The sequence below is a fragment of the Rhinolophus ferrumequinum genome, chromosome 8 (genome assembly GCF_004115265.2).
Source record: "Rhinolophus ferrumequinum isolate MPI-CBG mRhiFer1 chromosome 8, mRhiFer1_v1.p, whole genome shotgun sequence".
Taxonomy (NCBI): domain Eukaryota; kingdom Metazoa; phylum Chordata; class Mammalia; order Chiroptera; family Rhinolophidae; genus Rhinolophus; species Rhinolophus ferrumequinum.
Genome location: NC_046291.1, coordinates 24,419,318 through 24,491,406, shown reverse-complemented (window position 1 = coordinate 24,491,406; position 72,089 = coordinate 24,419,318). Strand labels below are relative to the sequence as shown.

At 36.8% G+C, this 72,089-nt stretch overlaps 1 protein-coding gene across 1 annotated transcript; it reads left to right on the top strand.

Moving 5' to 3' along the window:
- Positions 1–13,740: 13,740 nt before the first annotated feature.
- On the top strand, positions 13,741–68,980 carry PTH2R (parathyroid hormone 2 receptor). The gene is made up of 13 exons (XM_033112415.1): positions 13,741–14,068; positions 27,230–27,332; positions 33,512–33,622; positions 33,734–33,855; positions 41,028–41,125; positions 41,725–41,917; positions 43,315–43,468; positions 49,415–49,475; positions 54,439–54,505; positions 60,391–60,485; positions 65,202–65,340; positions 66,768–66,809; positions 67,844–68,980. The coding sequence occupies exons 1-13, from the start codon at positions 13,994–13,996 to the stop codon at positions 68,237–68,239; spliced, it is 1,656 nt and encodes a 551-aa protein (XP_032968306.1). The 5' UTR covers positions 13,741–13,993; the 3' UTR covers positions 68,240–68,980.
- Positions 68,981–72,089: the final 3,109 nt, after the last annotated feature.

Below are 72,089 nucleotides of genomic sequence, written 5' to 3'. Positions count from 1 at the left end.
ATTGGGTCTTAGGGCTTTAACATATGAATTTTGGGGGTCACAAGCATTCAGCCCATAACAAGTAAAGTGCAAAAATCTCCAGAATTTATATTCTCTATATAAGAATGTGTTAATAATTGGCAGAATTTTAAGTTTAAGTGGCAGTTTGTAATCTCTATTTTTTAAAAAAATACATTTTTACTTTTCAGTTCTTGAACTTCTGTATACAAAGGGATAATCTGATATTTTCTGCTTTTTGAGATTTGAATTGTTATTTACACTATTATCATCATGAATATCCTATAATCTTATGTTTGCAGGTATAGCACTTCATATTATTAAAACCAGTTTTATATACAGTATGAAATTTGATTTTTCAAGACACATTCTATGAGATAGAGAAAAAAAATATTTTTATATTCAGATAAGCTCCAGGGAGAATCTGGGGTACCTTAGATTATACCACTAGAACATGGTGGTAGAACAAATACAACTAGAACTAGAACAAGTAAATAGTTGTGTTTTTTCTTTCTTTTCTTTTTAATAGTTGTGTTTTTCTCAAAAGCACATTTACTCATCCACATCACATCACATCACACATCATATCACTCCAACAGGCAGTTCTTGACATGACTGCACTCACAAAAGTCTGTGCTATGCTATACTCCTTGACTCCACCTTTCTGATTGCTGTAGCTCCTGACTTTGCTACTTTGATTCCTTTAGAAAAAAATTCCTGGGCTTCAGGAATGAAGAGCCACTTAATTACTCCCCGCCCCCTTAAAAGTGTGGCTCTGTTTTTTGCACTGAGGTGATCATTTTTCATAGTGAAAATGACTGAGGAAAAATACCATTAGGGTGATTTTGCTTCTTTATTCTACCATCATACGAGTATACCTAGAGGATGTCACAGTATTGTAATCTTTTTATTAGTTATTCTCTGAAGGGCAATGACCACGTATGTTGCAATTACTGATTACATCATTGCAACAGCCCTCTGATATAGGTTTCCCTCTCCCCTCCTTCCTTTTACAAGGAGCAGGAAGCTGGTTCTCAAGGGTTAAATAATCTAGGATCACAGATATCCTGGCAGTTTGCAGAACCCGGATTTGGGTGCAGGGCTTTTCTTCTCAAAGTCAGTCCATCAATGCTGCACCATGCTTCCTTGGGGAGAGAGGCTACAATGTCATGAATGGAGTCATGAATGAACTTGCAACAGCTTAAGACCACCCTTTATACTGGTCCTAACACCATTGAAGCTATAGTTCCACAGTTTCGGGAAGGTCCCACCCACCTTGGGTGATGTTCCATAACATCCTTCAACACATCGTGAGATCTCTTTCTTCTGTTATGTCCACTTGTGGGTCCCATTTCATCAAGACTTGAGATGACCTGTTAGGTCATGTGTTTATCTCCCTGTTCTTCCTGCATGTTTATCTATCGACTCTGTGTTGGTACATAGATATCGTAACTCCTGAAATCCTCTATCTCTGCATGATATGCATCCTTGTAAATGGTGTGGTTTGAAATACCAAATAATAGTAATTGCTCTAGAACGGAATATCTCAATATTGAGATAAGAAGCATAAGGCAAAGTAGAAGTGGTGAAATAAACATAACTTTAGAAAGAAAACTGTCAAAGACCATATCCAAACTATTAGGATATGAGACATACCAAATCACTGCCCATATTTCTGAACTTCTGTTTCTCATGTTGGGTTGTAATTCTACCCCCAGAAGATACAAACACAATTTTTAACTGGTACCTACACCAGGGAAGAAAATACTAAATCTGATACCCGTTAAGCACTCTTGGATGTAGGCAGCAAATATCCTGTAGACCAGACTCATTGGAGCATAGCAAACACATAAGAAAGAAATGAAGGATTATTCAAACCTTGCACGAATATGTTGAATTGAATCAAGTAACCTTAGCATAAACATCTGTGCCCCCTTCTTAGAATCAAGAGATTCTGATTAATAAGAATAAGGTGTTCATAATGTGAAGATGCTTTCATATCTGAGTTTCAGCATTAAAGAGTATTACACATTCAAGGTATTGGAAAAGACTACATTTCTAATAATTGATTTTCCATTACTTTGAACATTAGGAATATGCCATACTTTATAGAACAACACATTAAAAGCAAAAGTGTGCACGCATACACACACACACACACACACACACACACACACACACACAATTTATTAGGGGAAAATTTCCAAATCCAAATAGACTGTCTATGCTCCCTGGTGCAGCTTTGCAGCATTATGCATTGTTTCATTAAAATTTTTCCTTCTCATTATTTTTCACTTTGTTTTACTTAATTAACTTAATCAATTGTGAATTACTGCCAGTTATGTTTGTGGAAACCTGGGCACTTTATTAACTCTCATAAATACCAAAAGATAACAGAAGCACTGGGGGGCCAATAATTAAATGCATCTTTTTAATTTCTAACCTATAAATGGAGTTTAGTTCATGATAGTTTGTAGGTTATTGTCAATGTGTGGACTATGAAATAGCACCTTCTCCCCAAGTCTAGGCTGTATGTGACCTCTGAGGGGAATCCTGAATCATGGTTAAGCTGACTCTTCCATTACCTCTTATGTTGTGTGCCAGACATTGGTGTTTTGTAGCAAACTATCAATGAGCAAAATTTTAAGATCCTTGAAGGAAGATTTCTTTTTTTTACTATTTTATTGCCACAACCTAAAAAGGAAAAGCATCTGGCACATAGTAAGTGTTCAATAAGTGTTTGTTGGAAAGATGAACAAATTCTTTTTAGTTTTGTCTTTGAGAGGAAATATATATATATATTCCTCAAATACCACATATCAGATATTTATTGAAAGTAAATACTTATTATCCAATGAAGAATAATAAGACATGTGATTTGTTATTTAGAAATCAATTTATTCATCCAGACTAAAAATAAAATGAAACAATAGAAAATTAATTTGGGGGGGGGGTCTTTGATTCTTAATAGTCTTTAAGTCACAGAAATCATGGAAAAAACTAGATTTACTACCCTAAGCATTTAGTAATAAGAAAAAAACTTTCTTTTTCTCTCAGAATAAAGTATTCTAAGACTTAGAGCAGATACGTCTTCATTATCTTTACTGAAATAGTGGTTTCTTAATTCTTCAATATGTAGAGTTGCACTTACACACCATGGTAATCTCTTCAAGGATTTGATGCCAGAATGGCCATGGAATTCAAACACATGTCTTATGCAAGAAATGGACCAGCAAACTCACTGTGGGTTTATAGTAATTGCTGGTTGGAAGTGTTTCTTGTTTGTAGCAGCTATGATCAGTACTCTAGCCATTTCCAATAACCAGGATGACTTATTGAATGAGTTAAATGGGTGTTCTTAGACCAGAACCTGTAAAAGAGGAGAAGAAAGACAATCACACTCTTATATTCAAAATGAAAAATATTCTTTGGGGACATTATTTAGAGAGTCATTTTAGAGTCTGTATGTGGGGCGTATGGATGTGGTTTGGGAATGTAATTAGACTGTTGTGTTAAAAATATTTAAGGGACTTCTCTCTTCCCTGAAGTTGTTATATTACTAATTAACTTGTCACTATTTTGATTTTGTGCTATTTGACACATACCTAGAACAATCTGAGTCCTTGTGATAACACAACAAAAGCCCGAATTATCAAATTAAACTTTCTTGAATTCTAGCTCTTAATCAGCTCCAAACTTGACTAATGATTCAAAATATCAGGCATACACCAGGCACAAATAAAACAGCCTTTTCTTGAAGAAGTCTGAGATCATTCTGCATAGCTTCCTAAAATAGCCCTATTCTCATGCAGTAGGGTGAGTTTTAGTTTTAGATTTAATAGACAAGCTTCTTTCTAAGCAAGACATTTTTCAAAGAGACATTTTTTCGACCAAAAGGAGTAATTTGAGTTATGGAACATCACTTCTTCATACCCCCATTGATGAACTGTTTGTGTGATCATCTCTCATTTGGTAGCCAACCATACACCCATAAATCTGTAAATTCTAAGTTTATTTACAATAAACAACCTACACAGAGCTATATCCACCTAACAACACTTTACAGATATGACTCTTCATTATCTTTCCACTTCTAGTAAATACCATTAGTATGTTTATTGGGAAATCTGATCATGAACATGAGCACAGGAAAGCGCTAACTCCGCAGGCTGGGGCTGCCCAAACCCCGCCCATTCCCAAGAGAAGCCAGTCTTCAGGATGGGCCCTGGCTGGGAGATGAGCTAGCTCTGAGGTCTTGCAGCATTCTGCTGGATCAGTGTTTTTGTATGCCTGAGACCATGATGGCCTCAGTTTGACCAGGTAGTTTATGCTAACAAGGTGATCTGTGGGGAAGGTCTGTTTTTGCTGGAAGTGGGGCTAGGCTGGAGGAGGTGAGGTCAATAAAAACCCTGGACGCCAAAGCCCGGGTGAGCTTTCTGGTCGGCAGTGCTTTGCATGAGTTGTTGTGCATTATAGCTGGGAGAATTAAGCACGTCTCTGCAGCTCCACTGGGAGAAGACATCTGCAAGCTTGTGCTTGGTTTCTCCTGAACTTTACCCCATGTGCCTTTTCCCTACGTTGAATTTAATCTGTATCTTTCTATTGTAATGAACCATAACCATGAGCGTAATAGCTTCTGAGTCCTATGGGTCCTTCTAGCAAATGCTCCAGAGTGAAGATGGTGTGGGCTTGGGGACTCCTACTACAGCAAGTTTGTAAAGAAATCTGAGGTTTCTCTTTCCTCTCTGATGAAGAGAAAAGTTTGCAGGCCTGTTGCTTACCTTTTTCTTTTAGATAAAAGGCAGTAGCTTTTATCTAAATGTTTTTTGAATTAGGTCAGAGAGGGGTCAATATATAAATGCTAAGAATAGCTACTTTAATTTCTAAAGCCTATTTCTGTTTTATTAGAAACATGATGCATGTGTGTTATATTTAACTAATCAAGATATTCTTTTATCAAACATATTTGATGTTTAGGCAACTCTTTAACCAGATGTATTTGTATCTCTTGAACTGTCCTGTACAAGCAAAAACGTTTTGTGGGGGAAATACAAGCAAATTTTATAATAGACCTTAATAAATATTTGACAAGTGTTGACTTCATAGTTCCAGAATAGAAACCAATGGGATATGGTACGTGAAAGTCAGTAGATCTAGTTTACCAATATTACGCTCATTCATTCATTGTGCTCCAAATGTCTGAAGGAGGTACACAGTAGGATTATGCCATGCTTGGATATATTGGATGTGTGTGAACAACTTCTATGAAGAAATCATTTATATTCTCACATACATTGAATCTCTTCAAGTTATTGATCCACTGATGGTCTCAGTTTCACTTGGACTGTTCCTAAATCTGTCTTCAGCACTCCTCTTAGACTCACTCTCCAATTTCACGTTCTCTTGAATTCTCAACTTCTCCCCACCTGTCACCAGTATGTTCTAATGTTACCAGAAAAGCAACATGAGGAGTTAAGCATCTTTCGCCTCCAAAAACAGTACCCTTTCCTGCCTCCTCATTACAAGCAACACTATTCCCATTCTTTTGGTCCCAAGATTAGCAAAAAGGGATTTTTTAAAACCCCACCACCCCTTTTACCTCCCAATGCCACTCAGTGACCAAGTCCTGTTAATATATATTTTTTCACATTTTCTCTTAGCTCTCTCCCTTCCTGTGTATTTTCCTGCTTATTATTTTCATCCTCAGGGTTTGCAGCTGTGCTTCCCCTCCTCCTCCAAACCACTATTCCAGAGCCCATCATTCTCTCCCACGTATCCCTCCCTTTTCACATGTTTTTCTCTCTGCCCTGAATGCCCTCTTCATATCCTCTGTTGACGCACACTCTCTGTTTTTCACATTCATTCCCGTGTTTCCTCTAGAAAACCTCTCTCACCCGCACACACAGGGTTGAGTGGACTTCCACTGTTTCCATTTCTCCCTCATGGGAACACACTGGAGAGAGGACCGGATTGTTCTATCTGAAGCTCTCGTGCCCAACATCCCTGGTATGTTGTAGTTATTATTACAAGTTGTCCTCTTACATAGCTCCCTGGTTCCTCCTTACTGCATTTGTTCGACGAAGAGCAAACAGAACATTTTTTTTCTGTAAAAATATTTTCATGTCTCAACTTTGCAGTGAGCCTGACTGGCCACCATGCCATTCCAAATTCCACATCTTAGCCAGGTACTGAGAGAGACTCCTAGCTCCTGTCACTTCTCACCTTTCCATTCTCAGCAGCAAGGCACTTTTTCCCCCCTGTTTCCTTATATACATTATATAATATAGCCATATTATATAATATTTATATTATAGACCCAGTTTCTTGGTGAGTTCATGCCATGCAAAACACATAAATGCCCTCTCCCTTTGTCTTATCATCTAAGAAGCTTTGCAAACCTTCCCACCTCCTGAAAACCAATTCAAGTAACCTCAGCCTCAACCTGATCACGTCCTCACTCCGCACCCTGCAGCTATTTTTGTGGTATTCTTTTGTCTATGTTGATATTTGCTTTGTCATATAAATTCTTTAGGGCAAAACAATACGTTCTGTTTCTTTTTCTGTCTTTTTTAAAATCAATATTTACTTCTTACAGTGACCTTTGGTGTCGAGAGAGTGCCTAGTATATTGGGAACAAACTGTCATGGTTCCTTGTCCTAATCAAATTATCTTCTTTACGATTTCTTGTTGTTGTTGTTTCTTCTTTTTTTAAGAGATAGAGAAACAACTACATTGAAAATTTCATCGTGTTTTTCTAATCCATCCCCAAATTAAAGTGTCATTCCTTTTCTTATGTAGGTTAAAATTCTCTTCTTAGTGTAATTTGGTACATTCTTGGGAGCATATGGCTCTCTGTGCTGTAAGACCCAAAATAAATCAACCGTGGATATGTCATACTGCCTGAAATGTGACTAATCCTTTGGTTTAATAATAATCTCTTTTAAGATTGTGATTGTACTAGGAAGTTATCTTTGTGGGGAAAATGAGAAGGCATTGAGTAGACCTGTGATGTCCCATACAAATGCTGAAGGGCATTATATAGGGGTAGGATAGGATAGGAAGAAGAGTGATAGATGAGGAAATAGAGGACCCAAGCTAAAGTCTCCTCCATTGCCATGGTGTGTGTCCTTCCACAAGTCACTTACCTTCTTTCTGAGTTGTCGTTTCCTCATCTAAATGGGTGCCATCATGAAACTGGGTGCCTTAGTTTACCTACCTTTTAGAGTTGTTTGGAGGACACAAATATTTTGCAGGGTACAAATTTATGAATGACATTCGTAAAACGTAAAACCCTATAAAATGTAGGTTATTGTTATTGTCAGCCAATTGTAGCCTTTTAATTCATGGTGTTGACTAGTCCAACCAGATGTTTTCCATGTAAATCTTACTACTCACTGAGACAGAGAGATTTTCATCACTAGAATTATTTTTTATAGAGGAAATATGGCTATAGATTTGTAGGAATGATTTAATAATTGGGAGAAACTTGGAAGATTTTTCAAGTGCTAATATTCTATAATTCTATGGCATTTCTAGAGGAGAGCCACAGCTTTTAGAAATGCTTGGCAGAAGAACGAGTCGACTCTGAGAAAGCTGTATGATTTTGGAAAGAAAAATGGCGTTATTAGGGCACAAGAGGTTACCTGTCTAGTCAACATTTGGAAGGGGTTGAATCCTGTTTACAAGTGACCTAACAATTAATGAAACCTAATTGTTCTCATCCAATGTCAACAATTAGATGAAATAAAAAAAAAGACTTTGTGGGGACAGAGCCAGGAGTGTAGTTTCCAGGCTCTCGGCCTCATGTGGAAAGGTGCTCACTCAGGTAGTAAATGGCCATCAACTGTGATTAAATGGCCATCAGCTGTGGCTAGTTGGCTGTCAGCTGTAACCAGTGAGCCATTGGCCACTAATATAACTGCCGTGGCTACGCTAGCAGAAAAATGGGGGCTAGCAAGAAGATGGTGGCTGAGCTAGCAAGAGCGGATTGCAGTTAGCAAGTGGGGTTGATTGGTTGGCACAGAAGTGGACAGAAGGTTGTGGATTGTGTGGCTCCTGCTTCCTGGGTCTCCAACCAGCTGCCAGCGAGAGTATAGTGGTGTGACTCCCCCATCTATGGCTCCGTGGGTGTTCCTTTTTGGCCTCGCCACGCCCTGCGTTCTTATGTGGGGAGCGGGAGCTGAGATCCCACAGGTCACCCCGCACGACAGACTTTATTATTATTTTATTTTTGAGAGCAGTTTTAGGTTTACAACAAACTTGAGAGGAAGGGACAGAGATTTCTCACATATGTCCCGCCCCTATACAAGCACAGCCTCAGTGTAGTCAGTGTTCTGGATTTTGGCCATTCTAATACTGTGTTTCCCCAAACTAAGACCGGGTCTTATATTAATTTTTGCTCCAAAAGACGCATTAGGGCTTATGTTCAGGGGATGTCATCCTGAAAAATCATGCTAGGGCTTATTTTCTGGTTAGGTTTTATTTTCGGGAAAACACGGTGGGTGTGTAGTGGCGTCTCACTGTTGTTTTAATTTGCATTTTCCTGATGACATGTGAGGTGGAGCATCTTTTCATATGCTTATTTTCCCTCTATATCTTTGAGGAAATGTCTGTTAAGGTCTTTGGCCCATATTTTAATTGGGCTGTTTATTTCTTACTGTTGAGTTGTAAGAGTTCTTTGTATATTTTGGATAATAGTCCTTTATCAAAAGTGCCTTTTGAAATATTTTCTCCTGGGCTCTGGCTTGTATTTTAACTCTCTTGATATTATCTTTTGCAGAACCGAAAAAAAATTTAATTTTAACAAAGTCCAGTTAATCAATTATTTCTTTCATGGATTGCATCTTTGAAGTTGCACCTAAAAAGGCATCATCATACCCAATGTCATCTAGGTTTTTTCCTATGTTATTTTCTAGGAGTTTTATAGTTTTGCGTTTTACACTTAGGTCTGTGATCCATTTTGTGTTAATTCTTGTAAAGGGGGTAAGGTCCGTGTCTAGAGTCACGTTTTGCATATGGATGTCCAGTTGTTCCTCTACCATTTATTGAAAAGACTATCTTTGCTCCATTATATTACCTTTGGTCCTTTGTCAAAGATCAGTGACTATATTTTATGTGGGTCTATTTCTGTGCTCTGTTTTATTCCATTGCTCTATTTGTCTATTCTTTCACCAGTACCACACTGTCTTGATTACTACAGCTTTATAGTAAGTTTTAAAAGTCAGGTAGCCTCACTCCTCCAACTTTGTTCTTCTCCTTCAATATTGTGTTGACTATTCTGGGTCTTTTTTCTCCATATAAATTTCAATAGATGAGATTTTGAGACCACAGAAATAGTAATTTGACGGTGAGATAGTGTTATTATTGGTACATAACAAGCTACTCCCAAATTAATGACTTAAAGTAACTACAACCATTTGTTATCTCAAAAATCTCTAATCTAGGCTGGGCTCATCTCTGTTCCACATAGCATTAGCTGAGGCGGCTCAGCTTGGGCTAGAGTATCCATTTTTGACATAGCTCACTCACATGGCTGCTGAGGTGACACTGGTTGTTGCCCGGAACATCTGATAGGTTGAGAGTTGAGATCTTCAGTTGTGTCTCAGTGATTTTCTCTACTGGACTTTCACAGAACTTGGTGGTTAAATTTCAAGAGTAAAACTGAATCCCTAGAAGTGGAAGCTGCCAGTTTCTAAAGGCTAAAGTTCAGTTCCACTCTGTGTTATAAGTCAAGCTGTCACAGAGCACAGAATCAAGAGGAGGACACACAGACCTTCAAATGGAAAGATTGTTTGGGCATGTGTTTTAAAATCTCCATAGATAGAGAATGTAAAGAGGGAACAGAGGTCAGAAATCTTGGAGGGCATGGTTGAATTGGGACTGTTAGTTGTTGGGGAAAAAGTTCTTATCTAATTATTCAAGACATAAATGAAAACACTGGGTATCTAACAAGCCGGGACAAGCAGATTTAAAAGAGAGGAAGTGGGATGGTGCCAAACACGTAATTATCCAACTTCTTAATTTTCTTTAGGCTTTATCTTGATTGATGTGGGCCCTGGATTTATTATTTTTTTAATCCTCAGTAGGAAATTTTTAAGATTTGCTATTGCTTCTTTTTCATCATTTCCCCTTAAGCTACCAATTAATTACTGAGTATTTTATAATAGCCTTTGCATATTAACAATTATACATTGAATGTGATAGTGTATATGAAAGTATTTTGTAAATACCAAACACTGTCATTTGTGTAATTCTGTACAGCTGATAAAAGTTTCTTTTACTTTGTCATTACGTCATTTAATTCTCACACAAACACTCTGAGGTGAGTTGTTATTATTCATTACAACCTGCCCAGATTAAACAGACAGGAAACCACTTGCACATGAGCCACTGAATGTCATTTTGGGGTACAGACAGATGCCCTCTACTTGGGGAGTACCTTTTCTCTTGTGAAGTACCTGGCTGACACCTGTGTTTAAATGGCCAGGCTTTTTCCTGCTATTTGCTTATTTCCTGAGTTCCAGCCAAAAAGCCCTCAGGACTGAGCGTTGGAGGCCTAATGGCACACAGCTTTCCAAACCTAATAGATACTCAGAAGAAATATGTGCCAACTGTTTGCTAGGGGCTTTTGATATCTGGGTTTAATGAATGGAGTTCTACCCTGGGTAAAATGGACGGATGCTTTATTAAACCATCTGCAAATCCTGCTTTAATTTCTGAACCTCTTCTAGTATTGCAGCCTTATAAGGAGCTGAAGTTGTGATTTTAGAGCCATTAGTAAATGTTTATCCTGTACCTTCCTTCAAAATATCTTCCCCATTAAAAAGATGAATTCTTTAATAAATGATGCTTATAACTGGTTAGGAACTTGAGAAATTTTAAATCACCATTAAAAACTCATTACTTTAAAATGTTAAATGAGAAAGTTTGAAACAGTAGAAAAGAACAAGGAAAAGATCTGATGAAAGACACACTAATTTTTAGAACGCAATTTCTTTCTTGGCCTAAAACCTAAGGCAAAAACTATAAAAGGAAAGATTGAGAGGTTTAGATACATAAAAGTAAAAGAAAAACACAAAAAAACCCTCAAAACTTCTGTACTGATTAAATGTTGCAAATGTTTAAATGTACATACTATTAGGCCAAAAGTAAAGTTGGAAAAACACTTTAGTAATTATTCCAGAGAAAGATTTAATATTCTAAATATAGATAGTGCTTTTCTACATAAATAGGAAACATTCAAACTCACCACAGTCCTTTGTCCATTCATAGACTAACGGTCACAAGACTAAAATCATTAATTAAACAATGTTTTTATTAACAATAAAACAATACTAATCATTATAACTAACACTTATTGAGCATCTCCCCTGGACCAGACATTGTTTTTTTTTTTTTTTAAAGTTATCAGTTTGTAAATAATGTTAACTAATTATTCCAAATTTACCCATAACATAAGCAATTATGTATTTTATGGTGAAGGTCACAAATATCCTGATGACATCAAGCAATTATGTAATTATTTTTTAACTTACCTAACATTTTTCATTCACCATAGTTTAATATCTTCAAAAGTTTGAACACTTTCAGTTTGGAGCCTGAGGATTTAAACCTATTTATATGAACAGACCACTTAGATAACATACGTTTTACAAAAATTAATTGTAAGTTCCAGCATATAGACTTATCTGATTTTATTGAATTTCTAGTTGATAAACAGCTAATAATTTTGGGTACTCTTTTTACCATAACACAAGTTTTCTCAACCTTGTCATTTGACATTTTAGGACAGATATTTCTCTGTCTTAAGAAGCTGTACTGTGAATTGTAAAATATTTAGCAGCACCCCTAGCCTCTACCCATTACATGCCAGTAACATGTAGTATAACACCCCCAAAATGTAACACAACCAAAAATGTCTCCAGATATTGCTAGATGTCCCCCGCATGACAAAATTCGCCCTGGTTCAGAACTACAGCTATATTGCACAGTAAATTATTCTTGAGTTTTGGAAGGGGAAACAAAGAAATAAAAGGAAAAATGGCTGGTAAAGTGTTTCTGGTTTTGTGAGGCCTAAGAAATATGAACAAAATTGTAATAATACTATTGTACAAAAAGGAGAACACATTTACAGTAGTGCCATAATGATTGAATATCTAGACCTTGGGCAAATGACTTAGTGTCTTTTTCCTCATCTATAAATATAATAATAATGTGTACCTCACAGGGTTACTGTAAAGATTAATTTTATGTAAAGTACTTAGAAGAGTCACTGAATGTAATAAAGCACCAAATAAGGTAATCTATCAGTACTATTATTATTACCATTTTTTTCTTGCTTGAATAGGATAATGTAACAGGTAATAATTCTAAAGAATTTAATCAAACCGAAGATTTTTAGATAATAGTGACTATAGAGAGCTCTATTTCGAAAAAGAGCACACACACACACACCAACTCCACACGACCTTGAATCTTAGAGTAAGTGGAAGGTGAACTTGGTAATTTTGCAGGTGTGTGCCTATGGGTTTATGCTGTATAATTTAGATCTCGCTGCTTCTGAAAATAATATGAGATTGTTTACAATACATACAAATAGATAATATTTGTTATTTGCTATTAAAATAGAGATAGGTGTGAACATTTTCAGACATGTAGAAATAGAAATAAAAGACATCCCTTTCTATTGTTTTAGAGCAGGGGTGTCCAAACTGCGGCCCGCGGTTCCACTTTTAATTGGCCCGCAGCAAATTCCAAAAATATATTTAGTTTACTTAAATAAACCAGGTGAGCCAATACGTACTTCACCCGGCTGTTTGTGTATTTTACTGCATATGGCCCTTGGTAAAAAAACGTTGAAAAAAGTTTGGACACGCCTGTTTTAGAGCAAGCCATAAATAATGTATACATTTAAACAGCAAGCCCAGTTTTCACTTTGGCAATCACATGAAATCAATGGTGACAAATCTCAGCTCCTCATTGTCAAGAGGAGATGAGGAAATTATCATGCTTCACCTATGGGAATCTTCCTTCCCACGTGTATCAGATCCTGGGAAACCGAATATTCTTCAACTCAATGTCTGTAAAGAAAGGTCTCTGGATCTTGATGATTCTGCTTCTGAGAGAGAGAGAGAGAGAGAGAAAGAGAGAGAGGAACAGGCCTTGCTCCAGATGAAAGTGTTCTCATACAAAAAAATTGTTAAGGAATATTGTTTTCTTTAATGCCTGTATCACAAAATGATACAAAGAATTTGACCCAGAAATTTCTGTTGGAATTCTCTCTCTCTCTCTCTCTCTCTCTCTCTCTCTCTCTCTCTCTCTCTCACACACACACACACATACACACACACACACACACACACACACACACACGGTATTATTATAGTTAGGAGGAAAGCAGAGAACTTTATAGAGGGCTGTAGAGACTGGTGAGCACACAGTCGCGGATGCAGAACGCTCCTGGCCGCGGAAACCTTGAACCACGCTGTCCAATGCCTCCTGTAGCTTGTTGTCAGCGCGTGTCTGGACTGCAGGGAACTTTGAGACCATTTCCTGGGGACCCAGGGCGCTTCTAGAGACAGGGCGTTGGAACCCGCACAGAGAGATGGTGTGAGCTGGAAGTGGCGGCAGCAGCGAACTGGATCCGTTGTCCTCGGGTCCCCTGGGCTGCTGGACGCAGAGACTTGGAGAAGGAGCGCTAGCTCCTCCTCGCGGCTCCTGCAGGGCGCGCGGGGGCCGCCCCTCCCGCCAGCGGCCACGGCCGCGCGAGTCAAGGCCAGGACGCGAGCGGCTCTCTCTCGAAGACCGGACTAAGCCGCGAGCCGCCACGGCAGGACTGGAACCCGAGACGTGCGGGCGTCGACAGCCCAGCCCCGGGCGCCCCAGCTCGCCGCGCTCCCGGCCACAAGTTTGTCCCGCGCCCGCCAAGTCGCGGGTACGGAGCTTCTCCCCGGCTCCGGGAAGAGTGTCCCTGCTCCTGGCTGGGGTTCGTCCGGACATGGGCTGGCCGGCGGCGTCTCCCCACGTCTGGGGATGGCTGCTGCTCAGCGGCTGCCTCCTCGCCAGAGCCCAGGTAAGAGCCGGAGCCCCAGGGCACCTGCTTCCGCCAGCAGGGTTTGACCGGCGTTTGTTTAGTGATGCTGCAGAGATATGCTTAGGTGAGTGAAGTCCTGCCTGGGGCGGGCACTGTTCAGACCAGCATCTTGGCATCTGCAAAGGGGATTTTTAGGGGTCCCAGGGTTCTGGATGAGGAGGGCGAGGCTGGGAAGTGAAGGAACTTTTCTTTACTCTTCGGTTCCTTGGTCCCAATTTAATTAATACAAATTATTTTTGTCTGTCGTAATTTACGGTCACTTTTGAGAACTTAAACTTTTAGGATTGATTGTGACCACTGTCTGAAAGGATAACTGGTTCTCCTTGATACAGAATCACGTATCATCAAAGCAAGGAGATTAGATGAAAAAAATATCGTGTTAAATAAAGCTCAGTTGTAAAGAATAAGTGGTAGTTGTCATTTCATACTGCTAATACTGTTTACAGATTTTTCTGGGCAATCTTTCACAATGGAGCCTCTCAAATGTGTAGGTCACAATTCATCCGCACATTTTTTGTTGTTGTTGTCAAATAAAATGTAGAGTTTATACTCAGCTCGTCAGAGGAGCTAGAAACAGATGTACTGGTGGTGGGTGTAAGGCAGTTTTAAGAGCACTGTGAGTTTAAACTGAATCAACGTTATTTCTCCTTCCTGTTCGGTAGGGAGCGCACCTTGACCGTCGAATGCAGCCCCGAGATTTTTTTTTCCCTCTTTTCTTTTAAATTCTTTCACCGAGAAAATTAGGCATTGATTATGTCCTGATACTATCTACACTGAATACTATGTTCTTAGCTCTTAGATGACCAATTTAAATATCAGTTATTCTAAAAGTGCAATTGCTTTTTAAACTACATAACCACATAAATTGAAGGAAATAGTGCCATGCTAAATATTGGGCTTTACCTAACATGACCAGGATGTTTCCGTGAACTTATTCTGTTAAAAAGAAAAATCAAACAATATGTGGGTAATACATTGACTAATAAGATTCGCAATGGATACTTAAGGGTAGGGAATGCTCAAACTTAAAAAAAATATTCACCAATAGAAGGACTATGACTGAAAGGAAAAAAAAAAAACTCAAAGCATTTGGTGATAGTTAGAAAACTCTGGTGAGCTCTAATGTATTAGGTTGGTGCAAAAGTAACTGTGGCTTTAAAGGTTAAAAACAATTGATAAAAAACCGCAATTACTTTTCACCGAACTATTATTTCCTGCATTTCAGTCTCATAAGATATTTGAATAATCTGCTTAAAAACACTGCTCCCCTGTATGAGGGGGCAATTGAACTCTAACCGTTTATTTTGCTCAGTGTTCTAGATTACTTTTTTCTAAGAAAAGAGGAAGATAGTGATTAGTACAACAATAAAAAATCACTAGAGGACTATGGGCAGACTATTTCCTTTTCTTTTAGCTTTCAATTAAACAATCAGGCCGTTGAGCATTCTTTTCTACAATTTTAAACCAAGGTTTCTCAGCCTTGGTACTAGTGACATTTTAAGCCATATAATTCTTTGTTGTGTGATTGTCTTGTACGTTGTAGGGTGTGAGCAGCATCCCTGTAATCTTTCCACTAGATGCCAGTAGTTTCCCCCCTTCTCCTCCCTAGTCGTGGCAACCAAAAGTGTCTCTAGATGTTGCCAAATGCCCCTTGGGAGGCAAAATTGCTCCCAGTTGAGACCCACTGCTTTAAATTGATTTCCATTTATGTTATTACATTAAGACTTGTGTAAAATGACAATTTGTGATAATATATTACATTTTTGGCACTTTAAACAAAATCTGAAAGTTCAAGTGATTTACATTGACATATTGACACCTTCTCAGATTTTCAGTTTCTTCATCTGTATTTCCAGCTAATACATACATATATTTAAACATTTAAAATATATATTGATAGAAGAACAAAGAGAACTCATCCAAGCAGAAGCAGCTTGTGTAGAATAATTCTTTCATATTCAATAAACATTGGATTGCATCACAAAATAGATATCATAGACTGGTACTCGTCAATTGTTTTAAAGATCTCTGTGGTTTATTGGTTGGCAAAGATGCTGCCTTTGCCTCTTTGCACAGTTCAAAACTCATTCATTCGTGCATCAGATATTATTACAGAGCACAACAATCCATTTCCTAAAGGCAGATTATCACATGGTAATGAGGACCACTGTCGTATTTTCTTTACTGTGTCAATGCATCCTCCTGAAACAGACTCGTAAATGGAATCAGGGGTGCAGTAGGTTTATTGGAGGGTAATGCCTGTAAAAGATAAAAAGGTGAAGAAGCAGGATTGGATAAGAAGAGCCTCAGACAAGGATGCAAATTTGATAACGTCTTGGCCCACCCCATGGAGAGATCTGGGGAGAAGGTTGCCCATCAGGAGAGTCCCATATGATGATAAAGTGGATAGACTCTAGCACTCCCACCGTGCTCCGTCATTGGCTGGTGAGTGTTTATAAGATCATAGACTTGGCTGCAAAGCTGAGATAGATGTTTAAAAGCACTGCAGCTGGAGTCTGTCAGCCAACTGCACTCCTTACAGACAAATGGCTGGTACTTTCTCCAAGGACTGTCTCGGTGTTGTACCTGCATGGCTGCCTCCCTTACAAAATTATCAAAGAACAACACTGGTTTTGCTGGACTTGAGAGTGGACTGACCCCATGTGCTTCAGTCACCTTCTCCACGCTCCATGGCTGCAGATAAGTGTGGCTCTCACAAAGTGTGTGTGTGCAGGGAAGTGAGTACAAATCCATCACTACAACTAGAAAAAATTCCCAGAAGCTCATGACATATTGAGTGGAAGTACTTAAGTTCCGTGGAGTACCAGGTGTGAGTGATACCAGTGCTCAGGTTGTTTTCTAGTTATTACTCCTTTTTGTTTACGTGGAATCCTAACACTGTCGTGGACAGTTTGGTGCAGGGGAAGGAGCATTAGAACCCGGAAAACTGCGTTCAAAGTCCTCCTCTGATAACGTGCAACCTCCTTGGGTATGAAACACGGTCGCTCTACTCTTATTCTGTACGGTGAGGAAGATGAGCTCTGTTGACCTTCTGGTGTGAAGATGCAGAGTCTACTGGAAAATCCCAAATCTCTTACTGGGTGGGGAAACAAAGATAATAAGTGACAGTATTTATTTTCTTACCATGTGCCAAATACTGTGCTAAGCATTTGAATCTGTTATTTAATTGTCTCATTTTATTCTCATTGTAACTTTATGAGATAGGCACTGTAATTGTTCACACTTTATAAAGGAGAAAATGAGGCTAAGAGATGTTACATGATATTCTCAAGTCACACAGCTAACAAGTAGAGTAGCCCTAATTGACACTCTGGTTTCTACTCTGGAACTCACCCCTCAGATGGAGAATCTCATATTGGAAATCAGTTGGGGACTACTTAGCTAAATTACATATACGCACACCTCTGTCTCAGCAATATCCACTCCTGGGTATATATCCCAAGGAATTTTTCACAGAAGTCCATAAGGGTTACTGCAATAATTCGTTGGAGTTAGAGAGTTGAGGACAATCTGGGTGTTCATAGTAGGGTATTATGCAGCAATAAAAAGCAATGGATTCCATGTACACAAAGCAGCATGAATGAGATCTTTAAAACAAGATAAGATATGGCACAGAAACATGAGATAGATGATATAATACCATTTAGATACATTCAAATACCTGCCCATAAAACAGCAATACATATTGTATTAACATATTCAGATAAAAGATCTATGTGTATGTATATTTCATATGAATGGTTGCATATGGGAAGGTAGAGAAGTAGGAGTGAGTATAGAGATAAAAGAGGATTGATAGTAAGTAAGTAAATAAATAAATAAATAAATAAATAAATAAATAAAGCAAGCAAGTAAACCTACGTTCTGTATCTCAGTGTCTCATATTAATTGGAAATTGTGGTGATAATAGATGGAATTACCAACAAGCCATTATTGGTAGATTTAAGAATGAAGACATAACTGGGACATAGGCAGCTTCTCCAAGATGGTAAGCTAGGGGACCACCCTTAGCAAAATCAAACTGACGCTTGACTACCGGTTATCTCTATATTGTGCTTATTTCCACAAACACTATTATGTCATAGATCCAATGGGTGGTTGGTTCTTCTTTCTTGTTGACAGCCAGGACTGTTTCCATTTGTCTCCTAGTTATGGGAAAACCTTGTATCCCTGAGGAAGTTGCCTTCTCATTGTGACTGTGATAACTGTGGGTAGTTCCTTTAGCTCTGGGAGCCCAGAAGCAGCAAGATGGATGGGAGCCAGATGTGGCTTTTTCTTGGCAATGTACGGAGAGGAGGTGTCATTTCCTCAGAACTTCCTCAATTCTTTGTGAAGAAAAATAAAGCCTTTTAATTTTATTTTGTTTTTATTAAAGTTTATTGGGGTGACAATTGCTAGTAAAGTTACATAGGTTTCAGGTGTACAATTCTGTAATACATCATCTATATATCACATTGTGTGTTCACCACCCAGAGCCAGTTCTCTTTCCATCACCACATCTCCCACCCCCCTCCCCACTTGCTCTGGTTATAGAGCATTTTTCACTAACATTCATACATTCCATTTATTTCCTATCTTGAGCTTCAGTTGGTTTTGTCATCTGCTAGAATCCATCTCCTTTCTTTCCCCCGTGTTTAATTTTTGCCTTTTCTCTGAGTTATTCTTTAAATCTTTTAATGACAATGCGACTTTAGGCAGTCTATTTCACTTCTTTGAGCCTCCATTTCCTCCCTTCTAAAATGAGGGCAATAATGGCATTTTTCTCATAAAGTATGAGAGTATTGAATTTAAAAATACACAAACAGATAAAGGCCTTAAGGTGTCTGATAATGAAATGAAAATATCCTCTCTTTTTTACTAGCCAATTACTAAAGGGCTTTTAAAATATTAGATTGAAATTATTTCTAATGTGATTGGGAGCCACTGAAGACTTTTAAATGGTGTGTGTGTGTGTGTGTGTGTGTGTGTGTGTGTGTGAATTTTGCAAGGCTATTCTGTCTGCCCACAACTCTATTTCTTCTACTCCTTACGGTTTCTCCTTCAGAGCCCAGTTGGACATTTTATTCCTAATACTGACAGATACTATAATCTTACATTTATTAATATGAGTACTTGATTAAAAGCTATCTCCCCCTTTGAAGAAGTCATTTGAAAACAGAGCAACTAATCGGAAAGCAGCTTCAGCCATCCTGATAGTCACCGGTGTGTCCTTGTAGAAGTGGAGATGCAAGGAGGCAGCTGGAATCAAGAGATAGTTACAAGGTACATTCACCTGAAGGAAGAATGGTTGGGGCAGGTATGGTGAGTTAAATTTTTAGATAAGCTGAGTGATGAGGAGCCTGTGACATATTTACTAGAAGGTTGGATATTGGATTATGGAGCTTGAGAAAAGCTCTGGATTGAGCATCATCATTTTATAGGGAGTACCGGAAAACATACATGTGAATAATGTTCTCAGTGAGAGTATAATGGCATTGAAAGGGCTGGCGAACTTGTTTAAAAAAGAGCATGCAAATGGTGGTCAATAAGATTACCTGTGGATTATAAATTCACAGGGGAAAGGGGTTAATAAACAATTTGGAACCCTCCGTGACAATTGACATGGTGACTCTGGGTGGTAGGTTCTCCATACCTGTTTGAATAATCTAATTTGTATTTCTTTCATTCTGAGAAAATTCATCCTCTTTGATCCTACTTGGAATTCAAATCTCTAATCATTTATTTTAATTTTAAAAAGGTCATTCTATTCTAAGGGGCAGAGGTGGCTGCCTTGGGTACAAATGATGCAATGGGACCTGCATCTATCTGGTCATGAAGTTGGAGAGAAGAACACAGCTGATAAAGCATGCCTCTAAGAGGATTTGGTGTTTTCAGAGCTCTCTTACCGTAGGAACTGACAAGCAGGCTAAGTGTTGAATTTGGCAGTTATTCCATTGGCTGATGGAATTTTATAAGGAAAGTAGATTATAGCTTTCTGGAGGGCGAGAGAACTATGTGAAATGGTTAAGATCATGGACTTTGTTATCAGAACTGAATTTGGAATCTCTTTCCTTTAGCCGTAACTTAACATCTCCAAAACTCAGTTTCTTCATTTACAAAATGGGAATGACCTAAGGCTAAATTCATTGTGTTGGTGTGTGGATTTCATGCAAACCCCAGGAGAAGCCTTTAATGTACTGCCTGTCACAGAGTTTGCTTGCTATATGTGTTGACAGTTGTTGTCATGTCGTCGTCATCATCCTCATCCTCATCATTATCATACTTTCTATTACATTTTCTAATTACTTATGGCTAGTACAGAGAACCTTTATTATTTTTATTGATTGATTTGTAGGGGCTAAGTTTATTCCTGCACAGTAACACTTTTCTTCAATATCTATCTCTGTTATTTCTTTTTATCTTTTGTCTTATCGTATTGTATTAGTTAGAACTCCCAGTATAACACTGAATAGTAGTAATTATTGCAGGCATTTTATCTTATTTATTACTTCAGTAGGACTATTTTTAAAGATTTATCAATAAGTATAATATTTGCTGTAGACTTAATGTAACATCATTGCTAATTTTGTTAAGTTGTTAAATGTCAGGCTAGTATAGAAAGTTTGAGTGAAAACATGGATGAGTTTTAGTCATAAATGATACGTTACTTCTTTTTAACAAGTCATATTAGTTGTTATGAGCTCCTGTCACAGATATTGGGCTACTGGAGGGCAAGAAATGGTTTTTTTAATCATTTCTCTACGGCGTTATGGTATTCAGTAGATGCTCATTAAGTATTGGTGAAATGTTTGCACGATCATAGGTAAAGTGGTATTATATGTTGCTACTTGAATTAGCAAATAAATCAAATATTCTTGTTAGTAATAAGATACAGATTTATAACAAATCAAAATATGTAGCAAACAAACAAAAATGTTGCTTAATACCGTTTGGCCAAATATTTGTGTGACAAGATTGGAACAAACTTGCATGTGTAATGCAAGTTCCGGAAGATAAACTTCTGCCTCTCTGTTATGAAACCGTTTATATCAAATTGCAAACTGCCTGAAATTTCCTAAATGAGAGTAACATACTACTTGTTACTTCCCTACTTAATATAATCAGAGTAGCAGTGTTTTATATGAGAAAAAGGTTTTCAGTTATTTTTTAAAATACACTTTTCTGAGAGCAAAGATTGTGTTTAACAATGATTTAAACCACTTTTGTGCGCATGAGATATGTCTAAGCTTGCATATTCTGCCTACAGCACGGAAAATCTGCCTTCAGAAAGGCGCTCATGCAGATAATGAGTGACAAGGTGGAACTTCTTTCAACGGAGATTCTGGCATCTTATTTCCTACATGACTGAAGTCTGCAAGACACAATATCCAGAAACTTTTGGTAGTTATGTAAGCAAAACTTAAGCACATTTTTCATGTTGATTAATTGAACTTAGAGATATCTAAAAACAAGAACCTTTGTGTAGCATCAAAAATGGCCTTTAAAATCAATCCAAAAGACACAGCATACTTCTATTTCCCACCCAACTGGTAACATATTAGTAATGGCATTTTGTTTGCAAGTCTATTGCATTGTTTTTTAACACTCATGGTAAATGTGTAGTAAGTGCCTGAGAGCCATATTGGACCTCCTGACCTACCCAAGGGCCAGATCCATGGCTTGGATTTCTTTTGTATCTATCTTCTGCCATAGTGTCTGTAGATAGTATCTTCCCCATGGTAGGTCTCAACAAATACTTGTAGAATAAATGTGCTCAATGCACCTTGCTGCTAAACCAGCACAAACAGTATAGAGTAAATGGAAGGCTTTTCTGTGAACATAGGAGATACTCTCTAATTAAGTTAAATTAAATTAAATTAAAAATTTTCTTCCCTCGGTCTTTTCATTTTCAATTCAATAAAATTGCATTGGACTGCTAAGTATTATATTTATTGTGCTGGCTCTTAAAGTGACCAAGACACCTTCCACTCTGGAGGCTTGCCAGTAATTGCCAATAACGCAGAGATGAGTTCTTTGCCTCTTTTCATGACTTCTCTCTCCCCTCCTGCAATATTCTCTTCATTTCTCTTCTTTCTAATGTATCTAGTCTGCAGTATGCTTCCACATTTGTGCAGTGTAGATGGTAGATCCTCAGCTGGAGATGGGAAGGTCCTGCCTGATCTGTCTGCCCAAGGTTTCTCATGTTCAGCGGTTTTTTGTTTTGTTTTGTTTTGTTTTGTTTTTGCTTCAGTAAGTTTATTTTGGTCAAATATATTTAGAAGGTGATAAAAGTATAGACCTGGTGATAATAACAGTGTAACAGTTAACCTTTATACAGCGTTTATTATATAAAAACCCTTCATTAGGCACTCTATATGCATTGTTTTCTTTAATCCTCACAACCACCTTATGAAGAAGGTAATGAGCATTTTCACTATCTCTCCAATATCCATTCCATCCCTCACCAATTGTGTGGCAAACAAGGACAAGTGGTAGAGAAAGGATTCACTGAAAAAAGTGCAGAACCCCAAATCCCTGCCCTCGTGACCATCACGTCTCCTCAGTGTCCCAAAGCCTGCTCTACCTGAGGATTTACATACACGTGCCAAGACATTGCACCTTGTAACTGCGCAGTGGAGGTGCCGTTTAGGTTCCCCGCCAGCTCCTGTGGACCCTCAAGACAAAGAGCTCCTTGTTCCTGATGGATGGCGGTGTGAGTTTGCTTCCGGGTGGTCTCACCAACACCACAGTGGAGTGGCCTCGTTGCTGCCACATGGACTCTATCTGCACTGGATCTTCTCTGACTCTGCCCCAGTGGGGAGATGGAGGAACACCCTGTTATCTGTTACTGTCAGGTCGTGTGGCAGTCCAGGCTCCCCACATGGTCTCCACTGACACCCAGGATGGGGACCTTGAGGGGCCTCATCCCACACCAGTGTGGGTGGAAGTGCCCGCTCTCTATTTTGCTCTGAAACCATCTGGGGAGGGTGCAGGGGCACCTCCTTACAGTCTGGCAAAGGTGAAGTCTGGGCTCTCCACCTGACCTTGTGGATTGGGATAGAACTACAGTGTTTTCTGTGGTGTTTGGGTCAAGCTGTTATTGTCTAAAAGTGTTCTGTCTTATCAGGCAGCCCCCTTCCTTTCTTTGCTATAGAAGCAGGGTTTTCCTGAGGCTTTTTTTTCCTTTTTCTGTTTTGGTCAGCAACTACTGGTGTTTCAGAGCTGCCAGCTTCTACAAATCTAAATTGGGAATATTGAGACAACAAGTACACCCAGAGAATTTCCCACTGTGTTATTCTTCAGGATCTGAAGTCCTAGCTGGTCTGCTTTCCGCTCTCCGCCAGTCAGAATCGTCTTATGTTCATTTTATATATAATGTCCAGAGTTTTTAGTTGTACTTATTGGGAGGAATAGAGGAAAGTATATCTATTCCATTGTACTGGAAGTAGAAGTTTCAGAATGCTTATTTTTTAAATACATCTAATTTATAGATTCACGTTTACTTTAAAATGAAGTAAGTGCACATGTTGTAATTATGAAAATTCACATATTCTTACATTAGCAGTTAGTATCTCTAATGACAACTTTAGGTACTTTCAATAAAATACACATAATCAAATTAGGGCTTCTTTTACCTATCAAGTATGTGACAGATTGAAATTCAACATTTTTTTTCAAATTGTAAATGATCACTTGCCCAGGAAAAATTGCTAACATCCATTTTCCTAAACATACCACTTTGTTTTGGATGCAGTTACTGCTTTTGGAGTAACCTCGAAGAGTGGGCATTGAAGTAGACATTGAATATGAAACATTGTAGGAGATATTGAGTATGAAAAGTGCTTTTCAGTTTTAAGTAAACTATGATTTTAATGTCTCGCTATGGTGAAGAACACATGTATCTATAACAAAGGAGGAAAAGAAAGCAATAGAAAAGGTGTTAAGCATTTTCTTACTCTCACCTGAAATGACCAGAGATCAATTTAACAGATCACAAATTAGCATATCCTAATCAAACTTGCTCCTGAGTTAAACTGTCCACATTTTTTTTAGAACAAAATATCTTTAACAGTTGTAGTTTATAAAAGCTTATGTTCCTGTAAAGGTTATGCCAGTGAAAGGGCCACATATGCACAACAGGAAACAAAAATGTATTTGTTCAAGTAAAAACGATACAAGGAGTGATTTGAAATGCTCATGTTTGATATTGAAGTCAAATTTCTCTGAGTTAAAAATTTATAGTTCTGCAACCTGGTCACATCGTCCCCAGTGTTTTCGAGGATTTAAGTCAAAGAAGGTAACTACTGAGCTGAAAAAATAGTCAGGAAAAAAAAAACAGGACCCAATTTGGATGGTGCCTGACTCTTTGGACAATGAATGGGGAAGAAGTCAATTTTCCTTCCGTGCCCACTCAGATGACTCATGTGTTTTCATTTCATTCTCTCTTTATGCCATGTGAGATTTTATGGCTCACTTTTAGGGTGGTTACTTAGAACTCTGAATCTGCATTGTGTTAGCCTTATAGTTAAATTCTGTTTTGTATGCCAACCTCCCAAATTAATTTTTGATTATCCTCTTTTCATGGAAAAAAAATTAAAATTAATGTGGCCGATGAGCTATGAATATTATCTGGCAATCTCTGAAACTATATACCTGATTATTTATTGAGCTATTCTTTATATTATAAATATATTAGAAAATAATAAACTCATGATTTTCAGGAATAATACAATTTTTTGATACTTAACTAGTTCTTATACTTTTTTCTGTGTCCTTCATTTCAGTTTAACCTGTCAGTCTATTATTTTATGTGTCAGATAAAAAAAATCCATAATTTAAAATCATAATTATCAATAATCTCTAAGTGTACTTCCTTTAGTTAATGCTATAAACATCTTTCAATTTCTAATGTTCTGTCCATTATATCTTATTGCACAAGATAAAAAGGCTTGTTTTTACATGTTGCTTAAGTAGTGATTCTAGAGAATAAGTGTTTTTGCAGCCTGAAATTAAAGATGTGGGATTTGCAAATTAAAGATGTGGGATTATAGGGAGTGTGTCACATAGATAAACGTTTTATCATCTCATTTGATTTAAGAATCTCTGCATCCCTAACCGAAAACACAAATGCAAAGCTCTGGACCTTATTATTGTTAATAAATCTGCAGAACACACAATACTCAGTATTCTCTTTCTAGGAAATAGATGATCCCTTGCAGAAAATTGTGTGGTTGTTTAAAAATATATTTACAAGCTTTTGAATACCTCCCTGTAAGATTAATTTGTCTCCCTTTGAGTGAGAGTTGGTGACTTGCTTTTAACAAATATGATGGGATTGATCATGAGTCACATCTGAGACTAGATCATAAAAGGCATGTGGCTTCCTCCTTGTTTTCTTTCTGGAATCATTCTGTGGGAATCCACTTGACAGGCTATAGAGACACTCAAGCACCCATAGAGAGAGAATTATGTGGTGAAGAACTGAGGCTTCTTCCCATCAGCCACTGAGGAACTGAGGCCTTCTGCCCATAACCATGTGAGTGGGCCATCTTGGAAATGGATCATCTAGTCCCAGGCAAGTCTTCAGGTGACAGAATGTATGGATAAAGTCTTGACTGCAATCTCATAAGAGACTCTGAGCCAGAACCACCCAGCTAAGCCTCTCCCAAGCTGTGGGATAATTAATATTTATTGTTTTAAGCCACAAAGTTTTGCGTTAATTTGCTATAGAACCATAGTTGACAAATACAGATTTTTTCCCCCCTTAAAATTCTGTTTCTCTAGAATCTTGGTACCAAAGGAATTGTATCATGTTAGGTGGAAGCATGACTTTGTTACTGAATTTTCTGGAAATTAAGTGGTTTAGAGAGATGTGTATGGGTGCCAAGTTGACAGAGGTGGATTTTGGTGGCTCTGCAATGTGTCAAGTTGGCTATGTTAAACTGTATTTCCCGGAATCTCCTTCCTTTTATGTTTCTGAGTAGGGTGAGCTACAGGAGACGTTTTTTCATGAGCTTTGGAGGGCAGAGGTGAAACAGCAGCCATTTTATTTTTTATTGTCAGAAGGTCAAGGCAGGCACTTTTGTATCCCACACATGTTATTGCTTATCTGCTGGCTCATCTCACTAGAGAGAGATGAGCTCTACCTTTCCCTGGATCCTGCTCTACCTTTCCCTGGATCCTCTGTTAACTTCTCTGATTCTTGGGCCAAGTGCATGTTTAGGTCGATGACGAATCTAAAGATGTTGAGTGATTTGCCCAAGGTTTCCTGGTAATATTGTTTTTTTTTTTTAAGATTTTATTGGGGAAGGGGAACAGGACTTTATTGGGGAACAGTGTATATTTCCAGGACTTTATTGGGGAACAGTGTGGTTTTTTCCCCAGGACCCATCAGCTCCAAGTCAAGTTGTTGCCCTTTCAATCTTAGTTGAGGAGGGTGCAGCTCAGCTCCAAGTCCAGCTGCCGTTTTCAATCTAGTTGTGGGAGTTGAGGAGTTGAACCAGCAACCTTGTAGTCGAACGCGCAAGCTTGTTGAGAGCACGCGCTCTAACCAACTGAGCCATCCAGCCTCCGGGAGCTCAGTGGCAGCTCAGCAGCAGGTTGTTGTCTTCACTCTAGTTGCAGAGGGCGCAGCTCACTGGCCCATGTGGGAATCGAACCAGCAATCCTGTTGTTCAGAGTTCGGCTCTAACCAACTGAGCCATCCGGCCGCCCTGTCATGATAATTTTTCACTAGAGCTATATTTAGTCATCTAGTCCATTCTCTTTCTATATGCTGTAACTGACATATTGAAAGAGAATTAATAAAAATATTGGGTCTCTGTAACATTTTAGGACATTTTCAATCTGTTAATTATTTTTTCTAATTATATTATACCTAATATAATTAGTTATATCAAAATTTTCTAATATGGAATTTTTTTTTTCTTTAGGCAATTTAGGTAAAAAGGTTATTCTAAAATCTTATATATTGATGGATTTTGAATTTTGATTCAGATGAAGGATTATTTCAGATCGCTTGATATCAAAACTTTAATTTTCAATTGTATTAGAAGGTAAAATAATGAAAGTTTATATCATGGCTTTAAAAAAAGATCGTGATAATGTTTTTTACTGTTTATATTTTGTTCATCTCTACAGCTGGATTCTGATGGCACCATCACTATAGAAGAACAGATTGTCCTTGTGCTGAAAGCTAAAGTACAGTGTGAACTCAACATCACAGCTCAGCTCCAGGAAGGAGGTAAAGATGCTCAGAAAATTGTGTCCTCCTGTTCCCCTACCCCAGTCCTCATAAAGATTGCAAATTTCCCTCCTTAGTTAGTATTAGGGAGACCCTCATCAGTGATTCCATGTTTCCATGTGGAGGGGTGTGTAGTAGAATGAGGGTCTTGCCATCTCTTTAACCCACAAGCTTTTCCCTCCATATGGAAGGAGTGACTTGCTTGATTTGTGGGTTTGGGAATAGGAACTGTGCCTATCAGCCTCTTCCTCTGGCCTCTCTTTGGGATCTGTCTCCCTGCACAGAGCGTACATATGGGTTTATCCTTGATCATGCAATAAGCCTGGAGGGGCAGGCTCTGTCCTTGTGGGTATTGCCTGTAATTCTTGGTAGTATGTAAAGGTCAGAGGAGAAAATAAGCAAGCCCATTTATACGTACATAGGCCATGTTCTCCCAAACACTTTTTTCTTAATAAAGTGATTATTTGATCTCCTTCTGCTTCACTCCTTACGTAATTTCTCAAATAGTTCCAAATTCAGCTGGGAATGGAAATACTATTTACTGAGCTCCCTAAATTCCCAGCAGTCTGAATGCAGCAAATAATGTCCTTAAAAATATGCCCCATAATAAAATATGTAGTTTGGTATCTGCTTCATACTAGTCACCAAATATTTTAAAAAAAAGTTTTGTGATTGATTTCTCAATTGATTATTATCAAGGAATGTGGTCTGTGTAATACTGACTTCTAAAAATGTGTTGAGACTTACTGGTTTGTATAGTGGTCAATTTTGATAAATGTTCCACATGGCCTTCAAAGGAATGTGTATTGTCTATCTGAATACATTGTTTTAGTGTTCACTAGATTAAGTTTATTGGTTGTATGGTTCACGTATTCTGTATCCATAATGATTCTTCATCTGCTTGACCTATTCTTGTCGGAGGTTATATTTTAAAATCTCCCATTATGGATGGTGAATTTTTTGCTTCATATGTTTTGAAAATATGTTATTAGGTATACACAAGTTTAGAAGTGTTGTATTTCTTGGTGAATTAAACCTTTGTCAACATGAAGCAACCCTCTTTATCTCTAGTATACTTTTGCTTTAAATATTAAATACAAGTAAATACATGTAATATAAATTATTCTGTAAAAGATAACAATGTTAATAAGCAACATTAGTTTTTTTCTCTCGGTAGACATTTGCCTTACATATCTTTTCCCTTCCTTTAAAAAGGTTTTTAATTGTGACAAAATACATGTAACATGAAATTTACCATCTTCAACATTTTTAAGTGTACAGTCCAGTAGAAGTGTATGTTAGCAATACATTTGGAGCAACCAGTCACCAGATATTTTTCATCTTACAAATTGACACTCCATATCCATTAAACAACTCTTTATCATTTTGCATTCTTTTGTTAAACATTTCTGTACACATGTTTTGGTAGTATCTTTTATAAATAAGACAAACATGGGCTTTTTCTTGTTATTCATTCCCATGATCTTTGTCTATTAACTGAAGAGTTTATGTCAATTATGTTAATTGTGATTATTAATGTACAATATTTGCATCAATTCTACCACTTTATTTGGGCTTTTAATTTCACCAGCTCTTCCTATGTGTCCCTTCCACTACCCTCCCCTGCCTTCTTTTGGCTTCTTTTGAACTGATTGAGACTTTTTTCCTTATTTCATCCTTCATCTCCCTGCTAGTTTGGTAGCTACATATTGTATTTAATTCTTTTAGTAATTAACTTAGAAAAGCCCCAAATACAGTGCTTCCTGATCCTATGGCATAATTTCTGGCCTCAGATTTATTCTTTTAATTTACAGCCAGCTAAGCCATGTTTTAAGAAACAAGGTTTTTATATTAGTTCAGCCTTTGTAGGTATCGTGTACTAGGAAGCAGTTGTCTGAATGGCCAGACTAATAGTGTCAAAAAGGGGCATCACTCATGCTACCTCTAAAGAACACTGAAGGACCACATCACCACAGAGGAATTTATAAGGATTACTATCTATGAGGGCCGAATGAACTATTTTCTATTTAGTATCATGAAATTTTGAGCTAGAAGATACCTCAGAGATTACTTAGTCCAACATTATCATCTTCAGTGTCCCTTTAACAGTTCAACAAATATGTTATGTGCCCACAGTGTGTTGCTTCTGTACTAAGCACTGGAAAAAATGAATCAGATTCTGTCTTTACCCCGTGGAGAAGATGATACACGGTAGTGAGGAAGACCGACACATTTCAGTATGGTGTTATTAACACCAGAGGCGTCACAACTATGGAATCACTGAAAAAGCTTCTTAATTCATTGGGAAGGGATAAGAGGAGGCTTCATCTCATCTTAAAATTAAAGGATAGGAGTTAGATGTGTAGAGGAGGAAGTAAAAAGACATTCCTGGCAGAGGGAATAGGATGGGTAAAGGCAAGCAAGTGTGAATCAGTCGCACATCACAAGAGCTACACATGAAAAGAGTAAGTGATTTGGATGTAAACCTATTGTAATGTCTAAAATTTGTGAAGGTGGGAATCATGGGAAACGTGTAGATGAGTAAATATTAAAAGAGAAAAGATACTTTTTTTTTCTCTGTACAAATAGGATAGAATTAAAGCTGGCCAAACTTTGGCCTATATTTCAATGAAAAATGTCTAATTATATGTAAATTGACTCAATATTTCTTCACTGTATGTGTACAAATATAGAATGACATTTTAATACCACTAGCTAATCTAAGAAATTTTCATTTCCAAATTTTTCTAAAATTGAGAGATGCATATCAAAATATTTAGGAGTAAGCTGTTATGCTATTGACAATTTACTTTAAAATACCACAGCAAAAAATAAATTAGATGAAATAACTATGGCAGAATACTAACAAGTGTCAATTCTAGATGATGAATATGTAATGTTCTCTATTTTGTTTATGAAAAAAATTTTATAATAAAAATAAAATTTTTCTTCATGTCTATGAAAGAAAGAAAAGGAAATATAAATGCAAATACCTAGTTATAAAACTATTCAAGTATTTAGAAAGAAAAACCAAAATGGTATTGATCCCAGTTCCACTGCACAAATGTATTGTCACATTGTGCTATGGGTAACTGTAGAACTGAAAAGAGACAAAGTTAGAGACTTCAAATTTTAGATTGTTCTGTGTAAATATCATGGTTTGACAAGCTTCACTAAGAATTACTTTGTCCTGCACATACAAAAGATTACAGGGAATGTAATTAATGGTGTTAATTTATAAAGAGAGACTGGTGAGTCATCAAGCAATTAATTAGTTTCTTGCTAAATAATGAAATTATTTACTTACATAGGAGGTGAAATGATGATAAAAGAGTAGATATTAATTAAGATCTCTGTATTATCTGTGAGGTCATGGCTTCCCCAATCTTTTCAACCTTTTGTGAATATTTATCATTCTCTTTGTTATAAAGCAACCAGAGAGAGGAATATGATTTATAGAAACGTTATTTTGGAAACTATTAGTTTTCTGAATTTTGGGGGGTATGTTGGTGTGTGGGGTGTTATCTTGTAGGAACTACAAAATGATCCTTTTCAGAGCATGAGGAAAAGTCAGCAGATTTTTCTCCCTAGCAGTTTAAAGACTACATAATTATAGTATAAAGTGGTCAGTGGATTTTAGACTTATATGAAGACCTTATTCCATCATGTCACTTACTCTTGCCAGAACATCTCACATGGCATTGCAGCATACATTTTAAAGGGAAACTAGTTACAAGAACATAAGAATGTGTGTTCAGGTCCAGTTTATGTAGATTGCACAATAGATATCTGGTAAAGGATTGGACAATTCAGGGTTCATGACTTGTTAAAGACAAACTGAATGGATGGGAATCCATATGGAATGCTATCAAGATAGAGAAGAGTGTCTAGGGCAAAGTTGATGGGTGAGATTGATTCACTACACTCTGTTTAAACAAGAAGAAAAACAAACAAAAAAGCAGGTAATGGTGGAAAGAAGCAGATGAAGCTGTGCACCAGAAACAGAAATCAGTGTAATGAATTCCTGGGTTGCTTGTGATACTTAAAGCACAGGCTTTTATTATGTGAACAAAGAGAGGCTGTTTCCAAAAAAAAAAAAAAAAAAAAATGTGGGCAAGGGAAGACATTGTCTTATTGCTTCAACAATCCACAAAGCAAATCAAGTATTTGTTTCCAAGTGATATATGGTGGACACTAAGAAGTTAATTTCACGTTTATGCCTAATTCTTTTCTGTAGAGATAAGTGTTTGTGTGAGATTCTATTATGCTGACTATTCAACACTGAACAAACAACTTGACATCCTGAACATTAGCGAGAACAAAAATCCCCAGCTGCAGTTAGTGTAATTGGTAATTAAAAAATTGAGAGATCTATAATGGATAGTATTTATGGTAACAGAATAATGGCTTCCCAAAGATGTCCACAGCTGTCATCTGGTGTTATGCCTGTGTATGTTATGTTACATGACAAAGGGGTCTTGTAGATGGAATTAAGGTTATGGACCTTAAAATAGGGAGATCATCCTGGATTATCTGGATGGGCCCTTAAAAGTGACCAAGGAAGACAAAAAAGTCACAGAAAAGGAGAGTGGAGGAGAGAGACTAAATGTGAGGACTCGGTTGTTTTGCTGACTTTGAAGAAGAAGAAGAAGGCCATGAACCAAGGAATGCAAGTGGATTCCAGAAGTTGGGCACAGCTCTTAGCTGACAGCTAGCAAGGAAACAGGGACCTCAGTCCTGCAACTGCAAGGAACTGAATTCTAACAATTGGAATGAGTAAGGAAACAAATTCTCCCTCAGAACCTCCAGAAAGGAATGCAGCCCTGCCCATACTTTGATTTTGGCCTTGTGAATCTATAAGCCATGCAGAGATCTGGACTTCGGATTTATAAAAAAAGTGAGATAATAAATTTAGGTTATTTGAAACCACTAAATTTGTAGTAATTTGTTATGATAGCAATAGAAAATGAAAACAGCAGTCATTACAAGTCGTCTCTTTTGGGGAAGTTGAGGTATGACATCACTGATATGCTCTCTTCTTGGAAGTTCAATAAACAACTAATGAAGAAGAGTCTGGAAGAATAGAGTGTTGGCACTGACTAAATGTTTGTTAAGCTCTTGACAAGTTCCAGTGGCTGATGCATGAAATGAAACAGACAAAATCCCCAACCCTCAGGGTCCTTAAACCCTGTAGTTTAAGAAAACAATAATAAAATAACACAGTATTGGAAGGTGGTGTGCCTCCAGATGAAAAATATAGCAGGAAAGGGGATAAGGAGTGTTTCGGGATATAGTTTTAAACGGGGAAAATTTACTCAGAAGTTGATGTTTGAGGTAAGGGAATAGCCTTGAGGCTATCTGGGGGAATGGCATTGAATTCAAGGGAAAGCAAGGAGGACCTTAGCAGGAGTTGAGATTGGGGAGATAGGCCAGGGGAGACGGCAGGCCTGTCAGGTCTTCAGACATTGTAAAGACGTGGCCTTTGCTCAGAGTGAGATGAGAGGCCTTTGGAAGATGACGTTGGGCCACTGTGTAAAGAATAAATAAATGAAAGGAGAGAAAGAATGGAGTCAGGAGGACCAGTTGGAGGCTCTAGCAGTGAATTAGGCTGGAGATGAGGTGGCTTGGACCATAATGGTGACCATGGAGGTTGTGAGAAGCGATAGAGTTCTGGATGCATCTTGAGGAGAGTAGAGCTTATGAGAGTTTTGTTTAAAATGAGTGTTAGACTCAAAGAAATTACTAAAATTATTGGGGAAAAGGCAAACCCAAATCTTAATCTGTTTCAGATGACATATTTTTTAACAGCAATTTTTAAAAGAAATCTAGGGTAAAAAATGTATTAATAGCTACAACTATTATACTTGGAAGAATTTTACTACAGAAATTGTTCACAATGAATTCCAATGTTTCATATATTTTAATTGCTATAACTCATACATACTGGAATCACTAAAATATTTTTAATTTATGCAAATCACATGTTCCTATCAGTGAGGCTAAGTGGATGAATTTTGAGGCATTTGCATTCTATCTACCTCACGCTAGTTTCCAAAACTACCAATTTGTTTTACATTTTGCTATAGGCAGTGACCTGAAATTTTGTATTTTGAATGAATTTACTCTGGTTCCAACTGCATTTTTTTATTTATTTGCTTTTCAATATTTTTCCTCATCAGAGGGAAATTGTTTCCCAGAATGGGATGGACTCATTTGCTGGCCCAGAGGAACAGTGGGGAAAATATCGGCTGTCCCGTGCCCTCCGTATATTTATGACTTCAATCATAAAGGTATTGAATTTTTCTGAAATGGTTAATTTGGAACAGAAATTTACTTAAAAAAATTTTTTTTTGTAAAGGTCTAAGGGACCAATCTCACTGTTTTTCTTCATGTCTTTATAGGAGTTGCTTTCCGACACTGTAACCCCAATGGAACATGGGATTTTATGCACAGTTTAAATAAAACATGGGCTAATTATTCAGACTGCCTTCGCTTTCTGCAGCCAGATATCAACATAGGAAAGGTAATAGTAATTTTATATTAGTGCACCCCTACGGGGAAACAGAATAATGATTTTATGCAATTTTTGATTGTCAACCATTGTATATAAAAACTCTTTTATTCTATGACACAAAGATCTTAAAAGAAAAAGCAAGTTTGGAATCTTTTCAGATACCTTGTTAAGGAAAAGTCCAAGACCTGAAACATTCTGGTGTTTTCTTTAGGTTAAAGTTACCTGGCTGAGATATATACATGTATATTTATAAATATGTATCTCTGTGTATATTATATTACATTATGCTATATTTATATTGCATTATATTATGCTATGTTATGTATAAAAATTATGTATTAAAACAGCAACATGATTCACGATTTCTTTTGACTACCTATAAATGGCTGCATCTCATCTTATTCTATACTCCAGGAGGAATTTTATATTTCAGAGATGTACTTTCCATATCCTAGGATTTGCCAGTAGGAGATTTCATTAGTATATTAAAGATTAGAAGGGTGGCTGGTTAGCTCAGTTGATTAGAGCGTGGTGCTGATAACACCAAGATTGCCGGTTCGATCCCCTCATGGGCCACTGTGAGCTGCACCCTCCTTAAAAAAAAATAGATTAGAGTTGTAAGAATTAAAGAGGAGTGAGGAGCATCTTACAGGTCTTCTGACATGAAACCTTAATTTTACATATATGAGTCAACTCAGAACCAGAGATCAAGTGTTGGTCAAAGTGACACAGCTCACTGATGGCAGGGTCTAAAGCAGAGCCCTGATCTATAAATTCCTCGTCAGTGCAGTTTCTGGGATAGCAATCATATGTAAACTTTGAAAGCTTCTAGATACTTTTAAGTTATTTGTGGTGCTTTAAAAGTCATGCTTAAATTCCTATCGCTCAGACCTCATGAGTAAAATGCATGATGATATATACATATGGTGCTGGGAGTGAGAATGTTTAAATTGATGTATAAATTATTTTTACGAGGACCCTGAGAACAGTCATTATACATAAACTCACCCAACATAGACATTTTTCTTTATGCTTAATGATTTTTGAGGGGTAGCAGAGAGGGAGAGATTGGTGGGTAGATTTCTTTGATTTTGCATTAATAGTCAGAACTTCTTTCTTAACTGTTTTCTTTTCTAACACAAAGCACTACAACCTAAATGAGTTTTTTAGAAAGGTGCTGAAAGACCTTCAGTTTGTTATTTCATCATTGACAAACTTAGATAAAATTAGTCAATGTGAGGAGATTGCTATATACAATTGAACTAAAGCCAACAATGACTTTATATAAAACGCTTCAAAATTATTTCAATTTCATTGACACAAAGAAGCATTCACAATATTTAGTGTACTCTGTGAAGAATTTATTTGTGCATTAAATGATGACAAATGAGAGTCTTTCACAGGTTTTAAGTGGCCTTTAAATTAAATCCTGGTTTTATGTACACTGAACTCTAATTTTATAACCATTCTTTGTGATTGCTATGTAGACCAAGATTCAAGATAGCTAAGGATAGTAATATACCGAAGTATATACTATTTCATATAAAAGTGATTTAAAAGTTAACTGAAAATTTGAAGAATTTTGTTGGCATAAATAATTTTATCTACTTATTTAAAAATATAAAGAGTATTTCTATTGTTTACAACACTTAAGCAAAGTTTGAGACAACTTCAGCAAAGATCCTATAATAAGAAAACTAGATGCCTCCTGTTTTGATATACTGTAGGAAAAAAATATATTACTTATTTGTGAGATATTAATTATTAATGATTATAAAGAGAATTTTTTGTACAAGAAAGGAAAAATTTAAAAAAAATGTGCATTTAGAATAAATGTGACATCTTTGTGGTGGAAAAAAAGATGATAATTTTTTAAAACATCTATCATTTTGTTCTTTGAATAATTTCTATGTCATTGGCTTGACTAAATGAGATAATTACTTTTAATAAAAAGAAAGAAAAGAATTCTTACGATAGACCACAATATTATCAAATTCCTTAGTGTATGGTATTTAAAACAGTAGCATATTGTATAAATTATCATATAATGTACATCATGTTTAAAGGCTATATGCATTTCTGGAAAGCAATTTAGCAATGTATATTAAAAAACTTCAAAGGGTCATGTCCTTTGATGTTATAATATTACTTCTAAGTTCTAAGCATAAAGATTTGGAGTGTGTGTATTGGGGGGACTAAACAGAAAAAATGTTCATTGAACAATGAATAATTATTATGGATATTCTGAAGAATTAAAATTTCCAATGATGAACTAGTTAAGTAATCTCAAATATATAATTTTTATCAAAGAGTTTGTGGCCTTGGGAAATTCTTTTCTTATACAGTTAACTGAAAAAAAATCAGGTAATAAATGTATATAAGTTGGGGATGAAGATGCTCAAAACAATAGGAAATGATGCATTAAAACAGAATGAAAAGAAATACATGAAATACTAACAGTGTTGCTTTTTGGTTGGTGAGAATTCAGGAGTTTTTTCTCTTCTATTTTGTATTTGACACATTATCCAAATATTTTCTATAAAAGTTTTAACATTTTATTTATTAACAGAAAATAATATGTAGTAAATATTTAAAAAAAAGGAACAAAAGGCAAAGTCTTCTACTCAGGTTGTAGGAAGTTGTGATAATAGAATAAATGGTTAGATGCAAAATCAATAATTTGTGAAAACTTATCAGTGAGCTAAGAAGGCCAAGAAATGAAAATGAACCAAATTCATTTTGAGAGGTGGACAGGCCCTTCCTGTGAGAGGAGACCCATGGCTGCATTCATCCCTGGGTCTGCAACAGAAGAGGTGCAACCAGACCATAGAAAGAGATAGAAAAGAAAAGTCAGACTTTTAAACCAACTTTTAACAGACAAGGGTTGGCATAAAGGCTTAGAATTCCAAGGAGTGCGTCCTAGTCCTAGTGATCTCTCACCCACCAGCCAGTTGTTTCCATGGGGCCTTCACTGAGTGCGTGGAGGCAGTATGCCAAAGGCCAGGGGATTCACAGAGTGAAAGACAGCAGTTGGCTGAAGGCATGGGACAGAACATAGGAGTGGAAAGACATGTGTTGAGGCACATGGAGCCCCTCACTAAAGTGCATGACTACTGCAGCTCATAGTTCAGGGAGGGGCAGGAAATCCCCAAGGTGCATAGATCTCATTGTGTGAAAGTCAGCAGCCTGACAAAATAGAGCTGAGAAAAATGGTTCCTAGGCACAGAGGCCTTCTTCTAAAGCAAGGCTGTGGCTAGCTGAGGACTGGGGCAGAGCATCAGGGTGGAGGGAAATCTCCTGAGATGCGGAAAGCCGAGGACAGAGCTGGAGAGCAAAGTGAAACTCCCAACTTAAAAACATCCCAACTTAAAAGATGAAACATCCCAACTTAAAAGATGATGGATGATTCAAAAACCTGAAAGAGTTCTTCTGTGGCTTGGAAAAGTGTCAGATGGACTAAAACTCATATAGTGGTCACCAGAAGATGCTGGTGCTTAGATCCTGGGGTTTGCTGAAGGAAAAGTCTTGATTTGGCTCTCAAAACCTAAAACCAGGGTAAATGAGTCATAACAAAAAAGAAAAACTATGACAAATCCCACCTCCAGTTTAACAACAGAATAATCTAGCCACCCCATGTGGGAAGCCTGATAGAAGAAGATGTCTGCCCTTTTCAGGTTGTTAATATTATACGCTCAGTCTTTACTATTGTTTTATCTACAATGCCCAGAATGTAATTAAAAAATTACAAGGCAGAGACCCAAAATTTAGAGTAAAAATAAGAGCAGAAAGAAACAGATGACCCAGATGTTAGAATTTGCAAATGAGTACTTAATAACTATTATAAATAAGTTAGATGATTTAGTGAAAAGGGGGCATAAAACAGATGGGGAAATCAGCAGAGAAATGAAAACTTTAAAAAAAAAAATAACCAAATAGGAATTCTAGAATTGAAATACTCAATTCAAAAATGAAGAATTCATTTGTCATGCTCAACAGCATACTGGACACAGCATTATAAAAGATCATTGACCTTGCAGAGAGGTCAATAGAAATTATCCAACTAAAGCTTTAGGAGAAAAAATAAATTCGAAAGCCTGAACCATCTGATTTGTGAGATAATAAATAATTGTCTAGTGCATGTGAAATTAAAGGTAAAGAGATATGTGTGTGTGTGTGTGTATGTGTGTGTGTGTGTGTGTGTGTGAGAGAGAGAGAGAGAGAGAGAGAGAGAGAGAGAGAGAGAGAGAGAGAGAGAGAGAGAAAAGATTTGTGAGGACAATGACCAATAATTTTTTAAATGGATGAAATCAATGCACATGTCCCAGAAATTCAGCAGACTTTTGGCAGGGTAAATAAAGAGAAAGCCATGCTTGGACCCATAATAGTTACACTGATATAAATCAAGGTAAAAAGAAAATCTTGAAAGGAGTGAGAGAAAAAAGCCACATTAAATTCAAGGAAACAACAATAAAAAAAGACACCTGTCTTTTATTCAGAAACAATGAGGCCAGAATACAGTGGAATGACATATTTAAAGTGATTAATATGCATTAAGAGAAAGGTAAAATAATGATATTTTTCAGACAGAAAAATTCTGAGAGAATTCATCCTTATTAGGCCTTCAGTGTAAGAAATGCTTTAAAAAAGTTTTCTAGACAGAAGGGAAATATATCAGATGGAAACACAGATTGGCAGGAAGGAACGAGGAATACCCGAATAGGTATATATGTGGATAAAAATGATAGGCTAAAAAAATCCAAAAACTTATACACCTATCCTTATTTATTGCTATAATTTTATCTATCTTTTTAACTATGTCCAAAACATGATTCATTTAAAAATCTATTGACTGCTTAAAGCAAACATAATAGCCTCTTATTAGAGTTTATAAATTATGTAGAAGAAAATCTAAATGGGACAAAGGCTGAAGAAGCAAAATTAAATATACAATTATAAAGTTCTTATATAGTTTGTGAAATAGTTCAATATTATTTAAATGTAGACTCTGATAAGTTCAGGATGCATAATCAAGTCTCTGTAGTAACTGTGAAAAAAATAATACAAGTGAAATACTAAGAAATACTTTATTGACACCCCCCAACCAATAAAAGGTAAGAAAGTAGGTACAGAAAAACAAAGAAAAGATAGTGCATATAGAATGCAAATACAAATATGGTAAACTTAAACCCAACCATAGCAATGATTGTATTAAATGTAAATGGACTAAAAACTTCACTTAAAAGGCAGAAGTTGTCAGAACAGATAATAAAAAGTATGACTCAATTATACGCTGTCATCAAATAATGTGCTTTAAATATAAAGATACAGATAAATGTAAAGATAACACATACTTTGAAATTAAAAGGGTGGAAAAGGTATATGCTGTGCATACTCTAAGCATAAGGAAGTTGGACTTTATGACAGAAATATGCATGCATTTAGAAGTTTCAAATTACATGAAACAAAAATGGTCAGAGCTAAAGAGAGACATAGCTAAATCCATTCATGTTGGAATTTTTAAAAATACGATTCTCTCAGTAATTGATAGAGCAATTAGACAGAACATCTGTAATTATATCTTTCAATTTGATTAAAATGACATTTATAGAATACTATATCCCAAAACTACAAAATTCACATTCTTTTAAAGCACACAACAACAGTTCATCAAGATAGAATGAAATTCTACAAAACGTTTAAATAATCCACAGGGTGGCAGGAAAAATAAAAGAGAAAATAAAAATAGAACAACAGAAAATAATAAGTAAATGCATGGACTTAGTTTTAACACATTATTATATTTTTAAAAAGTGGTCTAAATATACCAGTTAACAGAGATTGAGTCTATTAAAAAACATGACCCAAACATATGCTATATACAAAGTTTGAAACTCATTACAAATATGATGATATAAGTAGGTTACATACATAGTGTACAGCACTATTCAGCAATAAAGGAGAACAAATGTGATACATGCAACAACTTAAATGGATCTTGAGTTCACTACTCTAAAAGAAAAAAGCCAAACTCAAAATGTCACATACTGTATGATTCCATTTGTCTAATATTTATGAAGTGACAAAATTACAGAGGTAGAAAACAGATAAATGGTTGCCAGGTGTCGGGGATGGTGGAAAAGAGAAAGGTAGATGTGATTGTAAAGGGACAGCATAAGGGAGATCTTTGTGGTGATGGAATAGTTCTGTATCTTGATTGCAGTGATGGTTACAAAAATTTATGTATGTGATAACACAGAACTATAAACACACAAATTGTACCAATGTCAAATTCCTGGTTTTGACATTTTAGTGTAATTATGTTAGATTTAACCATTGGAGGATACTGGGTGCACCTTTCTTACTATTTTTTCCATTTCTTGTGAATCTATAATTATTTTAAAATAAAAAAATTAAACAGGCATGAACTGTTGATTCATGCAATATCACTGAGTATCAAAAATGGTATGTTCACTAAAAGAGTATATATTAGATCTGAGGACTCCAAGAACAGTTAAAAAGTATATAAGTACATGAACAGATAGAGCTAATTTGTGGTGACAGAAATTGGAAAATCTGATATATAGATGATGTATTACAGAAATGTGTACTTGAAACCTATGTAATTTTACTAACCATTGTCACCCCAATACATTTTAATTAAAAAAAATTGGAAGAGTAGTTAGTTGAGGGTGGATGGTGGGTGGTTTTTTTTAACTTTGTTTGTCAAAACCCATCAAACTCATTTAAGATTTGTACATTTTAATTCATGTAAATTACAGCTCAATAAAAAAGTTAAAACTAGAAATAATATTCCCTAAATGACATATTCTTTTTACCAGTGTCCTTTTAAAATAGTCCTGTAATATGTGTTTAGTTTATCCCATATATCACATGTTAGATATACAATTCCAATTAGTTAAAATGAACAATACAAAAATATATGAAGTAAATATTGCAACATTTAATTTGTCCTCACTTAAGCAATAGGAAACACCAAATATTGTCATTACATCTTTAACCCTTATTTGAATTTAGGAAATAAAAGGAAGACCAGATGAATAATCTATAAAATATGAATGTGATAACACATTGCCTATCTCTAAACAGGTAAAGCACAATTTTTATCTATATCGACTGATATGTTCAAACCTGCTTTTCTAATGAAATCCCTTCCCCTGCAGCAAGAATTCTTTGAACGCCTCTATGTCATGTACACTATTGGATATTCCATCTCCTTTGGTTCCCTGGCTGTGGCTATTCTCATCATTGGTTACTTCAGGTGAGTGATTCCCATTTGCATTTTTATCCATCGATGACAGAGAGATTTCACGATTTGTGGCCCCAGATACTTTGCCCAATATAAGTTTTTGAATTCAGCTTAGTGTTATTATTTGACTTTGAAGATTTATTTTTTATGAGGAATTCAGGGGTTTGTCAGAAATCTGAAGCGTCAAAGCAGTATGAAACAGTCAAACCAACAGATCTGCACTGCAGTGTATCTGTTTGCACAGTGATGCAGAGTTGAATTTTCCCAAATGATTTTGGTGCATTTGGACAGAAATTCACATTTTAAATAATCTCAAAAGTTATCTATCATATATAAAGCAATAGTATTTATTGCATTTATTGTGGTTTATTTTTGTATCCACTTATTTGTACAAATGTATTGATATAATTGAAATTAATTTCCAAAAGTTACATTTTAGTTTTTGATCCCAGTTGTTCCTATTGGAAATATATAATAATGTCTTTCTGTCTTTGTTCCAGTTTACTATTTCTTTCCTCTGTTGTGGGAAGAGCTTGGGGTCGTTCGTGTAGTTTCTTTCCCCATTTCTCATTTTATCCGAATCTATATACTGAATATTTTTCTCTCCATAGACGATTACATTGCACTAGGAACTATATCCACCTGCACTTATTTGTATCTTTCATACTGAGAGCTGCAAGCATCTTTGTCAAGGACCGAGTGGTCCACGCTCACCTAGGGGTAAAGGAGCTGCAGTCCCTGATAATGCAGGACGACCTACAAAATTTCATAGAAAAAGCGCCTTCTATGGACAGATCACAATATGTAAGTGTTTTCACCATTTTCTCTCATGACTGATTCGTATAACATTACAAGTAAGTGAAATCTCACAGTCCACTAAATACATGTTAACTTGTTTTGGCTTAGCTTATCTGTGAGAACTAACTGGAATAGGTGACCGATTTGTATAGTGATGTTTACTATTTCGATTCTGTCCTCAACTCTCATGTCTAATCACTCATCATCTTAGATTATTAAAAGTGCTTGGGCTCGGGGTGGCCAGTTGGCTTAGTTGATTAGAGCGCGGTGCTCTTAACAACAAGGATGCCTGTTCGATGCCCACATGGGCCACTGTGAGCTGGGCCCTCCACAACTAGATTGAGACAACTACTTGATTCGGAGCTGATGGGTCCTGGAAAAACACACTTAAAATAAATTTTAAAAAGTTAAAAAAAAAAAAGTGCTTGGGCTGTTTTCTCAAGAACATTCTGGAATGGAAGCTTCAAAAAGGACATGATTGGAATGGCCTTTGATGTAAGGTCCATAGCAGCTGTCACCACTTGCAAAAGTAAGAAGCCCGCTTTAAAAACCAGCAGCTTGGGATTTAAAAGCCCATGACATTTAGTTCCTTTATTGTAGACTCAGAAACTTGGTTCAGTGGAAGATTCCATGGTACTTGATTCTGCTTTAAAGGTCCTGGTATTATTTAGTAAATAGAATAACCCAATTCTTCAGTTAATTAGATCATTAAAGCAATATATCTGGAAATTCAGTATAGTAGATTAATTGTCATGTTGGTGCAAATTAATACCCTATCTGTATCTCTGCCCTTTGCCTTGTAACTTTGTATTCCTGCTGATTCTGATTCTGGACTGACTTTGTGACATGTTTTACACAATAGAATGAAGTGGATGTGATAGTGTACCAGTTGAGGTTAGACCTTTATGAATGAGACTAGCCAAGATTAGTTGATCAGCAGAATCATCTAGGCAATCCATAGATTCGTAAGATGTATCAAATATTTATTGTTTTAAGTCATTAACTTTTGGGGCATAAAAATAAAAGACCAGCATAAAATAAATTTATGGTAGAATGATGGATAATATTTGCTTTTCTATGCTTTTCTGTACTTTCTTAATTTTCTCTAATGATCATGCATAATTTTTTACACAGGAAAAATTAAGGAAAAGTGACTTTTTTGTAACTTCTAAAGTAAAAAAAAAAAGTCTTATTTTAAACATAGAATCAAACCTATAGTCTTAAAAATGCTATGGGAAAGTAATTTTGTTCTGGTCTCTTCCAACAGTGTTGGCCTTGCTATGTACAGGAGACATTAGATTATAAAAGAAAGAAACCGAAGAATTGCTTTTTAGTGATCTAATGTTGGCATCCTGTTCAAGTAGGAGTTCTAATATGATGCAATTCCTGTTTATTTATAACAGGTTGGGTGCAAGATCGCTGTTGTGATGTTTATTTACTTCTTGGCTACAAACTACTATTGGATCTTGGTGGAAGGTCTCTACCTGCATAGTCTAATCTTTGTGGCTTTCTTTTCTGACACCAATTACCTGTGGGGCTTCACCTTGATAGGCTGGGGTAAGGCATTTATGTCTCCTTTTTAAACAATTGTACTATGGATTTTAGGGCTCTCTGTCATACCTATCATTAACATTCTTTTGGCCGTTTTCCTGAAATAATCCCTCTCAACTTTATTCCTCCTTTTTCCTTTTTCATTGTTTATTGAAGAAAATTATTAAGATCAAGTCTGTAACCCTCCCAGTGGTAACAAACTTTGCACCTTTAACTTACGGTTAGTGTTCTTCGGCCAGATTCTTGAGGGGATTCTTTGGCAGAAATGTAAGAGAACACATTTTTAGACATATTAGCTGTATACATTTAGAAGTACCCTGCTCATGTCTTATGTCAGTGTCTGATTTAGCAATAATTTCATCCTAAAATTTTTGATTTTTGAATTTCTAAGCTGTATTGACATATCTTTGATTGGTGTTTCTAGGTTTTATGATGAGAATGCCAGAAAGGAATTTATAAGACCATCTTGACTGCATTACAAATTACAAACTAATTACATAGATTTACAACAATACAAATTACAAACTAATTATATAGGTTTACTATGTCTTTTGGAAGGAAATAATTCAAATTACTTATGGGATAAGTAAGAGGAAAAAAAAGATATTCAGCTTACACTCCAAAATGCCTTACGAGTATCAGAGGGATTACTGGACTAGGCATTAATTCAACATGATGTGGAGAAAGGCTGTTGTTTGTTAAAATGTAAGAGAAATTAAAACGCATCTGTAGTTAAAATTAAAAAGTCTTGCGATTAACAATTGTGGATGTCAATTGCTATTTTTATATCCAAATTATGAGGTGCTAAGCATAGGAAAAAATTAAGTGGCTCAAGATTAAATATGAAGGGTTTCTCCCCTTCAAAATAAAATAAAATAAATAAAATAGCAATAAAATAAAAATATTTCGAACTTTATTACTCACATTGTAGTGATGTGTGGAGTTAATTACTTGTATCAATTTTGCTGATTTTTAACAATAAATGGGAAGGAAAGGAAATATTGGAAAGGATGACATATCGGAACTTTAATAAATTGAAGGCAAATATTTTAAATGACTGTTTTTACACATCTTTGTTATGAAACAGGATGTATAGACAGTAAAAGCAATATCTTTTTTTTTTTAAAAAAAGCAATTTCTAATATGTTTTTTTTCTTTACCAATCGTATTCTTAGTTTTCCCTATCCCTGCCTCAGTTTCTCAATTTTCTCATAAATAAGGCACTTTATTCTTGGTTCCATTTTGTTCTTTCAACTACACATTTAAAAGCATATATTTTGTTCTATATTTAAAAGGTGTCAGTCTTGTTTCTTTATTCTTACTGAATGTAATTTAGCTCTATATCAGCAGCCATTTTTAATTTTCAGCTGTCAGATGAGATGGCAGAATGTACATATTATCATATAAAAACCCTATTCTGGTTTTACCATGTAGTCCTATCCCTGTTGCCAAGCTTTCACGTAGAATATTTACATGTTCTGTATTCTCTGAAAATAATCAGGGGAAGGTACTATAGTTCCACTTTTATTATCTCAGTGTAAAATGATCTCAATCCAGTAAACATGTTTTGATCAACCATTTGTCAGTAAATACAATTGAAATACAGAGATACCTGTAGAGTCCCCACATACAAGGAGCATGAAGTCTGACCATTAAGGTTATTTTGGTTTTTTGTTTGCATGTTTTGAGCATATGTATTATATTCACAATATTTAATTTATAAAATCTGTTCTTCACAGTTATGTATGAGAGTCAATATAACACCTTTGCACAATTAAAAATCTTTATTGTTTGCTTCAAGCATAATTGTAAAATCTAAAAAAAACTGTCTCTCCCTTCCCCTATGATTCTTAATGGCATTATTAATTCTACTAAAGTTTACCTTAAAGTTAAAATTGTATTTAACCATTAGAACCAATAAAAGATCTATATTTTAACCCTACTTTATGAAAGACAAGGAACTTGGTTCTCTCTGCTTATCACTTTTTCCAGATTTTTAAGGCATAATTTGGGGTGTTACTCTTCATCATTTAAAATTACATAGATTATTACCTCTTTAAAAGAAAATAAATTATAGTCAACTTCAGAGTCACATTTCTAACAATTATGTAGATTTATCTCTGTGGGTTTACCGGGTTTCAAGATCCCACTTCCTCTCTACCAATTTGGTTTTCTGCTGTTTCTGCCCACTGGCAATATTTAATTCAGTAAACATATTTTCTTTTCCATTGTAGCTCTTCTGTTGCAGACTGGTCCTTTTAAATAATACCTTACTCTATTCTTCTAGAGCATTTTTGTGGACTCTGAATTAGATGTATTTTTTAAAGATTTCTTTTGTTTCTGGTAGTAATTCCGTCTCAGGAGGGGGTAGCTGTTTCAGAGTTTCATAAATAGACACTCTTCTTTGTAACAACAAAAGACTTTCAAAGGTTTGGCCATTTTTCTGACAGAGAGATACGTTTATTCAGTATTGTCGTAGAGTCCTGTGAGAGTTGAGAACAATTCTGCCAAAATTACAGAGAAGGACTTCTAGGTTCCTTAAAGAACAAATCAGCAGGTGATGATTTCCAGCATCCTGCAATGAGTCGTGAGGGAGCTGGAGTCTGGCACAGCCTGGAGTTTCATGTCTGAGCAGTCAGTATAAACTTGATTCTCAGGGACATCAAGGTTTCTAGTTAGTAAGACATCGTACGTCTGTAGCAAATCTCAGAATCCCGATGTCATGATGGGTCACTAATTGTTAGGACTAACTCTACACTTTATGATCAGGCTATGACTTTACAATACTCCAGTAGAACCACAAGAGGAAGGTGAGGCTGAAGTAGGGCTCTGTGAAATCTGTGTAGTGTCCAAAACAAGATAAAACTGTTATAGACCTAGACAAGGAGAACTTATTCCCTCTCTTTGGTTTCAGAGCATCTCTGTTTTATGCAGTGGGATGCTGCATAAATTTTTATTTGTATAAAGGGTTTAATTACTAAAACATTTTGAAGGTTTGATTATCAGTTCAAACCTTCATTTTACAGGGCAGCCGTAATGAAGCCGCATCAGAACCCACATCTACTTATTCTTAGAGATTGCCTCTCTCCCAGAGTCACTTATTTTTACTGACATATTTTATGAAAATAATTCAGCTGTTAAGGTAAATGCATATAGTGCGTAACATTCAAATTTACATTAAATTTACTTAAATTTACATTTAAATGTAAAATAACGTGAATTTCAAATATTTTTTTCTATATATGTATGTGTTCTCAATTATGTAATAATGTGATGCTAAGATTGGTGATCAAAAAAATCTTAGAGCCCTATAGTAGTTTCCATTCTTTATTCCTCTGTGGTTGTCTGTATGCTGGTCTTATGAATGAGGGTCTTCCAAGAGGAGGAGAAAAGCAGTTTCATTAAGATATGGTGCCTGACATATTTGTTATAATTATCATCTAAAATATAATTCCAACTCAAGCACCATTAATCAATGCATATAGAACATCATTCAGGAAATTGCCTGATCAGGAGATTGTAAAGGAAGCAGAAGATAAAGACCTGCAAATGAGAAAATGGGGAAATTTTGATCAAGGGCAGGCAGACACTTTATACAGATAGCCAAGGCAGCAGAATAGCAAAAGGATCTATGTAAGGCCTTTTTGAGCCATCCTGTCAGAAGGGGCCACGCTCTCTCCATTACATGGTATCATTCAGAAGTCGTGTTATTAATTTTATCTTCTACACCAGAATATAAGTTTCAGGAAAACAAGGATATTATCTGTTTACTGTTTTATATTTTGAGACTAGAACAATCCTTGACACATAAATAGGCACTTAATAATTGTTGATTGGTTGTGTGGTTGGATGGATGGATGGATGGATGGATGGATGGATGGATGGATAGATGGATGGATAGATAGAATATGTGAGCTGAACCTAAGAAATAACCAGAAATCTGTAGATCCAGTTTAACAAAAACAACTTTCTAGAACATAGAATTCAAGCAGATTTTTAAAGAATAGAGTTATAAACAAATAATAAATGAAATTGGAATATAGAATCATAAAATTAAATAGCCTCACAGGCAGGTTGAGGTTAAATTCAATTAGATAATCACTGATGACACGAAAGAAATTCTCTCTTGTAGGGTATCATCTTATTTTCATTTTTTCATGAAAGTTTTTTCATCTGAATCTATTTCTTTGTTCACTTTTTTTGCTAAGAAAGAATATCTGAAAAATTACAAATGTTTTTTAAAAAGTAAAGAATTTAATACTGTGTTTAAAAAAAAGTGTTCTAAATAAGATTAAAATGTTTTCTCTCCCTTTGTAAGGTGCTTCCTAGCTTTTGTAGTGTTTTCCTCATGGTCTCTCTTTCCTTTTTTTAAACTTTTCTCATAATGGTCACATAATGAAAGTTACCTGTTAAGTCCTTTGATCCTCTACTGTAATGTTCCATACAAGTTATGGTTTGTGATTTCTTTTTATGATGTCAGAGTCTAATCAACTCTAGCATGAACTGAACAGTCAGCCTTTCCTGGGGGCAAAGGACTCATGGAAACTCCGTATCATATAGTCGATGTTGCAAGCTCTCAAGGTGTTATCACTTATTAAGGACAACTATCTCATGCTCAAATCATCAGACTAACATAGCAGCCACCCTCACCGAACTATTAATGCATGCAGATGATTCTGTTTTGAGTCAATATGAACAAAAGGAGGATTAACCTGATCAAAACTCCCTGATTTTGTAACTCGCACAATAATCTCTCTATGCCTTCTACTTTTGGAATGAAAATCTTCTAATTTTTTATTTTTCAATTATAGTTGACATTTAATATAGTTTTATGCTAGTTTTAAGTGTGCAACATAGTGGTTAGACATTTATATAATTTATGAGGTGATCCCCTCAATTAGTCTGGTACCCACCTGGCACTATACATAGTTATTATAGCATTATTGACTATATTCCCTATGCTGTACTTTACATCCCCATGACTATTTTGTAAATACCAATTTGTATTTTACTGCTTTCATGTTTTTCACCCAGCCCCTTAACCCGTCTCTCATTTTGTAAGCATTAGTTTGTTCTCTGTATCTATGAGTGTTTCTGGTTTTTGTTGTTGTCTGTGTGTTTATTTTGTTCTTTAGAGTCCACATATAAGTGAGATCACATAGTATTTGTCTTTCTCCATCTGACTTATTTCAGTTAGCATAATACCCTGTAGGTCCATCCATGTTGTTGCAAATGGTGAGGTTTCACTCTTGTTTATGGCAGAGAATATTCCAGTGTATATATGTACCACATCTTCTTTATCTAATCATATATTAATGAGCATTCCATATATTGGCTGTTGTAAATAGCGCTGCAGTGAACATAGGGGTACATATATCTTTTCAAATTAGTGTTTTAGATTTCTTCAGATAAATACCCAGAGGTGGAATTGCTGGGTTATATGGTAGTTGTACTTTTAATTTTTGTAGGATCCTCCAAACTGTTTTTCATAGTGGCTACACCTATTTGCAATCCCAGAAAATCTTCTGATTTTTTTTAAAACAACAGTCTCCCTGCAGCTCCTCATGAGTCCCTCCAATTGCTTCCCTCTTCCTTGAAACCCTGTGGCTGTCAGCGTGGCATGAGTCACGGCTGAATGCACCAACCACTGCCTGCTTCTGGCCCAGAAAGTTTGGGCCACTCTTGGTATGACTTGACCCTACATCCCTCAAAGGAAACTTGGGCCAACCTTCGTTTTCAGACTCGGGAACAAATAACATCAATGTACTGGCTCATTTCTCAAATGGACAAGATGAAAATTAGGACTTTTCTTGTTCACATACTAGCATTTTTCATCTGTTTTTCTCTGTCAACTTATAATAGTATATTTTTATGTGTGGTGAATATAACGGCAAAAAAAAAATCCCTTAGTCTTAAAAGAAATCTGGTCTCTGAATCCTTTTCTGATTGCAGGGTTCCCAGCAGCATTTGTTGCAGCCTGGGCCATGGCACGGGCAACTCTCGCTGATGCAAGGTGAGTGACAAAAAGGTAAAGAGAGAGCCTCAGATTTTGTCAAGACACAGACTTCCTGTTTGCAATTCACACTTGATGACATTGCACTTTAGGGATGTCATGTGGGAAATTACCTTGACGTAAGGGTGGCCTCTGATACATTATCAGCAAGCTGTCCATCCCAGAGGTCATGGTACAGAAAGACTCACAGACCAGATTATGATGTTTGAATTCCATGTCTTATGAAATCAACTTAAACATATGGTGGGAAGCAAGGGGTGAGAGATGGGAGAGTTAACACACGTAGGGTATGGTTCAGGCAGGGGGAAGGACCATGCCACCTGAGTTGTGGGATAGGCAATATTCGTATCTCCCCTCTTGCTCTATCTGCCCCATCAGCTTTCACCACTGATGGTGTGGTTATGAGCACTGCAGACGAGCTTGCAGCAAGGAGCCCCACAGACCGATGGTGCCTCAGGTCCATGACACACACTTGCTGTCTCAGAAAGATGCAGGTGCAAGTATGCCTGGCCACAGGTGTAGCTGCCAGTTAGCCTGCTGCGCAGCTCTGTGTTTTACTGGAGTTCCTTGGGCAAAGGTGGGCATGGATTTCACCAGTCAGTGGTTGAAGTAAGATGTCAAGAATACTAAGCACTTCTTGTGGATCAGGGATATTTTGTGTCTCATATATTTGGTGTATCGTGAATATAGTGGCCAGTTGCCTCATATATATTTAGTGCCTATGTTCAACATACATGTGCTCTACTTACTACTTATCTGTATTTAATGAAAACTATGGGTTTCATCCATCCCATTTGTTTTCTTGTCTTCTCTAGCAGATTTCAGTGTTTTTAAACAATAAAACAAATGCACATTAGAAGTAGAATCCATCCTGGTGAATCACTAGCTCCCCCCTCCAGTTGTCTATGTTTCTCTTTACGGCTGCATGATTAATGGATATTGAAACATTGATTTTTTTTTGCATATTATTCCTGTTTTTAGTAATGGTGAGTTAAAGAAAGTAGAAAACCATTCAGGTGCCTGCTGTTTGCTCTCATGGTCAAGCTTACTGCTATCGACCGAGCTGTGTTTTCCTAAAATTCATTTGTGGAGGCCTTAACCCCCAATGTGCATGTATTCGGAAATAGGGTCCTTAAGGAGGTAATTAAGGTTGGATGAGGTCATAAGGGTGGGACTCTGAAATGATAGGATTTGTGTCCTTATAAGAAGAGACACCAGAGAGCTTCCTGTCTCTGTGTGAGCACAAGTACAGGTCTTAATGAGCGCACAGCAAGATGGCAGGCAGAGGCCTCACCAGAAACAGTTCATGGTGACATCTTGATCTTGGACTTCCAGCCTCTAGACTGTGAGCAAATAAATGTCTGTGGTTTAAGCCACCCAGTCTGTGGTATTATTGTTAGGCAGCCAGAGCAGATGAATATACTTATGTTACATGAAAAAGCGGTTTCAAGAGAGACTGCTTTAACTCAACTGCAGTTACGTTGATCATTCTTTTATGTTAACAGAATGCAATTTAGTGTCCACAGACTGTGTACATTTCATGACAGCAATTCCTTTTCGTTAGGTCCTGGGACCCTGTCTTTAATTTGAGCCTACATGTTTGTTTTGAGTTACTAGATATTTTCTTCAGAAATCATTTTGTTTGCTACACAGTGAAAAAAATGCCACACTATGTGAGCATATGAAGTCTGTAAAGAAACTGCCGCTGTTCCTGAAAATCTGAACTCTACAGATCATTATCTTTAGATGCAGCCCTCCTACTACTTGCTTCAAAACCCCCTGTTCACCAGCTTCCTTCAGTTCTGGAAGTCACTGTCTGAATTTTTTTACTTGCCTTTACCTCTTCGTGCTATTTGGATTTGTTAGCAATTGAAGGTTAATGTTTTCTACGTTATTGTCATTATTGCTATGTATACACAGCGATATTGGAAAGCTGAAAGAAAACTTGCAGCATGTGCTGCTTGATTTCGTGGAGGAGGGGAGAAAGATTGAGTCAGTAAAGAGGTGCTAAATAATGCTAAATAATTTTACCCTGAGAAGTGTAACTGTATCTCTTAGATGTGTAATTTTAGAGAAGGTAGGACTGGAGGCATTTTTTGGTCCAATTCCTTCATTTGAGTGACGAATAAAATGAGACCTAGAGACATCAGGTTACATCGTCAAAGCCCACACAGCCGGCTTAGAGCGATTCTGACTTATTCATCCATTCAACAGATCTTTTAGGCCTTGAGCACGGAAAGAAAGCAAATATATTCACAATGCATATTATATTAGATTAGATAATTAGTTTTCTTAGTTATCTTGCATTCTTAAAAATAACAAGCTAAATCATAAACCATTACTACTCATAAGTCTCTTCACTGAAAAAATAAATACAAGTTGATTATTTTGAGGCAAAGAATCCATTAGGCAAAAATAATATTTGGAAAAATACAACTGGTATTTGCTCTAAAACAGTTGAATTAATGTAAAAAATTAAATAGGTTAGGTCATGTGATTTCTCTGTACAAAATATTTATTTCTACTTTACTCAGAATAAAATCTTGAATTTTACAGTCCCCTGATTTGAGCAATAATTGGGTTGAGGCGTCATTTTATTTTTATTTTGCATATAAAATAAAACTGTATTACGGCATATAGGCCACGATTTTAAAATTGCCAGATTTGATTTCCCATGAAATTCAGCTTGTCTACAGATAGAATGTTCTCATGTTTTTTCTTGAGCATAATCTATCCTATGTATAGTGCCATGTCACCAAGTTCAGGTGGAGAGAGCAGATTTGGAGCATCTCCAAAAGACAGATGGGATTCCTGCTCATGTGTCTTACATCTGAGATTCATCTTTTTCTGATTTAGCCTTTCAAAACGATAACTCAGGTTTTCTCTGCATCTTGGCTCTTTAGAGATAAGCAGATCAGAGCCAGAGTTAGAAGACACTCTAATCTGTATTGAATATACAAAGGAAGTCTCTCTCAGTTCCCAAATTCTATCAAAAGTGTAATTTGACTATAGGATATGATAATTGAGTAGTTTAGATTGGACAAATAAGTTTAAAACGTATTTTCGTTTCTCTGTCTTTTTAATTACGAAAGCAGAAACACTTTACAAGACACCTTATCATCTTCTCCCTGCTCATTCAAAGGAGATAAGAGATGCCAGCAGGAAAGGTGGGGCCTTCAATGGAAAGGACGAAGAAAAGATACCCTCTGTGGTTCCTAGGCAATCTGCAGGACTCTCAGGGCTTCTCCACTTCCTCTACTCGGATCAGATCGGGAGTTGTGGAGACAGCCCAGTACTCAGTCAATACAATTCCCTGGATCTCTCTGGCAAAACAGTGTATCTCCTGTTTCCAATCCTGGCTGCAGGAAGTCCTGCTTCTGAGTCAGGCCTCCCTACCTCCTGCTCTCCCATTCAGGACTGCCTTTTTACTGACGTTCATTCATTCCTGCATTTCCTAGAGTGTGAACATTTTTTTTTAAAAATTCTGAATGAAGGGTAGTTTCTGGGCCATGTTCACAGAGTAAGGGAGGGACATTTAAGAATCAATGGAAAACAAGGATTAATAGCATTTTCTTAAATAAAAAATCTGAAATCTAAGTTGCCTCTTATATCAAAGAGCAAATTTGAAACTTGGACACTGAAAATGATCAAAGTCAAATTTTTCCTGTTTTTAACGGTAGCTGCTTTTGACCTACTTCCAAATACAAGTATTTTGTAGAGCAGGAATTGTGTAATTGAATTCCAGTGTGTTAGCAGACACCACGATGAAATGTCACTGAGGCAAAGAAAGTAGGTTGTGGCTACATTACCAAATGTTAAAACTGAAAAGAAACTTGACGGAATCCAAGAGTCCTGTAGCTGGTGAATCAGTGTTCAATTGATAGTCACACTCATATGCCACTTTCCTTATGGTAGAAGGTCTTTCTCGGGTAGTGTGATAGGCATTTTGTACAACTCAGTAACACTCTTTTTTTGCTTGTCTGGTTGAATAATGTGAAAAATCAATACGTGCAAATAATGCTAGGGAGTGTTCAGTAACATGCCATTTCCGTGTCTTTGATTTTCATGTTATTCAAACTTCAAGTCCGTTGACTTTGCTGATTACAGTGTGGTTGGGTCAGAATTGCACTCTGGTCTAGGGGTCTGGTTGATTTAACTGTGGCACATTCTGCCAGTAGAATGCTGTGCTGCTGAGCTCTCTTTGTACTGATCTTGGGGAGAAAAAAAAAAAATCCCGTTAAAATGAAAGAGCAAATTGTAGAACAGAGTAGACGTTGCATTTTTGTGCCATGGGGGAAAATAAGATCTAATATTTGTATTTGTTTGTGTATATGTAAGGAGACACTGGAGGCATATATAATAAAGGAACAAAAGATGTTACCTTCATGGAATTGGGCAGGGGCAGAGTTAGACAGGAATATGGGGTGGGGGGTACTAAGATGTCTCAATGTCTGTCTTTTTTATAGTTTGATTTTTCAAATAAGAATGTACTGCCTATATAAACAAAATGAAAATTTCAAAATATGTAGTATTACTTGTGTACTGAAAATGTTTTGCCTTCAAGGGATAGTTGAAATAGCTTCTCATTAACCATAACTCTTCATTGATTTAAAAGTAACTTCTTGATAAGTTTATCACCTAGAATTTAAAAATTATCATTATATTCCTAAAATTTCTTTATAAGATTCCATTTGTTGTTGCCACAATCAAAGCTAGGTTTTGTTTAAGGAAAAAGAAACTGAAGGCTTTTATTTATGTATTTTAATTTAAAAAAACCATTTTTATTAAAAACAATTGTTTAACTGTGCTAAAGTTTCAAGTGTAACTAGTTTTTATCAGCTCTATTTGTTTCTTAATCTAAAGCTTGGGGCTGGAGTTTTTGGTAAATCTTCAAATACTGCTTAATTCTCACTGCCTAATTGCTTTGCCAATTTATTAATGAAAGTTCTTTTTCATGTCTCAGATGCTGGGAACTTAGTGCTGGAAACATGAAGTGGATTTATCAAGCCCCAATCTTAGCAGCTATTGGGGTAAGTTTAAAAGCCTGGAAAGTTAAAAAAAATAATAATAAAGGATGCATAATTAAGCTGCTGCTAAAACCCAGAGAAAGTTTGCCTGTCACTTTGTTCTACGAAGGTTTAGGAAACTCTTACATTACAGCAATACCTGTTGGAAGAGTCTGCGTTGGAGATCAGACCCTTATTCCTGGCTGACACTGAGAAGTTTATTTGATGAGATTTCTAACTTGCAAAGTAAAACAGTAAAATTAGGTGATTATAGAGGTTCTAATAGAGTCACCGTTGGTGAAGAACTGGAAATGATGGTACACGCAGTAAATCTGGAAGAAAACTTAATAGAAGGCCATTTTCATCTTCTTGAACTAAATAAAACTATGATAGTTCCAAAGCAAGAGTTCTTAAATAATTTTCCAATATTACAACATCCATTTAATTTCAAAAATCAGAAGAGAGATTCAAAAGCACCTTTCCCTTCACTGAGAATTACCTTTTTGTTTTATTATTACAATTCAGGGTTGGCACATTTCCCTTCAAGGTTCCCTCATTTTACTGTAGAGCCAACTCTGTAAGGGAAGAGATGTGCCCAGGACCCCATCTCAGCGCTCTGACTGTGGCGCTCCTTCCTCTGAGCTGCTCTGTGTCCTGAAGTGAGGAAGGATGATGTTCATAAGTAACAAACACTGGGTAGTGCTTACCACAGCGGGGCACTGGTTTAAGTGCTTTATTTACATTGATTTATCTAATCCTCCCAATCATTCAAAACCAGGAAATGCCCGAGGTCACATAGCTAGTAAGTGGTGGAACTGGGATTCTAACTTCAGGGTCAGTATCCCTACCCAAAGAGCTCTCTTGCACTTAAAAGAGAATCTAACATCCCTGACAGCCCAGAGAAGATGCTGTCATCCATGTCCACACCCCTTTCCAGCTGTACCTCAGCCGCCTTGTTTTCCTTTCAGTTCCTTGAACTGTCTACCTCGGCCCCTCTCATTGTGCGCTGTGCGCCTGGGAGGCTGGGATCTACTTTTTTCTACTCCTCACTTTAAATGCCACTTTACTGTGGCTTCCTTGATGCCCCCAATCTAAATTAGGTCACTTATTATAACCTGCAGACTGTAATGAGGTTTTTCCTTCTCAAGATCGTTACAATGCATGAGGTCTGACAATTAAGTTCGCGAACTCATCCTAGAAAAAGTGCTACATGCCTCATTGCTGAATGTCACTAGGGTCACCTTCGAAGTACTCCCATTGGGAAGCTATGCACTGACACCAGCGCCTAGTCCACCCTTTAGAGCAATTTTGGAACTCTTTTCTGGAATGGCCATCAGAGCTGTTGTGTTAATCTTGATCTCCTGAATGTCATTAAAATGTCTTCCTTTCAATATTTCCTTTATTTTCGGGTAAGGGAAGAAGTCATTGGGGGCCAGAGCAGGTAAGTAAGGAGGGTGTTCCAATATAATAATTTGTTTACTGGCTAAAAACTCCCTCACAAATAGTGCCGTGTGAGCTGGTGCATTGTCATAATGCATGAGCCATGCATTGGTGGCGAAAAGTTCAGATCGTCTAAATTTTCATGCAGCCTTTTCAGCACTTCCCAATAGTAAACTCGGTTAACTGTCCAATTGGTACAAATTCATAATGAATAATCTCTCTGCTATCAAAAAAGGTTAGCAACACGGTGCAACAAAGTTCGCGAACTTAATTGTCACACCTTGTAGAATGCTTCTGTTTGTTAAATGCCTATCTTGCCCACTAAGTCGCAAGGTTAAGTGAACAAAAACCATGTTTTTTTCTAAATGTTTGCATTCCTAGCACCTAACATATAGTGGTCCCTCAGTAAATACTTGTTCAAAAAATAAAACATGCATACAAATTAGATATCCTGGGGAACTGGTGAGAGGGAAGAGGTGAAATCAGAGCACACAGCAAATATAATTACAGAACTTCTGTGTCCATTTTGTGTAACCTTTTCATTTTTCTAGAGAAGGAAACTGAAGCCCACGCAGATAAAGGTCACGTGGCTAGTGGGACAAAACAAAAACTATAACCTGCAGTTTTCGACCATGTTTTCACTTGCATTCCAAAATGTCAAACTTGTTTCTTGAATTTATGGAAAAAGATCATTCCATCTTTATGGCAATATTTATAGTGTTCTTATATATTAACTTTAGGATAAAAAGTTTGTTTTTTAGTCTTATATTACATGTAGCATGGTTTTATGTAAATAGATGTGCTCCATATAAGCAGGAAACATTATTTGCCAAGAATTTTCGATGTAAATTTTAAATTCTGACTTTGGATCTTATAAGAGAATAGGTTCTATTAATTGGATTTTTGTATATCTGGGAGTAAAATCTGATAAAATGTGATCAGAATTTCTAAGCAATATCTGAAGAAAACTAAATTTAAGAGAATCAAGGAGTATGTAAAGGATGAGCATTTATAGGTTCTAAGTGGAAGAAGTCATATTAAGAGAACTGAATTTTAGAGATAATCATGGACTTCAGTACAAATTTGGAAGCAACCACTCAATTTTGGAATTATAGAATCTAAAACTGTAGCACTGTTTTCTGTGTTTTGTTCACATGTGTTAAAATTATTTTAAAGAGAACTAGTCATTAGAAAACATTAATTTTTGTCCTGAAAATCAATGTTCCAAATATAACATTTTATTATTCACCTGTTTAAGCACAGTGGGTAAGGCAAACATTTCAATGTGACAAGTGCTATGGTGGGGCTGGGTGTCAGGAATGGCTCCTGAGAAAAAGTGACATTTAGCCTGAACCTGAGAATGAGCTAACCTGTGAGGCTGAGTATGGAGGGAGAGGGGAGAAAGATACAGACAAACGTGACTCTAGGAACAAAATCTCAAGATAGCTTGAGGAGCTAGAGGTTTCATGGCTGAAATTTTGAGTTTTTTCTTTCAATTCATCTGATGTTTATTTTATATTCGTATTATTTTAAAGCCATATTTGCATAAAATTCATTCTCTGTGTTACGGGCTTTAATGCTTATGAAAGATCATTTTATTCACCTTCTCTATGTTTTATTCCATTGTTTTGTCTCTCATCAGCAATATACTTGAAGTAGACCTTTAAGCAAAATTTTTCTTCCAAGGTTACAAGAGACATGTAAAAATTCTAAATGATTTTTCTCTTAGGATTATTTTTTCATACTTAAAAAAACAAATCTCCGGAAGCTTCCTCTCAGTTTTGTTCTTTTTCATTTCATTTGTCCAGTAATATAATGTCATTTTTCCATCTGCAGATTCAGGTCTTTCTTTAGCACAGATTTTTTTTTTCTCCTATGTTTTCCTTGATTTGTTCAATTTATCAGTGTATTTTCTTCAGAAAGAGAAATAATCTACACAATGACTCCCAGTTCCACGTCCTCTGTATGAGCATCTTATCCATCATTGCACAAGTCTTTGTTCTTTATCCCTGCATTTGAGAAGATTCTTCAAAGGTTTTTCTAAAGAAATAGCTGTAGCTGTTTTCCTGCTTTGTCACATCTACTGTTTGCTGTTTCTAATGTTGATTTTTAAAACAACATTACAAACTGTAAAAACTCTTTACAAACTTTTCTTAATCCGTCCTGCTCTTTAAAAAAATTTCTGTCTCCATCTCAATCTGCTATTGTCAATCTGCTATTGGCATTGTAGTGCAATGGCTAAGATTCCACACTGTGCAGCTGGGCTGCATGGATGTCATTAGGGCTCTGCCACTTGCTAGCTTTGTGACCGTGCGTAATTTGTGTAAGCTGTGACTGAGATTCCTCATTTGTAAAATGGGGACAATAATGTTTCATAGAGCTGTTGTGAAGACTAAGAGTTAATTTATGTTAAGCACTTAGAAGAGTAAGTAATCGGTAGTTTCTAAATAACCTTTATTCTACGCTTTCCTAAATTATTCAGAATAATAATTTGGAATTTCATCCAACTATTGTTGCAAGTATCAATAGGTGTGTGTGTGTGTATATTTTGTTCACCTATCTTTTAAGGCAGCACGTTCTATTCAATCTTAGTTTTTCTTAATTCTTTCCATAACCCACTTCATTATCCTTAAGTGTATCCTCTTAGTTGTTGAACTGAGGTACTGAGGTTGTGTATCTTCTTTAGTCAAGTTTCTGGGGGTTTTCAGTATTTACTTAGTATGGTCTACTGACCTGAGGACAGAGTCCTTGGTCATGCGCATTTTAATATGGATGGAGCTTAAGGTTGGCCCATCTGCAGCCACCTGTAATTCTTCCCTTTCCAGGAAGAGGGAACGACAAATGACAATCCCCAGTTGGCATTGCCTCCACAGCTCTGCCCCTTTGTCCCTCACACAGTAGTCACTTCCCAGCTGCATTGTATTGCCAGGGACTGAAGTCTTAGGGAGAGAAGAATTAATGGGGCATGAAGTAAGTTTGACCATTCAGAAAGTAGCACTCCTGTGACAGACGAGCAGCTTATCATGCTCTTACTGAACAAGATTCTGTGTCTTTTACCCAGATGTTGTAGTAAGTGAGGATGAGTGGAAACTCTCATATCTCATGTTTTACATCTTTTTATTCTCCTTAAGAGAAGGTATAAAGTAGTGGTTAAAAATTCACAGTCAGACTCACACAGACCTGGTTCAAATTCCAGCTGAGAGCTGGAGGTCAAATCAGTTAATTTCTTTGAGCTGGAGTTGCTTCATGTATAATGCGTGGAAATAATAAAAATGCCTGTCCCATATTCATGTGTGCATTTAAACTAGCTAGCGCTCAGTAAATGGCAGCTCTGATTAGCCTGAAAACATTCCTCTTCTTCCACCAGCTCACAACACGCCTCTGTCCTTCCTCCAAGGTATGGGGCTCAAGAGCCAGCCCACAGTCCTCAGAGAAAGCTGTGAAATTGGTGAGAGGTGCCTATGGGGTAGTCAGTGGTAGGATGGCAAAGAAGTTGGCGGAGGGGTAAGGCCTGATACACATGATCAGCTGGATCAGGGAGTGGGGCACATGAATCACCCAATAACCCCAATTCCCCTAATTCCAGAGATGATTGAGGACTGTATGAGACAAGTTATCCCCATGGATGCAGCACCTGATGGGTCTTATGCTCTGGCTGTTGCTCTGGCATCCTCATAGTTCCACTCTTGTCAATCCACATTTCCATTACTCTTAAATACTAGCACTCTCTGGATTGCAGACCACTCCCTGAATGAAAGGACTTGAGGGGTCCTGCTTCCACTTTCATATGATCCCAGACCTGGAGACCCTGTTCTTTTTCTTCATTTTGAATCTCTTCCCTGATCCTTGAGGCCCTCAGACATAAAAGAGCTCATCTCACCAACACCTTCCCACCTTTTTTTTTTTTAAAAGCCAGAACTTGCTTGTTTCTGGTGGTGCCCATACCTATAATATTTCAAATTCAATCTAATTGCCTACCCTGGGGGCCTTTTCTTATATAGCATCTTATTTGCCTTAAAAAAAAAAACCTTATAGACTTCACCCAATATTTTTCATGCATTATAAGAGAGACAGCAGCCCTCAAACAACTCTCCCTAAGAAAGAGACGGAAGCTAGGAATTCATTTCAGAATAGACAGTTGGTTACATTTATACAATAACTATTATCCTACCAGTCTGCCACAGGACTTTATCTGAACTTTGGTTTGGAAATTCCCTGTGGATTCTGGCAGATGATCCCCTGCTTTTTCTAGTTTCCAGTGCTGTTGAAACTTTTAATCGTTCTGTGTTTTCATGAGAGCAAATCAAGAGTCACTAGCTTTGCAGTATCTTATCTCAGAGTTGCTCTTTCACACTTGTGGAATGAGTAATTTTCAGTCTTTGAATACAAAGAAGTTCAATTTATGTAAATTTTATAAACATCTTGAAGACAACCTTAATAATTCTTTGTAATATTACCTTCTCTTCCAGCTGAATTTTATCCTGTTTCTGAATACAGTTAGAGTTCTGGCTACTAAAATTTGGGAGACCAATGCAGTTGGGCATGACACAAGAAAGCAATACAGGTAATTCCAGGATAGGCATCCATCAGGAAATATTTTTGATTACTATTTATTTAGTGTAAAGAACAGATATCTATTGATCTGAAATGTCTTTAAGAGATAAATTTATGAATGTGTATTTTCATTGGGTTCAATTTGTGATTTAACAGAAAAGTGTTTATATATATAAATATGTATTAGGAAAATATAGGTAACCTCAGACTTTCCCAATTTGCTTAAATTCTGAGTACATAATATATTTAATCTGTTCTTAGATTGTATTTTCCTATAAACTATGTGACCCCCCCAAAAAAATCTCTTGTTGATGATCTTGACAGACAATTTTATCTGCATTCTTAAAATAATGTCACAACTGAAAAAAATCAAGAAAGTGGATTTGCTGTATTATTTCCAATCTTTCCATCAAATTGGCACCTACCAAATATAAATTTTTAACTTTCAATTGTACTGACTCAGGGTCCATTATTCGGTCTTTCATGAAGAAATGGACAAGTTGAAATGATCATTATCAAACTATGTTAAGGATGTGTCCATTTCTCCCAATGATCATTTGGGAAGTTCTGAATAATAGTGGCTTCTGTCCAACTGGATACATATATCTGATAGTCAGGTGGATGTGGAGTGATCTTTATAATCCCCAAAGAAGTAACTATTTCTTTCTACCTCGGATTGTTCTGAAATGCTGTCTCAGACACAGAAAGGAAGAAATCACAGTCAGCATTTTGATTCTCTCATAGATGTTCTCTAAGTTCTTTGTTGAATCTTTCCCCCTCACCATTTAGGCAGCATTTACTGTCGGGCAGAAAAGACTGCAGCTATTGACTGGAGTCTAGAGTAGAACATACAGTTTGAACAAACTAGCAGCTGCCAGCTCTCGTTATTTTCAGTGTGCTGCAAGTGATAGTATTATAATATAAATTTTGCATAAGAGTTTTCAGTGAAGGACCTTTGCTATACTAAAATAGCTTGTCTCATGTCACATCCCACTGGGGAAGACAAGGCTAAAGGATGATAGAATAATAGAAAATATAAATAGCCTCATTCTTCCTGTGAAAAAATGAAAAAGTGCAATGATATCTGAAAGCTGCTTACTTTTCTAGTTCTGAATAAAAGCTACTTATGTCTATAATTCTGAATGATGTGAGCTCTCATTTTCAGTAAAAAGTTGCCCAAGAGATTTGAGAAACTCTGGAGAGAACAAAGGGTGGATTATCTTAAAACAAAGTACATAGAACAGAAAATATTTTGAGTTTATTCATGGGAATTATTTCTCAGAATATTTGAAGAGAGTAATTTATCAAGGATTGAAAACATCTATTCAGAATAATCTGGTCCCTAGAAGTTTTTACAATTTGAAGTGGTTAATTAAAACATGGTCTAGTAGACTAATAGTAGTCAGGGAGAGTATTTTTCAACCAGATACTATTTTTTTTCCTAGCTGAAACAGATTTAGTATTCTTAATAATGTCCAAAGTTTAGCTACAGACAAGAATGACTGGGAAAAGACTTTCTTTTTATTGAGAAAAACGTGGGAAACTGCTTGGCAGGGATTTGGGAGTTCAATTCAGTATTCGGTTTCTGAAGTCTTAGATTACCAAGTTTCAATCGCTTCCCACTTTTTAAATAAAGAGATTTAAGAAAATGTAATCTGTGTTCTGTCCCAGTGATATTCCTTCTATGAGTTTTAATTGGGTATTTAAATTTACACCCATTCATTTTTTACCTTTAAACTTATATTTCACTTGGTTATTACTTACAAATATTCAAATATTCTCGTTAAAACAATGAAAAAGTATACATTTCCATTGGGTTGCATTTAAAACAGTTTTTAAACACATTTTCATGCATATTGCTCTCTGAAAGACTGAAACCATCTTTCAGAGTTGAGAGAGTCTCTCCAGGTGAGAATGCATATACACTAAGAAAGACTTCTGAGAGTGTGTGATATCTCTTTGTCAATATAGTGGCTTAAAAATGTAAATAATACAATGAGCCTTAAAACAACTTTTTACTTTGAAATAATTGTAGAATTACATGCAGTAATAAAAATAATACAGAGAGATCTCATATATCCTTTATCCAGTTTTCCCCAAAGGAGATATTCTGCAAAACTGTAATTTACAATCAGGTATTCAAAACAAAATTGATGTGAAGAAAATTAATCGATCAAATTTAACAACAGAGCTAATACATTTTTCTTGTTTAAATTACAACTCAGTTCCTTTGCAAAGTAAGAAAAGATTGCCAGGACTGGAAGAATATGAGAGACATGAAAAATGCAAGATTCAATGGAAAAGAACGCTTAAATGTTTTGGCTAATTTGACTTCCCATTCAATATTACACAAAAATCATATTTATGATTTTTGGAATAAATCCAACCAATATTTATTATGTAGTATGATAGTTAAGAGAACTGATTTTAAGGCTGTGTAACTTTGCCTGAGTACTTTCCTTTTCTGAGACTTTATCTTCAGAAGAGAGAGAGAAAGAGAGTGAGAGAGAAAGAGAAAAAGAGAGAGAGAGTTATGGGGGTAGAAAAGAAGGAAAGATGAATTCAAGACCAAGAGGAACTGAAAAATACTTAAGAGAAATAATTTTATATATATATATATATACACACACACATATACACACACATATATGTATATATATATAATTATTTCTCTTAAGTATTTTAGCTATATATATATATATATATATATATATATATATATATATATATATATATATATATAGCTAAGTTGACTCTTAATAAAGGAGTAGAGATTTTCTAGAACTTTTCACCTGGGGAAAGATCACCTGGGAAGAGATACCGTATGAATGGGGTATCTATTTTCTAAATAGGACACCGAGTCCATTTGACTCCTTTGTATTCCTCTCCTGGCTTTGATCTTGGACACAGAGCCACCATTGTATTTCCAGCAAGCCAGAAGGCCACTTTCAGTTGGTGCATCCCTGAATCATCTCATTAGACAGCTGTGCTTTTTCAGAGAGCTGGGCTGCAAAGAGGTACAGTGTGCATGGGTGACCAGATGGATGCTGAGACAAATCAGTGCCCAGGATTGCTAAATGACTTGATGAGAGTGGAAAAGTCCATCTTTATAAGTGAATAGACAGACAGATGACCCATATTGGCCTGGCACACTCCACTACTTTAACTTGCTCACTGACTTTTAAGGATAAATTTTAAAAGAGGATATAATCATAACTTTTATACAAATCTTAAGGAACTCATACAACTCAACAACAACAACAAAAAACAAACAATCCAGTTAAAAAATGGGCAGAGGACCTGAAGAGACATTTCTCCAAAGAAAATATGGCAAATAGACATATGAAAAAATGCTCAACATCACTAATCATCAGAGAAATGCAAATGAAAACCACAATGAGATATCACCTCATACTTGTTAGAATGGCTATTATCAACAAGACAAATAGTAACAAGTGCTAGAGAGGCTGTGGAAGAAAAGGAACCCTCATACACTGTTGGTGGGAATGCAGATTGGTGCAGCTGCTATGGAAGGCAGTGTGGAGTTTCCTCAAAAATTTAAGAATAGAATTACCATATGACCCAGTAATCCCTCTCCTGGGTATCTACGCAAAAAATCTGAAAATATTTATCCATAAAGACATATGTGCTCCAATGTTCATTGCTGCTTTATTTATGGTGGCCAAGACATGGAAACAACTAAAATGTCCTTCAATAGACGAATGGATAAAAAAGTTGTGATATATATATATATACACACACACACACACACACACACACACACACACAATGAAATACTATTCTGCCATAAGAAAAGATGAAATAGTACCATTGGTGACAACATGGATGGATCTTGAGATTATTATACTGAGCAAAATAAGTCAGAGAGAAAAAGTCAAGAACCATATGATTTCACTGATATGTGGTATATAGAACGGAAAACACCAAAAGAACAAGACAAACAGAAACAAAAACTCAGAGACAATAGTTTAGTGGTTACCAGAGGGTAAGGGGGGAGAGGGGTTGTAGATGAGGGTAAAGGGGATCCAATATATGGTGATGGACGGAGAACTGACTCTGGGAGGTGAACACACAATGTGATATACAGGTGACGTATTACAGATTGTACACCTGAAATCTATGTAACTTTACTAACAATTGTTATCCCAATAAACTTTAACTAAGTTAAAACTTTAATTAAGTTAAAGTTTATTGGGGTAACAATACACTTTTTTAATTAAAAAAAGAAAGAAAATATGGAATGATAAATGGACATTCTAGTGTAAGACACTAGGAATCGTTGATTTTTTAAATGAGCAAAAGAAGCCAAAATGCTGCCTGTGAAAGTAAAGGCAGTAATCATGGATAGAGGTAATACTTCTTTAAGTCTCAAACATAGCAATTAAAGAAGACTGAGGACAGAAAGAAGGCATTTCACAGTTTTATGAAAATTGCATCTTTTAATCAAGAAGAGCAGAAATTAGAAAGACTTAGAGGATAATAATCGTGGGAGGTGAGACCAAATTACCTGATTGTAGAATAAATAAATAAAGTGAAAGGAAGCGGAGGGCGAGGGGAAAAAGCAAGTACAGCCTTGGGATCCAAAGAAACGGGGAAAAGTCAGCCCCTGTTAGCTCTGCTAAGCTTGACGTTTCTTCCCAGCGAGCTCTCTCTACTGAAAGGCACCCTATGTTGACTAATGAGAAGGCTTGGTGTTCCCTCTCAGGAAACTCGCCAAATCCACGCTGGTTCTGGTGCTGGTGTTCGGAGTACATTACATCGTGTTCGTGTGCCTGCCCCACTCCTTTGCGGGGCTCGGATGGGAGATCCGGATGCACTGTGAGCTCTTCTTCAACTCCTTTCAGGTAGAGTGCCGTCTAGTAACTCGGTTCTTGCGTTTTGCTTCCCCCGCCTCTCGCAACCGCTTTCTCTGTCCCTCTCTGGCTTTCGTGCACCAGTCTCCCGAGGGCCACGAGAGGGCGCTGTTCTCTGGCCCTTGTGCTTTTTCGTCCTGCAGAGGTCAGGTTTACTCTAACAATAGGAGCTGTTTCTCACCTACAAGGCCAGGTGGTGAGAGGAGAAAGGATATCGTAAAATGTGTAACGATACAGACCAGGGATCTCTGCGTGTGTATGGAAAATAAGTGAAAGCAAAAGAAAGAGAAGGCAGGGGAGGGGGGAAAAGGGAGACAGAAAAGAGGCAGAGGTATCTTTTACACATTTTATCTTGTTTCAAAATAAGATTACTGTTATCCCTCACATGGGTTGCTACAGATGTCTCCTAACCTTTCTTCCTGCAAACTCATTTGCGGACACCTCCTGCCACCTTCAATCTCATCTCCATACGATAGTATGAAGAATCTTAAAAATAAATTTGGTCATGTGATTCATCTGCCAGAGGTATCCAGAGGCTTCCATTGCGCTCAGAATAAAATCCAAACACCGTTTTCTGGTGTGCACAGCCCTACGTGGCGGGGATCCGACTGTGACTCCGTGTCACACCACACTCTGCTGCACACTAAGTTTGAGCCACACTAGAGCTTCCACACTTCTGTTCCTCAAACTCATTCCTTCCTCAGGGGTTCGTACTTGCTGCTCCTTTTCCCTGGAATGGTCTTCCCCCTAATATTCCTAAGGCCTGGCTTCTTCTTGTCATTCAAACCAGCTTAAATGTTGCCTCCTCAGAGAGGTCTTTGTTGAGTTTCCTATGTGATACATCTTATCCATTCTTCTCTGTCAACACACATTTTTCTTGTGTGGCTATTTGTTTATATTTTTATCCATATGTATTTTCTTCTAGAATGTAAGCTCTAAGAGAACAGGGACCTTGTCTGTCTTATTTAAATTGTTTAGCCCTCCCACGCTGAACACTTCACATTGCATAAGCTCAATAAATATTTTTGAATGAATGAAAAAAAAGTTTCTTTGTGTTTTTACCATATAAATACCTTATGTCTATAGCTTCCAGAATTCACAGTGTATTAATATCTTTTACCAACCAGGGGATATTCCGTGATCCTTGAGTGGCAACATAAATGAAACTAATATAATAGACATCAGTTTTTTGTGTGTCTTGTATTTTATTCAGTTACTTGTTTGGTTCATCTGACACCAAGGAAGGATCTCAGACAAATTTAATATAAGCTTAAGGATTTGGAAACATTAGGAGATGTATATAATTTTCTGAAAGAATCATAAAAAATGTTTTTCAACTTACACATTTTGACACAAGACTCTTTAGTGCTGTGATTTTCATAAATTGTCAAAGTGTTAACACGCTTTTTTGTCTACAGGGTTTCTTTGTGTCTATCATCTACTGCTACTGCAACGGAGAGGTAGGTTGGAAGGAACCCCAGACATGCCACAGATCTAGCTCCAAGTAAGCTTATAAATGACCATCTCAATGTGACCTGAATCTCTTTAGGATCCCCAGGAGTTACAGGACAGAATGGGCAGGGAAAAGAGACATATTTTAATCTTAAATTATTTTGAGAAAGCAAGAATTAATTTCAGTAAGCTAAGGTCAATTCATTTGCAAACTCTGATATCAAACAACAACTTGTTGGAAGGCAAATGGAGACTTGGCAGGTCAGTGAACTTCATAGTCCAGTTATTGCTTACACGTACTCAATTTCAAGTTCTATAAGAAACTCAAATATGTTTTCCTGGGACAAATCCATTAGAACAGTTTGACATTTTTTTTGAACTACAGGATGGCTATGGGACAATTTCACTTCATCGAGGAGTTGGCTATAGAGAAATAACTGCACTGTTCTTTTATGTGGTATCAGCTTGCCACATTTCATCTGCTTCCCATGGAACTTCCCAATAAGCTCCCTTCTGGAAAGTGGCGTTAGCAGTAAAAGCGAATCTTCAGTGAAAGAATGGAAACAAGAGTCCCGTCCCACTGAGAATGCATTTGCAGTGCCAGCTTTTCGATGTACAATCCTCTTTCCCGTTTTCCCTCCCTCAGTATGCCTATGCGAAGGGATGCATTTCAGGTTGAGTACCTCCGTCGCCATTCCTCAGTCACACTGGTACTATTTTTCTCCTCCAACCCAACTCCTCTTTGTCCTCTCCCATAAGCCAGATATTTCTACTGGCTGTATTTCAACCTCCATTAAAATACTAACCTTGGCCAAAGCCCCTTACCTCTCTCTCAATGCGTCAGTTTGCTCATCTCCCGTAATAACACCTATCTCGGGGGTGTTTTTGAGATTGAGAGAGAATATATATGTAAAGTGCCTGGCACACAGTGGGCCCTTAATTAATGATTATCACTGTCATTGAAATCAGGGCAAACATCTGTCTAACAATGCTTCAGGGTTTCTGGTGGTTTCTGATGCTCGGTATGGTGCTTGTGGTTTAGGTTCAGTCTGAGGTGAAGAAGATGTGGAGTCGGTGGAATCTCTCGGTCGACTGGAAAAGGACGCCCCCATGCGGCGGCCACAGATACGGTTCCGTGCTCACCACCGCAACTCACAGCACCAGCAGTCAGTCTCAGCCGGCGGCCAGCACTCGCATGGTTCTCATCTCTGGCAAAGCGACCAAGACCGCCAGCCGACAGCCCGACAGCCACGTGACTTTACCCGGCTACGTCCGGAGTAACTCAGAGCAGGACTGCCTGCCGCACTTGATCCATGAAGAGACCAAGGAAGGTACCGGAAGGCAGGGAGATGAGATTCCAATGGAGGAGTCTTCCAGGCCTTTGGAATGTAACCCGGACGCTGAAGGAAGCAAAGGAGAAATGGAGGATATTCTTTGAATGGACATCTGTGGCTTTAAAGAGCTGATCTATCTGGTTGTCCAAGAACTGATGGTCCAAGAGTTTAGTCATCATTCCTCTGCTTGATCCCCAGAGCTGAACGTTCAGGATTGAAGTGTTACTTTACAAAAATTTTCAGGCTCCATGAATCGACTCCTGTAAATACTAAAGCTAAAAGGAGAAGTGTCAGTGGCATAGTTTATTACCTTATTTTGGCATCAAAATTTCTTCTAAATTGATGTACGTTACTTGCTCTGTGATTGTTCATTTTTCTGCTGCTTTTGGGTGGAAAATGTTTCAATTGCTTGTCTTTAGATTTTTCACATAAACACCACTCCAAGTATGATAGAGATCATATGTGTCATTTTCGTTTTAAGAAATTAGTATTCTCTTTCTCACTTTAATGTACTTCTATCACTGCATTCATTTTGTCTGTGTGTGGGAACAATTAGGGTCTGAAAATCTATGTTGAAAGATCAAAGCAAGTGCTCAACTGAAAAGTAAGTCAGTTGGTCTTTGATAATACATTTGTGACAATTAAACTTCTTTCTTTCTAGGAACAAGGAAAAGTCCTCAATATTGCACATATTCCTTCTTTTGAATGTCCCTTCTGTGACCAGCCAAATCTGAGGTCTTCCCTCCTTTGTAAAAACTGACCTGTCACAAGGTTTTCTTTCAGTGAGCTTGTGTTTGCAAACTAATTTTGTTTGTAATCATTTATATTGATGGTAAATCACACTGCACCTATGCTAGTTTTCTTCTTTGTTCCATTACTGTATTCCATATGGCATGAGGGCTAGATTAAAAGTTTGTTTTAAAAATGAGTTTTGGGTCACTTTATAAAATTTTCTCTCAGCATCTCACTTTGTTTTTGGAACTCACCAGTCAGTGTTCTCCACCTCTACAGAGATCAGCATGTAGCTCTGAACTTTTCTTAACTTGAAATTTCAGTATGTTGCAGTAGTGAAACATTTATTCAGTGCATGTCATGTACCCACATCCTGCTAGGTATTTACAAGCTTTAACTTCTTTAATCCTCACTACAAATTTATGGAGTAAGTCTTATCACTGTCACCCTTTTTATAAGTTATGCTCACAGAAGTGGCATAACTTGGCCAAAGTCACAGTTAGTCATTGACAGAGCATGGTTTCAGGCACAGATCTACTGACTTCATGTCCCATGTTCTTATCCATTATGCTATACTGTCACCAGTATATTCATGTATGTCACCCATTAAGCAATCAAAAAATTCAAATGTATTTTTCTCTCGGTAGACAGTGCTTAAGGAACTTGTATCGCAATGTTATTTAGCCTCTGATTTTCATGAGGTTTCATTCTAGTGGGGGACATGGTTACATATAGGAAATGAAACATCACAGAGCAGTGCGTTTCCAGATGAAAGAACACAGGTCCAGTGGAGCTATCTCATTTTCCTGAATGATTTAACCAACATGCAAATAGTGTCATGATGAATAACATACTCTGATGTCTATACACCCTCTGGACAAATATTACACTCTCCTTCCTTCCTCCTCTCTGCTACAGTGCAGGTTTTTTTCCTGCTTCCTTTCTGTTTATGAAGGTGCCATTGTGTGTATTTAATTCATCTGATTCAATTCTATGTTGTCACATCCCCATGTTGCCTCCCCGTTAAGAGAGAACCATCATGGACTGAGCAGGAGAGTAAGTGCAGTCGCATTGCTAATTTTGTGCAAGGCTTTATAAAATCACTTCCTTTGTAGTTCAAGTTCTTTAAAATGAAATATCTGTCTATCTTAGAGAGGTGATCTGATGATAAGAGAAATCACATACTGAAAGGACTTTGTAACATAAAAATTCCACACAAGTATGTGGTTTTGGTAGTTATAATATTATTTTTGGTTAAATCTCGTTTTGCCCCATTATATTCTAAAAGGCCTCATTGATCATTGCAACATAATAATTCTTAGAACATATATGTATATATGTATATATTTTGATAATATGGAAAATGTTAAGGGCTTTTTGCTTTCTAACTGACCCCAAATTCTAAGGCTAGACAACTACTTCTTTGCATTAACAAATAGGAACAAAGCCCTTAGAATTACCAAGTTTTCCTTAAAGTGTAGTCATCCATTAATTCAACAAACATTTACTTAGAGCCTGTTATATGACAGATGCTATGCTAAGTGCTGGGGCCACAACACAAAGTAAGACAATCTGTTCCCTTAGGAAACAACTCCTCAGTTGCTATGACTCTTTATCTCATCTGTGAACACACATTTTTTTCCCTCTATGTTTGCCTCCAGTTAGACAGCTAGGACAATAAATTATACCAGTCTGTTGATTTTTATCAAGTACAATATCAGGCAGTGATCAAGGATTGGCTGGTCTAGATGTGAAGGTGCAAACCATTGGCTGATAAGCCACTTGGCTGACTGTGTTTTATTGCTCTGTTAATGGGTTGCAGTATATTATTTAGTTGCCAACATTGAAAATTTAAATGACACGATATAAATATTACACTTTCTAATTATGAAAATATCAGAGGATTGTATGAGCCAACAGTCAGCTGCTGGAACTAAGTGGTGGCTGCTGGCTGGCCTCTTTAGATGGGGCAAAAGGGCTCTAGCATGCCCAGCGCCTTTCTAGCCTCATCCCGTTATTTCTATTACATTTCTGGGCTCCATGCCCTGATCTAGACAATGCACTTACGTAGAACTTTAACAGTAGTTTTCTAAAATATTCTTGGGAGAGTGACAGCCTATATAATGTAAATTTTTCTAAGGAAGTTAAGCAACCAAATATTTTGATATGTAGTGGTGTTTACTTTAAGCTTGATATAACAACAAACATTCTGTTTAGATGAGCCTTTTAAGAGAAAACTTCATCCCACAATTTCTGTGCTTTCAGATCCCGACCACACTATACAAAGCTTCACTTTCTAAGTCATCACTCCGAGGTACTTACTGCTAATGCCACAGATATTTTTCCCCCCTTTGGAAATACAACAAGTTCTAGATGCAAAAGGATGACATGATATGATAGGTTACAGGGGTGTGTGAAGACAGCGTCATGTGGCTTGTTGATATGGATATTACATTTCGATACCCTATTTTTCCTGGAGCCAAAAGAAAGCCTGGCATCAGAGATAATCAGTTTTCACTGCTTAGTGTAATAAGAATGATTTCGGTCACATAACTCTTACTATCATAGCATTGTCTCTTTCTGCTCTTGTTAAATAACATGGTATGCCTTTGCAGGTTCTAAAGTTGTCAAAAAAGCTCCCATTTTTGAATTGTTGAAGAAAATAAATAAGGTATATGTGAGTTGCAACATATTATTTACACCCAGAGATCAGTGTTACAGAATTCAGAGGTGATCTCCCTTAGAAATTATGTTAGGAAGAATAATGGACAACCCGCCTCCCCCCGCCTCCCTTCCTTTGGAACTTGTGATTATGTTAGGTTACTTGGCAAAGAGGAAGGTTGTAAATGAAATTAAGGATTGCTAATCAGAGAGATTATCCTGGATTATCTGGGTGAGCTCAGTGCAGTAATGAATGTCCTGGAAAGTAAAAGAGGGAGGCAGAAGAGGAAATCAGAGGGATGTATGTAAAGACTGCCACTTATTGCTGGCTTTGAAGGTGGAGGAAGGGGCCTTAAGCTAAGGAATATGGGCAACCTCTGGATGCTGGAAAGACTAAGAAATGAATTCTCCCATAGAGCCTCTAGAAAGAAATACAGCCCTGTTGACACCTTGATTTTAGCCTGGTGAGACCCTTGTTGAACTTCTAATCTACAGAACTTAAAATAAAAGATTTACATTCAAAGGGTAAGGGGGTAGGGGTGTGGGAGATGCGGGTAAAAG

Excerpts from the sequence above, each read along its gene's own strand:
- PTH2R (XM_033112415.1), top strand. The coding sequence starts at position 13,994 with ATGGGCTGGCCGGCGGCGTCTCCCCACGTCTGGGGATGGCTGCTGCTC. Across the intron at positions 33,623-33,733 it reads TTATGACTTCAATCATAAAG|GAGTTGCTTTCCGACACTGT; the intron begins GTATTGAATTTT and ends ATGTCTTTATAG. Across the intron at positions 41,126-41,724 it reads CTCATCATTGGTTACTTCAG|ACGATTACATTGCACTAGGA; the intron begins GTGAGTGATTCC and ends TTCTCTCCATAG.